At 41.2% G+C, this 72,089-nt stretch overlaps 2 protein-coding genes across 2 annotated transcripts; both read right to left on the reverse strand.

The window, feature by feature from the left end:
- Positions 1-26,698: 26,698 nt before the first annotated feature.
- ralba (v-ral simian leukemia viral oncogene homolog Ba (ras related)) lies at positions 26,699-46,121 on the reverse strand. Its single transcript, XM_071547256.1, has 5 exons — positions 46,007-46,121; positions 32,552-32,758; positions 29,832-30,040; positions 29,213-29,390; positions 26,699-28,622 (listed from the first exon to the last, which is right to left on the reverse strand). Exons 2-5 carry the CDS (start codon positions 32,663-32,665, stop codon positions 28,500-28,502), a joined length of 624 nt encoding a protein of 207 aa, XP_071403357.1. The 5' UTR covers positions 32,666-32,758; positions 46,007-46,121; the 3' UTR covers positions 26,699-28,499.
- Positions 46,122-53,280: 7,159 nt separating this feature from the next.
- On the reverse strand, positions 53,281-58,294 carry nepro (nucleolus and neural progenitor protein). Its single transcript, XM_071547259.1, has 9 exons — positions 58,195-58,294; positions 57,800-57,954; positions 57,502-57,590; positions 57,076-57,204; positions 56,818-56,895; positions 55,577-55,866; positions 54,628-54,686; positions 54,031-54,254; positions 53,281-53,910 (listed from the first exon to the last, which is right to left on the reverse strand). Exons 1-9 carry the CDS (start codon positions 58,277-58,279, stop codon positions 53,571-53,573), a joined length of 1,449 nt encoding a protein of 482 aa, XP_071403360.1. The 5' UTR covers positions 58,280-58,294; the 3' UTR covers positions 53,281-53,570.
- Positions 58,295-72,089: the final 13,795 nt, after the last annotated feature.

Below are 72,089 nucleotides of genomic sequence, written 5' to 3' on the forward strand. Positions count from 1 at the left end.
CAGAATTACGAGTTGAACGTACATGATGGATATAAAGGGAAAGTATGAAAGGGAAAGTCGGGATTTTCTGTGATCCCCAATTTGCCAAGATGTCAACAACAAAAGGTAAACATGATTTATTTTTTATTATTAAAATGTATCACCCCATATGTAAAATGCTAACTTCATTTTAAATATTCTAAAAAATAGGCTACACCTCCAATAATACTTTGTTCGCCATGTGTCCATATTGTGAGAAGCGGTGCAGAGGATGGACTATCTGTGGGTCAGTTATGGTGAGCCAGTCTAGGCCAAATTTCCAGGGCTGTTTTTGTTTTTATCCGAGGCTCTATATTCAATCGTTTCCTTGGTTTGTCATATCTCTCCCGGCGTTGATTTGGATGTCTGCATTTAAAGCGACATCAAAGTCCTTGCAAACACAAGGTGTGTTTTTCAACTTGCTGCTGCAATGGAAGGGAGACAGGTGTGCACTGTTTTGCCCCATCAGCCTGGCGATTATCCTTCTGTAGAGGGCCATCGGCAGCGGCGGCCCTGACAAGCGACGGGATTAGCGAGAGATGCAATTAAGGCCTCGACGGGGAATCTGCGTCTGACACACACAGATAGGATTGGGGCTGCATACACACATTATGCTCAAACTGTGAAGTGGAAAGCACACCTTGAGTCGCATCAGATGACTTCGCTGTTAATTTATTTGTCTGTGTCGTACAGTTGGTGGGGTTCCCGGATGCTTGGTCGCTGGCAATTACCTATTCACTGTTGCAAACCAATTACCAAATGCAAATTAATAACACTGGTACAAGGGTAAGATTATCTCTGGGATAGTAAAAATAAAAGATTAAGGGGTACAGAGGCTCAAAGCCTTCAATAAGCACAGGAAATGGTCTGTAGTTCAAAGCACGTCACATTAAGTATTCATTGGGAAACAACAATGGCAGACTAAACCAATAAAGCTTATTAAAGCCTGCGAATAAGGTTAGTAATGTCTCATCTCACATTCATCCTCACAATATCTGGTCTGTCACTGCAGCTCGGTATTAGATCAAAGTATGTTGCCCAAACTAGCAATCAATAATTCAAGCAGAGAAAGTAACACAAGGGTGGAATTCTGTTGCAAAACTGAATTGATACACCTGACCCATATTCTAGTAACCTCCACTCTTTTCAATGTTGCAGCATAGGAAAACACAAAAAAGTATTGAAGCCTGTGAAAGCAGTCAAGCAAACATACTGTTATGTGGTCATTATGGACAACAAATGCTACTTGATGGTCTTTGCGGGGAGCATCAGTTGTTCCAATGGTAGTAGTTTGAGCAGGCAGATGAGCGTTCACTGCTCTGCACAACAACCGGAGGGCTAGCTAATGGTCAGAAAAGATCCAATAGAACTGTATTGCTTTTTCAGAAACTCTATTTGATTGCTCCATCATCCAATGTTCTATTTTTTTTCCTGTGCCCAATGCTTTCCAATTGTTATCGCTGTCTCCCATTATAGTCCTGTGCTTCACTCGCTCTCTCTTGCTCTCTCCTCCTCTCTTGACTAGTACACCCACACGCGCACACACACGCGCGCACACACACACACACACACACACACACACACACACACACACACACACACACACATTTGCCCTTCTCTCTCCCCTTTCTTCTGCTCCTGTGTCAATGGATGCTCCATATTAGGAGAAGCTGTTCATCCTCATCGTAATGACCTCCTCAGGGACCTGGGGAAGCTGTTTGTAAATCCCTGGTTGTTTGGTGGAGGACTTTGCCATTTCAATAAAGACTTGTGACAGTGTAGTGTGCAGACCACCCCCTTGTTAAGAGTTCACATCACAGCAAAGATGCCAACATCCAGATGAGGGATCATTAGCACAAGCTACAAAGCACTCTGGCACACTGCGTCCAAGGGCCCTTTCATAGACCCTTTCTGGCTCTTACGTAACTGTTAATCTTATGATTAGTGACACGAAAGTTGACTTCAGGTGGCATGGAGTGAACATGCCAAGTTCGTGCCACAGCCCTCCTCTATTTTACTATAAAACAGTTTAATCCTACCACAGGAAAGACTGATAAATAATAGGCAAATTAAGACTTGAGCTACTTTAATGCTTTGTTTGTAATTGTCGCCGTTCCACTGGATTAATGACATCTGAAACACGGTTGGGAAGCAATCAATCAATGGAGAATGCAGAGTTTGCCCCCTTGATTCGACAAATTGTGTGAGAAGAAATCTCAAAACACTTTAAATTTAATCTCAAGCCAATCAAAGAGTCTCTGAGTAACTTGCAAGAAAATTCTGCGGCACGTATGACTAAAGTACAAGAGTTGGAGACCGCTGCTAATGCCATGGATATGACTACAAAGATCCTAGAACAGGAGAACAAGTGTTGAATGCAGAAATTGACAAATTAAGAGGAAAGACCTTGAAGGCCTTGAAAGCCATCATAGGAAGTTTAATCTTCGGATAATTGGACTGCCAAAGGGAACTGAGGATAAACTTAATAAGGGCAAACTTAATAAATTCCAAACCTTTTACGCGAAACACAGCTCTGCTAGCTCAATCTAGTTGTAACTAAACAATTCGCCAGCAAAAATATTTTTTGTTAGCATAAACTAGCCATTGCGGTTACAGACACACACTGTTACAAGCCTTAGTCAAACCAGGTTCACTCTGTACTAGAGAGAGACAAGCATCTCCAGCAAACTTGATAAATTCCAAACCTTTTATGCAAAACACAGCTTTGCAAGCTCAGTCTAGGTGTTATTGAAATAGTCGCTGGGAACATGGAATTTTAATACTTAAGTGCCACCAACACATAATTTGGTGCAAGTCGTTTTCATTTCATGTATTTGTTGATCAGATTGCAATGTTTCAATGTTTCTTTCTGCTAATGTATGTGTGCTGGTGTTGTCATGACTCGGAGTTGCCTGTGTGTGTGTGTGTGTGTATGCACGTGTGCGGGTGCGTGCATATGAGAGGATACATTAATGAAGGAGAGTAGGAGTTACAATAAGAAGGCTGATGAGACAACTATATCTGTGTCACAACTTTGCAAGGTGAGGCAGAGCAGGGGCAGAGTTGGCGTCTTAATGGATCTAATGGGAGGGCACTCAGTTTCCCACAGGGTGCACATATTGTAATTATGATAGGCCTAAATAATGTGATATATAGTATGGGGAGGCATAGCCAGACCGCTGTTCAGGTAATATAACAATACAGAATGAATAGGGCAGGAAACTAAAAAAAAAGGCTTACTGAATAAACAACACAGCAACATAGCCTATAGTTTGCCATACCACTGATAAAAAAATGTTGAACCTATATATATAATATTGAACCTCCTCAGGACAGTGTCTTTCCACTCATTAGTGCACTGTCAGGTGAGATCTCTCTCAACGGCCAGTGGAACTAACTTGGCCTCAGGCGTCCTGTTGGCTCGGTGGTCTAAGGCAGTGATTCTCAACCTTTTCCATATCAAGGACCCCTAATTTAGTCCACATTAGGGCCATGGACCCCCATTTGATAAGATTTTGTCTTTTGGACCTAAATCTGAGAATATGTTTTTTTGTTAGATATGATTTTGTCCAGAATTCCATGACTATCTGTATTGTAGGCAGAGAGATAACAGTGAAACTATGATCAAAACAGTCATTCTTCTACATTCTCTAATTGTGTTAACTTCTTGTAAATGAAATAATGGTGAAGTTTAACAATTCATCAATTTGCTGGGGACCCCCTGGAACCCCCTCAAGGACCCCTGGTGGTCCCCGGACCCCACGTTGAGAACCACTGGTCTAAGGTGCGTACCATGTAAACGTGACATCTTAGGTTCAGATCTGACGCATGTCATCCCTCTCTCCCAATCTTTCCTGTCTTGCTGTACTTTAAACTGTCAAATAAAGGTGAAAATGCCCCCCCAAAAAACAAAAACAACTAACTAGGCCTTGTGAACATGGAGCATGGTCCGCAAAAATGTTTCTCAGAGTAGAGAATGAATTTTCACACATCGCCGTGGATGTACCAAATGTCAAAGCATATTTGAATGCAATCAGTACGCTTGGCATGACCTGAAGAGTTTTGTGTTGTGTAGAGAGAATATGTTTAATAGTCCACTTTCCTTCCACTGTCTCTTTATCCATTTGTGTATGGATAAACTGCTTTGTAACTACATATTCTGCTTCAATAATAGGTGACTGTGACAGCTCCATGTTGTGCTTCATAGCCATAGTATCAAGGAATGTGTCACTCTCTGGGTCCAGCGTTCCGCACCTCATAGAACTTTTCCTCATATTGCAGTTTGCGAACACACTCTGTTGCACTTGCCACTAGGCCCAATCCAGTCAACAGGTCTGTGTCCTCTCGCTGTAGAAGCTTGTTCGGGGGATCCAGTAGGAGAAGCACTTTGCGCACCAAGTTTGCAATAAATAAGAAGCTGAGCTCGGTCACCCCTCGCAGCTGTCCGACAGCCTCCATCCTGAGCTCTGCTCCGTGGGCCCTCACAGTGTCTATGTCAGTCAGCAATGATGTGATGTCAAAAGATTTGAACATTATGGACAGTGGCGAGATGGCCTGTCCATCTCTGGTCAAGGAGCCACTTAAGTCGTTGGCTAACTCCATATATTAAAGAAATCCACTATGGCTGCTTCTGCTGACATGGCTTGGACAACCATGAAATGTAACTGGTGGTTTAAACAGTTAACTTAAGGTATTTCTCATTCTAGTTTCTCTTAGAGGAGCTTTTGGACACTACCATGCCTCCCGGACATCAAAGAGGCCCCGTCGTACACCTGGCTTAGAGTCTTTGCGGTGCTCAGCCAAGCTTTGGTTACTTCTGTTATTATGGTGTCTGTTAATGTCTTTGCATCTCCTGCATCAGCAGTAGCTATAGTGTTCTGTCACCTCATTTGATTCGGCTACAAAGCGAATGACAATGGATAAGTTTTCACATCCTGTGGGGTCACGGGTTCCATCGACTTTGATCGTATACCACGAGTTGCCAGCTTCGTCCACTATGGCTCCACTCATCACACTGCTTAGTGTACTAATCAGCTTGTACGTACATTGGCCAATTCTGGGTCTGTTTTCATTGTATAGTCTCGTAATGAAAGGAAAAGCCCACTACTTACTTAAGACATGCTATCAAAAGCATCTAATTTCCCCCTTAAAGGCAACTAGTTTTCAGCTAAAAATGCTAGAACATTAATAATGAAGGAAGCATAGTACCTATTCTTTCTAAGTAGGTTTTTGTGTTGAGGTTTCCTTGACTCTCTCACTCCTTCCACATGGCATAGCAAGTAAGATGGTCCTTAGAGGTTGTGTGTTTGTAAAACCCCCTATCTTTCTCAACTGCGTGCTTCCAGTTAAGGTAGCCAGTGACCGTGAACAATGAGGCTGTTGCCTGGGCACTGGTAACTGAATAGTCGGCAAGGAAAGCAGAAAGCTTCATCTGCCTTGACACTATATTCAAAGGATTAGGGTTATATTCAAAATTAGACAAATGGGAGACCATATGGCTTTTAGATACTCCAATTTTTAATATTTTTTTTGAATATAGGGGGAGAGCCTACACTTTCCACAGTGGCAAAACCTAGGGATTGACTCTTTATCAGACATTATGAATCACACAGGTTTGAAATCCTTACTAGATTTGAAACACACTTTCAATTTGCCTGGGTCATCTCTCTTTTTCTACTTGCAATTGCCTATTGCCATGCACACGTATGGGGTACCATGGAACCTCATGACATCCTCAAACCTTATTGTTGGCTTTGTACCGTATGTCTACAAAAGGATACAACAAAATGCTGTTGATTTTATGGGAATCCTCACTGTCTGGAACACTGAGATCAAAGACTATGTGGAAAAGAGTGTGGGACAATGTTTCATCTCATAATTATGATAATCAATTTTTGCATTACAAAGTTATCCACAGATACTACCTATCACCAAGAAAGTACTGCCAACTACAGATAATTGCTAGCCTTATCTGTTTATTATGCCCGCTGAAGGCTACTGGCACATACTGTATATTCATATGTTTTGGGAATGCCCTGGTGTACGTTTTTTCTGGACTCACTGTGCAAGTTATCTGATATAATCAGCACAGCGATACACAGCAAAACAACTCTTAGTAAAGAAATGGAAACCACCACACCAGTTAAATCTTAATCAGTGGTTGGCTTTGTTTCATACTTGTTGTAGAATCATTGGTAGCACAGGTAAATGCCATTAGAAGCACTCACAAATGCAGCTGAGTTAATGAAATCTCCCCTGTAAAACATCCAATAGATGAATGTATAAGCATGCAATTCTGAACTTGCTAATATGGCTAATAATAATACGTATGTTTATTTATATACAGTAAGTTGTACATATACTGTACATGCATGAATTTACAGTTGGTATGCATATGTATGAGTATATGAATGTTTAGGTGTGCTGGCATGCTCACCAATATGTGGGTGTTTGTGATGATATTGTGATGTTATTCTATTCATACCTATGACTTATTGCATATTATATAGTTGGTAATGGCCTTTTATTATATTGTATTGTATTATGTTTTAGGTCCTATCTTGTTCACGTTGTACATAAGCAGCTGGGCTGCTTACTTCAGAACAGCTCTATTCATTATTATGCTGATGACACTGTAATTTACTCATCAGCGCCCTCTATTGACAAAGCTTTTACTAATTTACAGTCAGATTTTTTGGCCATTCAAGATGCCCTGATTAAACTTAAGCTAGTGCTAAACCCAGATAAGACAAATACATGCTCTTTACCAGTTCACATACAAAAAATCCCATGAATTTTAACATTAGTACAATAAATGGGGTTCAAATTCACAAGGTCCAGTGTTACAAGTACCTAGGTATCTGGTTAGATGAAAAAATGTCTTTTAAAACCAATGTCAATGAACTGACTAAGAAACTAAAGTTTAAACTGGGTTTCTTTTTTTTTTAAAGCAATGCCTTACAATGAGTAGTAGGATGCAGATTGTACAAGTAACATTTTTATCAGTGCTTGATTATGCAGATGTGATTTATATGCACGCTGGGGCCCTAACACTCAAACCCCTTGATACTGTTTACCACAGTGCTCTTATATTTATAACCCGTGACATGCTTAGAACACATCATTGTATTCTCTATGAGAAAGTAGGATGGCCATCTCTTACCACTCAAAGAGAACAACACTGCCTTTTATTTATTTACAAAGCCTTACGTGGCAAGCTACCACTGTATTTGTCTTCGCTTTTAAGTTTCAGTGCTACAGGATATCAGAAACGTTCGCATGCATACATTAGATTGGACATTCCACGTATGAACACAGAGTCAGGAAAGACCGCTTTCACCTTTTACGCTCCTAATAAATTAGATGGAATAGGCTTCAGGACTCACTCAAATTGGACTGCTGCTGGATGATGCATTATATAGGGATTGCTCTTGTTTCTCTTAGTTTTCTTATTTTGTCTGCATGTGGATTGTCTGGAAATAACTGAATTTTGTTTGTTTTGTTTTCTTGTTGTTGTGTACACAGGTCTCTCTTGAAAACGAGATCTCGATCTCAATGGGACTTGTTTAAATAAAGGAATTGATGTATTGTGTCGATTTGTATGTACATGTTATATTACATAATATTCATATTATATTATTAGAATAAAGCTGGTATAAATAATGAGAAGAGCACTTTATATTTGCGGCAGGTAAAACATCAGTCAAGTCTGTTACATAAGAATGACTGATAAACTGATCCAAGGAGTACAGAGTTCCTACTAAGTGCTGTTTGCTTTTGAAAAGTTATGTGGGGTTGGGGTAGGGATGGGATAACAGCAGAGTGTATTTGTTTCTCTCTTCTTTTTTTCCCCTCTGTATGTTTGGCTTTTTGTATCTTCCTTTTCATATTTTGTTTTCCTTTTTCCATTTTTGTTGTCAATTTTATTGTGGATTTCTAATCCACAATGTGGGGAATTTTTTCTGCATTCACATCATATCTGATCTAACATACACAGGGAGAAACTGTTCATGTCAGGCTTCTACTGGTAATTGCAAGTAGGACATGAGGGATTTTTTGTAGGCTTCAATATTTCCCACTTTCTGTCACAAATCGTTAAAGTGTGTCAACACAGGTGGTAAACATGGCAGCGAATACACTAACGTCGGCAATCCAAAGAAATGAAAATCAAAATTATCGGTACAATCAGCTCTACCTATGGAAAGTGAGTAATGTCTGCTGCAATTTATTTATGGTTGATTTTAAAGCTGCACTAGTCAAGATTTTTATGTGAAAAGCCACCTGTCTTATCAAATCACAAAAAACAGATGAGGACTTACAGGATTTCTGGATATTGAAGTTCAATTCTTTTATACAGGTACCTCTCACTGCCATTTGGGGCTGGCAACATGTGAAATTGCTTAATGCAGCTTTAAAGTAATATAGGAGTGTGATAACAATTGACCTTACAATTGCTGTCTTGGATGTGGGCATTCCAACCAGTTAAACATGTCAGTGCTTCCAAGTTGTAGCAATGAGATGTCATCCTGAAAATTGAGTGTCATAATAAATGAATAAGAGAGGCGGGGTGGCTGTGGCTCAGGAGGTAGAGCAGGTAGAGCAGGTAGAGCAGGTCGTCCACTAATCAGAAGGTCGGTGGTTTGATCCCCGGCTCTTCCAGTCCGCATGTCGAAGTGACCTTGGGCAAGATATTGAATCCCAAATTGATCCGATGATTGCGATGGTAGCTTGCCGCCCTCGGTATATGAATGTGTGTGTGAATGTAGGCATTGTTGTAAAGCGCTTTGAGTGGTCGGTAGACTAGAAAAGCGCTATATAAATGCAGTCCATTTACCAAGAGTGTCCTTGTGTTTCAAAATTAAATCAGTTACTCCACAGCTCATTGTTTTCAATCTCCACTCACTTTCCGAATCTTCTGACAAAATACCGGTCTCAAATAATAAGGAACACACACTCAAGGTATAGCTTTTAAGCTCAATAATTGCCAATTGGCTTAAATGAAAAAGTTCTGTCTGCTGCTGAATGGATGTGAAAATTTCCTAAAGTGGGGAAAATCATCCTTCTAATGATGTGTTGTCAGTAATGAATGTCAGTGGCCAGACGCCTGCACACAGCCTAGAAATGAAATTGGCCCTTTTTCTAGCAGCATCCCTGCCAGTCCCGAGGACTCGCTGCCTGCTATTAAATCTGTCACACACAGCCATTATATGCAACAGTGATGATTATGAAAAAGGATCCGCATCCTTCCGAGGCACCCTGTGTACTCGGCTGTTGATTAAAAACAAATCCAACAAAGTCATTGGAACCCATTAGAATTATTTCTAGGCTGTCACCTGCCTGACATGTGGTAACCCCCATTGATTTCAACCCTAGAATCAATGGCTTCTCCGATGGTAATAGAATCATCTCTGGGAGGCGAGGATATTACTGGTAAAAAAAAAAAGACGAACAGGAGTCACTGTCGGTCCACCCTGGTATAAATTGCCCATAATTCGGTTAGGGTATTAGAGATGACAGCAGCTAAATGATATTGCATTTTTCCCCACCTAACCCTTACCTTTGACAAACGTGACTCGAGGCAATATCCCCTACAGAGCCATTGTATTGACTGATTTGTTATGAGCATTCTGTGATGAGGATGTTCTATGAAATGCTGTGTTATGTTTCAGCAAATTGAGTGATAAGGAATGTAAGTAATACAGAAGTCATGCTAGCCTAAAATAAGCAAATAACAATTACATTTTGAGAATGTAAATGCAATGCCACAGCAATACTAATTAGGATAGGGGAAATTGTTCATGAAACCATTCTAATTTAAAAGATTTACTGTCAAGGCTGGGCATTTTGAGTGACACAAAATATTGCTCGGCAGCCATTAACAGTGACCTCTCATTTGGTGGCTGGCTTTTATGGTTGCCATTATTGAGATGTTGTGATGATCAGTGCTTTTACGGCTAGATTCCGCTTCGGGTTATTTGAAGAGATGAATGTCATTTCGAAGACAAATCGTACACCATGCAGTTTCGCCTGCAAATTTTTATGTCTGCCCGTGTAAAACACGAGGCAGTAAATCCTCAGCGTAAGTAGCATTGTCGCGGAGAGCGTATAATTAAAGATTTTCTGACCTGTTGCGATTAACCCCCGCACTTCGGCTTACATCACACCTTTGAGCTTTTCTAGAAACGCTGAACCTCCCGAAGCTGTTCCTCTCTTTCCCCCAACGGAGGAATGTTCGCATCATGCATGTGCAGAAGGAAGAGGAGGAGAGGAGCCCCTCCAGGCCTCATAAAAGGCGGCATTAAGCTCCTCTAATTAAACTGAACTCTCTGGCTTTGGGGACGTGATGGAGCCTCTTCAGGTCCTCTTCCAGTCTCGCATTGGCCTCCTGCATCAGCCGCTCTGCTGCAACATTCCAGGTTGCCAGAATCAATAAAGAGCAACATCATAAATAGAGAATATCTTCTCCATATAAACACTTACTACTCACAGTTTTGAGCAGTCGGCCATAGTAGAATGACTTGATTTAAATGCATTAAATACTGAATAACACCGCAGCTTACAGCAGGGAAAGGTAATCCTTAATCCTCTGTAATGGCCCCAGGAGACCAACTGAGTCACATCGATTACCTGATAAATCAGACAAATACCCAGCGCATAAAATAATGGCCAGTATGCTGTACTGGAGAGAGAGGAGAGTGTGTGGTCGGAATGTGGCATTTTCATTAGTTTCATTAAATTCAAGACAAACACTTCAGCAACAAGTAAATAAAGACTATAGTAAATAGTGTCGACATTTCTAAGCTATTTGTTTTTGTCATTTTTAGACTAATGACATTTAGCTGCAGTAACCCATTTAGCCTGAGGGAGAAAAAACACCGGCAGAATTCCTACAGATTTCTGAAACTAATTTAGCACCAAGTTGCCTTCTCCGCCAACTTTTCAGGACCAGTATGGATGTCAGAGATGGATGTCAGAACGACTATGACATGGATTTGTCACCCGGATCTCCTAAATTCACAAGGGACTCACTGGGGTTATATATTGGAAATAAGTGGAGAAAATCAACTCCAAGAACCCAGGGGAACTCCTGTATCAACATTATTCTCAGTGACATCCTTGTCGTGTCACGATCTGAACAAGTTGGATGGATCGTACAGGCAGGGGGCTGGAATGTTTCTTAGCGTCTAATGTTAAAGATTGTGTGGTTGGGTGCTTTATGGATAGAAAAAAAAAGGGTCCTCTGGTAATTGTGGAAAAAAGAAAGATCCCCGGCACTTTTCTTTTCACAATAGTGGGGAGAAAGCTCGCTAATTAGAGCAGAGATCCAACAAAAACGTCTAGTGAAGAGGTAATATATCACCAAGTAATAATACTGCTTTGTCATTGGCTTTTTTAGCTTGAGAATGAGGCTTTTTGGGGAGTTTTTCTTCCAAAGCAGAGGACAGTGAGTTGTGAAAGCCAGAAATCTCCAGCACCTGGCCAGGTAATCTTTGACTCATTGGTACTGATCAATAACCCTGTCAAAGCCCCACAGATATATTGTGGTCATGTTGTGCTACAGGGCAGTAAAAGCCTTACTTATTGCACTTTTAAAAACTGCCCAACACATTTTAGCCCCACCGTTTTCATCAGGATATAGGAAATCTGATGTTTTATCACCCTTACCATATCCATTAGAGAACTGTTTGTCTTAAGCCTAAAGTTTAGACATACAGTCTAGTTTACACCTGAACTATATGTTACTCACAATCTAACAAAAGGTAATAGATCATTATGTGCACAGTTGAGATCAGGAACATTACCCCTTGCTATTGAAACTGGACGATACAATAACACTCCGACTGTGTTCACTCTGCGGCTTAAACGAGATTGAAAATGCAATTCACTTTATATTTTATTGCCCTTTATAAAATGATGTGAGAACTAAGTTGTGCAATAAGCTACTTCATTGTGATTTATTTCTGATGGAGGATGAATACCTGTTTAGAAACCATGACTTTGACACTGCCCAATATATATATTGGATACTATGATACTGAAATTGATTGTTTGTAATGTAATACCAAAACAAAACAGCATACTAGTATACTTAAAACTAACAACATAAATTATATGCTTCTCTAAAAAGGTAAGTCTTGCGAAGTGATTTAAAAGAATCAACAGTTTGTTTCACAGTGTCTTGTAAGCCCATGTGGACTGGGCACCAGTATGGTGTATTCCACTATAATAAAATTAAATCAATCAATCAGTGTTTTGCTGTTTGATCAATCTGTGCCTTTTATGATCTTAATAATACAGCGGGAGGAATAGGAATGTGTGTCGCTACTAAGGTGTCTAAGGTAATGTGGCGGGACATAGTGTGTCCCAGGTGGGAAAGTCTTTCCTATCTGGCTGCTTTCTCTCTCTCTCTCTCCACGCTCATGTCTCCATGATGTCTCCATCTCTACTGCTATCAGTTAATGAAGCCCAGTCTGCAGCGGCGAGCGCACTGAACCCATGTGGAGGACACACATGAGGAATGGAGGGGATTTGTGGTCAGAAACACACTCATCCAGCTAGCTAGGAGGCATCAAGCCTCCGTTTACCATCTGATAGTCTATCTGTGACTTTCTGCATGCCAAATTGGAAAAAACCTAAATATGGTAATAGAATATATGGCCTCAAGATTCACTGTATGTGTAGTAAGTGTGGGTGCGGAGAAAGTATGTTGCCAAAGTGTAAAAGTCATCTCTAATCGACTCGGCAGCGGGACCTCTAAACGAAACAAGTGAGAAAAAAGCGTTGAAGATGGGCGAGGGCATATATTCCCCTAAGGTGCCATCGCCCGCACCAATAAGGAAGAGGCCGAGCCCTGCGGGTTGAAGGTGCAGTCACGTTCATTGAATTTCACACCAGCAGCCTGTCGGTCGGAATATGACTTCTCCAGAGAGAGAGAGACTGGATCCCCCCGCGCTTGACTGTCGGCGGCGAGGCTGTTTTTCTCTCTGGGGGTAATTTGTGGCGCGGCATAGGGAGACATCAATTCTTACTGACGTGTCGAGAAAATGGGAACATTTAAAGGCCTTTGTTTGTCATCATTTTTCCTCTTGAGACATCCAAGCTGGCCTTGAGACATCTGAGTTGGAATTATTGTATATCTTTTTCATGCTGGGTGAAAAAGGAGGCTTGGCTATCTCTGGTAATGACTGGACTTCAGTAAATACACATGCATTTGTATGAACTGTGTCAAAAAGAGAAAGTAGCTGATGCATATTTACGAATGTCCCACCTATTAAACTTGTTGACAGCTATTTTGCACTTACTCCCAGATTCATTGTTATGCACATATGCTTATGACACAGATAATCGCAGCACTCGGCTTTCCTGATAATTATGTTAAAACACTTAGCACAGAACAAATCGGTATATTGTCCATAAAGATGGGAAGAACTTTTAATATGCTAAATGGGCGGGCCTGACAAATATCATTAAGTGCGAATATCGCTTAGTGCAAATTACTCAGTGATACCGCAAGAATATATTAAACACATGATATCTAATTTATTCATATCCTTGATTTAACAGCAATTCCAGTTTGCTACAGCATCTTAACAGTTGGCAGCGGAGTTGAGATTGAATACACGGTGCAATCAGCTTCCGTGTCAATTTGACTCGGTTTCTCAAACTTCCCGCTTGAGTAAATACTCCATCTGTCTGAACTGATCTCATCACCAAAATCGCATCTAATCCTCCTCCTTACACATCAAACTATTCTCCTCCTCCGAGTGGAATGACATTCTGGTTCTCAGCAGGGGAATCAAACCTCGCCGAGCCTTGAACAGCTTCCAAGTTGACATTTTCAGCTGAATCCTCACCTCGCACTGGATTTCCCCCCCCACCCCCCCACCCCATTCTGATTCCTGCATTGTTAACAGCAGCGGTGCACAAATCCAGCCTCATGAGATGTAATCTATTCCTGACGTGTGCACACATGTGCAAGCAGACACATAGACAAAGCTGTATGCGCACACACTATAAATATTACACATAGCACAGACTTAACACATGCATATGCAGGCAGAAATAAGGAAACGTACACAGACACACAGCTTAAGTAACACTCTGAGAGAAACACACACACACACAGACACTCTCCATACCCTCCGTAGAGAGCCAATAACTGTAAGGGGTGGAGGAGGCTCACAAGGGGAGTAATCTAGCACCAGGGAAAATGCCAAGTGTCTTATTAGTGGCTCAGTAGAGATGGCTGGGAATCGATGAGTGACCCCCCTGGTCACAACATAGCACTCCCAGAGACACACATCATGGCGCTCAGTCTGCACTATCCATCATAAAAAAAAACACAGTCCTCCTCAGCTAAAGTAAGATGCCTTCTCTTCCTCTTATCCCCCCTTCTGTTCTGTGCTTTGGGAGAGACGTGAGAGCGCTGCCAAGTGAAGGGACAGGCACATAAGGAAGTCCCTTATTCTCTGCTTTGGTCCTTGGAGATGGCGCTCCTCTACCCCGCCTCCATACTGCACACAAGTTTTCTCAACAGAAGTTTTTTTTTTTATATGTTGTTCTAGAAACACTTTTGATCAAGCAAAACTTTTTAATGCCTTTAGTAAAGGTTGATCAAGGAAACCGTGTCTGTGTTTTAACCCTGTCTATGTACTGATGCGTGTCCAGGTAGAAATGGGGTGCAGCTCACGAGCTAGTGATGCTAGCAGTACAAAGTCGGTTAGAATTACAAAGTTAGCAATTAATGTTAGTTTAAACAGTCTGTTTTACAGTCTGTATTTTACAGCAGCAACAAAAGAAACCTCAATCCATCGATCAGGGTGCGGCTTTGGCTGGATAGATAAAAGTAAAATATCTATCAGTCAATCAATCAATGTCTAATTTGGAACAACATACATATGTATGTACATATGTACATATGTACATATGTTACCTTCCAATACAACATGTTAATAGCAACACACATTGAGCAAACTTAGCATTAGTTAATAGAAACCCTAATAAAAAAGTCACGTGAAAACCCACATGTGAATTCAAAGCACATGTGTTTTTTGCTATACTATGTTCCTGCAATACATGGTGGCAAAACACTTTCCACCAGGGAGGGCGGCGCCCTAGCGCCCTCTATTGGCCTGCCGCCGCTGTTAAGTCGTCTATGATGTTTATCGACCTCTATCTGCGACCAGCAGGAAGTGTAACAAAATCAGTCTCCTCCTACACAAGTCCTTACTCCACCCCCACCCCTCCTGTCCCTTTTCACAACAGAGAGCAGTAAGCTAGCTAGGTAGAGCAGAGATCCAACAGAAACGTCGTAATACTGGAATAATAATACTGCTTTATCATTTGCTTTTTTGGCTTGGGAATGAGACTTTTAGCCTTTGACGCCGGTCACTCTCTCATAGCATCTTGAAACTGATTTTTTGACTTGTTCCAAAACAGCGTACAGGCCGGGAAATGAGTTTGGAAAGACGGAAATCTCAGCTGCTGCCCATGTAATCACTGAGTTATTGGTATTGATCAACAACCCTATAAACCCCCCTGCAGACACATTATGGTCATTTGGTGCTATGGGGCAGGATAAACCGTACTTACTGCCTCTTTAAGAGTGAGCAAATGTGAGTGGAATGGTCATGTAAACATCACCTAATCCTCAACCATGTCCAACTATCTCCCTGTTTTAATCATGACGAGAGAGAATGAGAAAGGTGGGATGAGCAAGGTTATTCCTCATGATAGGTGTGCAGAGTACATGGCTACAGTGTAACAGACAGGGAAACAGTTGGAGGCTAATGAGGTTTCCAGAGGAGAGGCTGCTGTGACGCTGACCATCACCCACACTGCACTCTGTTTTCCGCTAATGCTTTGACAAGGCTTGGCCTCATCATGACTTCCTGATTTACGTCTGTCCATACCTGCACTCAGCCAGAAAATGAGCTCTAAAATGCCAAGGTGGCTCTGGAGGCCCATTTTAAGAGTTGCCGGGTAAAGCACAGCCACTGAAATAGCTGCCTGTCAACAAACAGCAGGCGCTCCTCCGGCTGCTCTTAAGCCCTGTCCGCACGGGACTAATATTAAATGGGAACGCAAAGTCATTTGTAATAATTGCAGAGATTGTTGGTGATTTTAATCAGGTGTGAATCTGCCATGTCTGTAATTTGTAAAGTAAAAATTCCGGCGCAAATAACCTCCTGTATTTTGGCGAAGACAGAGATAACCTAATAATCCTGTGCGAATCGAACTCTCAAATCAAAATTGAATGTCATTGATTTCTTGCTTTAATTTGTTTTTAGCGAGCAATTTCTTTTTCTTCTTCTTCTGTCCTGTCATGCAAAAAATTGAGGCAGTTTATGAACGCATTTTTGGTGCGAACTTCAAGTTTTGCTTTGCTATGTGAGAAAATGACAAATTATAAAATCTTAAATTTATAACTGAATTTATCTAGGGCACCGGTGATTTCAGTGAACTTCATTATCCAGTGCAAATGCATTTCAGGAAACACAGAGGTTGGTGGGTAACTCATTAATTACAGAAGTTCCCCACATAACACTAGTCCTGTGCGAATAGGGCTTTAGAAACGCTGCATGGCAGCATTGCAGGGCTCTGCATCTCCTCCTCCTCCATCAATTAATGATCCTTGCTTAGGAACCACCTGAGGAAATGATTAACAAAGAACCATCAATTTCCTTCTCTGTGCCATGCATTCTGTTAGACTGTAAGCGATATGTCCCGTAATGAGAATATTGTGTCACTGCACTCGCCCTGCCAAGCTGACAATGTGCTATTCTTTATTCCTCACCCATTTCTTATCAGGAATCCATCTGTCACAGTTAATACTTCGACAGATAGGGAGTGCGCTGCGAGATCAACAGGAGAATACGAGCCTCTTGCTGAACAAAGAGGGTTTGTGTGTCAGCGCATTTGTGAGAGAATTAATTCGGTTTCTAGTATTTTCTTTCATTTCTGCGGCCAGTAACAGACGTAACCCACTGGTCACTTGTTGGTTTTCAATTGATCTCCTCCATCTCATGGATGTTTGTTTGCCAGCAACCAAAGCCACTTCCCAGGTCTTAAGGGACGGTGCGTGTGTCAGTACAAGGCATGGATGCAGAGCTAAATCCTGCCATAAATCCAACTTAATTCCACTGTTTAATCAATATACTGCAAAGGGCCTCTTTTTACACAAATTCACTCCTCTGTTCTGGTAATCTTTCAATGTGTCTTACAGCATCTCAAAAGGAAAGCCTGTGGTCCTGCCTATGTTGGATAAAGAGAAATATCACTGCATGTCTGAGGCTGTGCCACTAAAACTAGTTGACCTTGTGCTGGATAATGTTTGCTCCAACAAACAACTTCTCAGTTGTCAGTCGAGAATGGACTTGTATTAAAGGAATGTCATAGGAATTATATTACCAACAGCACAAAAAAGGGCATGCTAGGGGTTATGCTGCCCATGATTAGCTGTTTGTGTCAGAAAACATCTAGTGGTAGTGACCGTAGAAATCCCCCCGCAGACATCTAAATCAAATCAAAGCAACGTTTCAGTGCATTTTACACAGAAATGTCACAGTCCACTTTACACAGGCCTTGGGAGCAGTAATGAAAGAAAGCAAGGAGGTTAGAGTAAGAGGTTAAAACCATAATATTGCAACAAGAACTAATACAAGCACAACACAGAACAGAACCAAAAAACTGAATTTAACAGCAACCAGTGGCAACACCCAGATACATTTATCTTGCATCTATCTTTCGTTAATATTGGAGCTGCTATTGCGTTTTCTATTCTATATTGTATTACCAAACATCCTACATTATTCCATGTGTGTTATGATAGCATAGTATAGTAGTAGTGGACTGTTGCATGCACTGTATGCTTTAAAGTGGGACTTCTCATATATGAAGGCTGTATATATGATAAATATGTATGTTCAATTCTAAAATTCAATATCTACATTTTGCAAAAGGTGATGCACTCTTTCCAAATGATAGATAGCACAAAAGCTTTAATTAAAGCATAGAGAATAACTGAAGTCATTGGTTGACAAAAGGACACTTCACTGAATCATGAAGTCCATATAATGTTTTTCTTTCCAAAATGGATACATAACTTTTTGGAAATTAACTCAGATATTCTGCTATTCCTTCTCTGCAGTAAGCCCAGAGGCAGAAGGGAGAGCTTCACCCTCTCTCACAATATAGTCTAATCCATGAGGTCGAACCAAACAAAATCACCAGCAGCTTTTGCATTAGTGACTACCATTCAGTCACTCTAAGCTGGCAGTTTGATGGTTCACGTTTGCATGGATGAAACCAATTATAAATTCCTGTTCTTTTTCCATTGATTCATGGAGGTTTTCCTCAGTCAGACCAACAGCCGCCTGTTCAAGGAAGTTCAAGGATAATGAAAGTATTAAAATTGAGACTGAAAACAGAAGGCTTCTTCACATTGTTCATTGGTTGCTTTTACTGCATTCTGGCTACAAAATACTGTCAACCTGCGACGACATCTTCAGAAGCGTTTCTCAAGTCTTGCTTTGATGCTGAATGAGCGGTGAGTGGAAACGGGGCATCGGCCAAAAGCCACAGTTGTCTAATTGGTGTGCGCATTTATTTCAATTGGTGTGTGCTTTATTTTCCTCAGAGGTTGCTAAATTAACAGTATTTTCCAGGCGACCTTCACCTTCCTATCCAACAGTCTTTCCTATTTGTTGTTGCGTGAGTGAAATGCACTTCAAAAAATGACTGTTTTTCTAGATCAAATGAGGCATAAAGTGACTGTTATTGAAAACATGCCACGTGAAAAGCTATACCGAAGAACTAATGAGCGTGTGTGTTCACGGTTTGTTTGTGTGCGGCCGGCTACCTGTGTGTGTGTTTAAAGCCTCAAAAAAACAAACATGGTAAATCATATTCTCACTAAGAGCAGATACAGACGTGATGTATGCATAATTACCACGGAGCAGACTGGCAGGTTGGAGGCCCGACTTTGAGATGCAGTCTTGCCATGCCTTTCTTTTTTTTTTTCTCCTGAAGGACACCATTGCCCATGGCTGGGTTTGATTGGCAGTGACCAGGATGCCAGTGAGGCTGAGCATCAAGCCTCCCTCAGCAGTCTGCTATCGCGGCTGCATCTTCGAGTTCATCCGAATCCTTGAATCTTTCATACAATACGGCAGCACAATGCAGCCGATGCACTTTATGACAGAAAAGATAAATCACATTGGACATTACAATACAAACCGGAGCAGAAGGTTGCCCGTTCTTTGATCAAAGTCCTGTGAGACCTGGACGGATGGCGCTTTTGCCCGGGAAGGAGTTCATCCGATCTGAATAACTATTGGATATCTTAGTTATGCATGGTCCGTCGTTACATAATTGCCGCCTAATTTTCCGGTCTGAATGCACGCGGTATGGAAATGTCGCGCTTTCTTTCAGTCCACCTTTATACCTGAGGGAGATTGCTGCATAGGTGTGCAAAAGGCCACCCGGCAGCAAAGCAAATGGAAAAAAAAACGGGAAAGTCTGCTGATTAGCATGGAGATCGAAAGAGGCCAAAGCTCGGCTATTCCCGCGGGCCCCGCCGGCTCGGTCAGCACCTCCCAAACAAACACGGTGGAATCAGTCACGTGGGGTGGGGGGGTGGGGGGGTGGGGGGATCAGAACAACACCCATTTACACATTTCATAAATATAAGCGCATAAAATATGGATGATACACCTACTCTACATAACGTGTCTCTTCTCAAGGTCATTCATTGCTGTAAACTCCGGATGTAGCCCACAGTGTAACTTTCTATCTGCGAGAAATAACAACATCAGGTGAAGAGACACAATATCAGCTATTCGCAGGAAGCGTTTGACGAACAGGAGGTGGCAAAGTTCAGTGTCAAACCCTGAGAAGCACCAAACTTTCACAACATCACAAATTCATATTCAGCTTTGGGAACTGGAACTGAAATCAGACAGATATTTAGATCCCGATTCCATAAAACTATGCAGGCGGCAGCTATGGACTATCTCGACTTCCATTCCGCGGCTATCATCAACATCTATTCACATCAAACCGTTTGCCACGTCGCTCACGTCTCGTCACACCTGTCAGCCCGAACGCTCTGGCATCACGCCCCCCCCCGGCATGAGAAGGCCCCGCTGAGTCGGGGGGGGGGGTTTCCGGCGCCGCGGGCCCTGCGGCCGCGCTCGCTCTCTAACTCAATTCATTCCTTTTTACGCCGCGGGCCCGAGTTCCTGATGCAACCGTTGCATGTGCACCTCACGCAGATCGCTGTGGATGGTATTTCTGTACCCCGCTGCCAAATGTCTCCTGCATTCGACCAACAGTTATGAAGCTGCCCCGACACACACACACACACACACACACACACACACACACACACACACACACACACGCACTACCGTCATCACCACATGCTGTGTCCTGTCACTGATGTCTTATAAATAGCCCCTAATGAGTCGTAACTTCCGAGCCCACCCATCCACCTTTGACATGAGTTATGTGTTATGTTGGTTATGAGAGCGCGCTGCCAAGTATCATTAGAGGGGATAATTATTGCCTTCTCTCAGGGATCATCACTCGGTTCAATCTGGCCCGGGCACGGCCCCTAAACGCCGCGCTGAGAGTACGCAGAGGGTTTCTGAGAGCCGGACACGTCTTCTCCCTCCCTCTGCCTCTCTCTTCGTTGGCGTTTTGAACCGAGAGCCGTTGCTGCTGTGGTGGGGTCATCCGGTCCTCCACAGGTCTCCTTTTGGGCCTCCGAATGCTTGATAAGATACTCATTTTCACTACCTGCTTAAAGTGATGTTGAACTTTGGCAGTACCTTGGGTTGTGTAGCTTCCTGGTCATGATATAACCCCAAAACTCAGCGATTCTCTGTTATCTGTTGCTCCGGTAGAGGAGATTGGAGAATTGCTCTTTCTCTCTCTCCATTCACTGCCAATTGTATGGAGGAAGAGTCTGAAAATCACGCTTCTAGCACATAAACAAATGCGAACAAAGCAAATTCTGACAATATATATAAAAAAAACTACCCATGCTGTTGAATTGCAGTTAAGTGAATTGCTTTCTTTATGTTTGTTAAAGCTTCCAATTTGAGCAAGTGTAACTGTGTAAATACGGTCATCGGAAACTTATGCCGATTGAAAATAGTATGTTTATCAAAAATAGGTGAAAAAAAGTGACGCATGAATCATTGATTTTGGGATTATATCATGGCCAGGAAGCTACACAACCCAAGGTACTGCCAAAGTTCAACATCATTTTAATCCTTTTCAGAGTGGCAGGGGCTAGAGCGTATCCCAGCATGCATTGGGTGACGGGCAGAGAGACAGCCTGGACAAGTCGCCAGTCCAGCACAGGTGTTTGGTCTACACTGATGCTAAATAATTAGACTGATTTTGAGATTACTTGCAATACCTTGGATGAACTCCATGATGGCAGAAAAACCCACTGCAATGCGCATTTGTTACATTTATAAATATGGTCCAATTGCATTATTTGCCCTAATCTTCAGCAGCCATTTGTCCCTTTGTCCTCCATGTCCATGTCTTTGTGTCAGTTAATTCAGTATAAAATCCTACATAGAGCACACATCACCACCAGTAAGCTCCAGCATATGGGCTACACTGACAATAATACTGTTCATGCACACACTTGACTTTGTGCAGTACTTGTGATATAATGTTTTGCCTTGTTGAGTATTAGGTTATTGTGTGTTCACTATATATTCTCGCCTGTCCTTGTATTTTTCTTGTGATATCTTGTTGAAATAAATTAAAAAAGAAAACTCCTGATTTTGAAGGTTGTTGTGCACAAAACAAGGGACACAAAGACCATGGCATATGCATACGTTAACTCCTGTTTATAACTTAAAATCATGATGTCATATTCAATGACCTTTAGATTTTTACTCAACCCCCCTCCCCATGTGTGATGCACTGGTTGCGTCCACTGCTTGTTCAGTTGACAGTAATCGACGCCAATGTGCACTCAGCTGTTTGATGAAAACTGAATGGAAGGCCGATGATTGGTGTTGCTGCCTTTGTTTGGCGGCGTCTAATAGGTTACTGAACTGTCAACACGTCTGTGCCGCCCGAACCTATCGTTGTCAATATGTTCCGTCAAGCTTTAGCAGAATAAACCTCAAACAGGGAGGGACATGATTTCATTTTATTCTCTCGTCTGTCTTTTTATTGTTTATCGCTTTTGCTTGGTGTCATTTCATAATTTAACTTCTTGTTTAGAACTTGTATCGCTCTGCTGTTGCACTTGTCTGTCTGAACTGCTCTTACATGAGGTTGGAATGGGGAGAATCAATTGCTTTTTTTGTTTGTGCTGAATGGTTTTATTGCACAGCTCTCTTGATGTGGTGTTCCTGATGCGGTGTCCCATAGCTGTTCATTGAGTGGTTGTTGTAATCCGCTGACTGGCCTCTGAATTGCAGTGTGAAAGGCTAATTGTTTCAGCTGGCACATGATGCTTGTTCAGTGCTTGATTTATATAGATGGGTTTTGTTGTGTGTAATATAATGTAGTGCAAAAATTCTACAGTGTTGTCACCTAATGTATCGCAAAACTCTCTCTCTCTCTCTTTCTCTCTCTCTCTCTCTGTGTGTGTGTGTGTGTGAGAGAGGGAGAGGTCAGTGTTCGCTCTGTATGTTGACAACTTTAACTGACTAAAGGACAAACAAATCATCAGCCTTGACGCTGTATATGAAGCTATAAAAGGTAAAATGAAAGTTTTTGTTTTTTTCAAATTGCACTTTATGCAATTTGTGATTCTTTGTCATGTTAACTTCTATGATTGTAATAATGTAAAAGTAAAGGTGAATATAATCACATGACAAAAAAAAAATACTGTTCGGTGAAAAAAGGTGTTCATTCTGCAGCGGTGTGTAGCTGCAGATGGCTGGAGAATTGAAGCTGGAGATGAAACACAAAAGGTGTAAAATGATAATGTGCTAGTCATTTAAATCGGAGGGAAAACCACAGGGAATTGTCAGCGTTTATTGGTTTCAAGGATGGGTTGATTTTCTACAAGCTGGCCTAGAAATCTTTTTTAAAAACAACACAAGAGTAAAAAAGCATTTGGAGACTGCTGAGTTGGGCAGTATTCAAAATGGAAGACATTTGGGCAACGTGTTCAGTAATTAAGGCTTAATTATGTTGTGATGAAGCATTAACTAACTGTAAACATGTTAGGTATAAAGTATTATTCACTCATGGTTCAGATTATTCCATTAACTCTGCAGTCAACATTTGTCATTTTCTCCAAATTGAATGTGCGTCATAGCTCAATTTGTAGTCAGAATTTGAGTCAGAATTATTTTGTACATAACTGAAAACATGTAAACAAATTCATGAAAAGTGAATATGGGACCTGTTTTGTTTTTTTTCCCCAGAAGGCATTAACCCACTGTTACTCTGTTGTCTGTTGTCGGCTGAGTGTTGGCCTCAGTGTAAGTCTGATCAGGTCTGCTGCAGATGCTGTGGGCTTAATTCAACACAACACCTGTAGTGGGAGGTGTTCATGTAATAAATTAAATGACATACTTCAATTCACACCCTTTCCTTTAACATCCAAGCTGTGTTACTACATGGGTGCCTTCTTTCATTTTAAACCACAATGGATAGTTACATCAGATTTGATTTGTGCCGCCCTCTTTACTGTTAATGCTAATTTAAGGATGTATATGAATTATTCCTATGCTGATTGTCATCCTTTTTCACATCAAGGACCCCTAATTTAGATCATTTGATGAGATTTTGTCTCTCGGACCCAAATCTGAGAATATTTTTATTGTTAGATATGATTTTGTCCAGAATTCCATGACTATCTGTATTGTAGGTAGAGAGATAACAGTGAAGCTATGACCAAAATAGTCATTCTTCTACATTCTCTAATTGTGTTAACTTCTTGTAAATGAAATAATGGTGAAGTTTTACAATTCATCAATTTGCTGGGGACTCCCTGGAACGCCCTCAAAGACCCCCGGTGGTCCCCGGACCGCACGTTGAGAACCACTGCTCTAGCACCTTCCAATATTGGGCAACATCACAAGTCCAATAAATACCTGTAAACATGAAACCCAAATCCAGAAATGATAGTGCTCAGACTTAAACCTGTGATGTCATCATGGTTTAAAGCCTGAAGACTGGGAAAGATGGTAAAATAAGATGGAAATACGGATCTGTTTCTTGCTTCAAATTTGATATTAGGCTACTACATTGAGAACTGTGTAGTTGGTGAAAATACAATCTGTACCCCCATAAAAGTGCTTGTTTATGGAGCAGCTCCAGATTTGCCATCTTGATGACATCACTGGGTCACATCTCAGTTTTCTATTTCTAGCTTTGACACACCAACAAATATTGATTTAACTGTCACTCGACCAGGAGGAGCCACCTATATGAATCCTTATGTTAAGTGGTGTTTTCATTTTACTTCAATCCGCTGAAAGAAATAAACCTACAGGCTTTCAGCATATTGGTAACAATTTCACAGGTAAGCTATTCCAGCTCTCCCGTCTCATTCAATGGACTGAATCACTCAATAGTAGTGGAAAACATATACTCAGAGCACTGCTGAGCCTGAGAAGCTGCACATGGGGGAACGGGGGGGGGCCTGTACAGAATGGCGTGACTGCCATCCCATGGCCGAGGTGTGAACGTGTTTCCCCGCTCCGAGACACACGGCACGCAGACAGCAGGATGTGGCTCAGTCGCTAAAATAGGAGTTATTCTCTGTCCATTGCATTTATCTTATAGGTCGGGAGCAATTCCACCGAGTATGTTTCTCTTTCTGTATAATGAAGGACTGTGATGGTGCTTTATCACTTGAACATCCTCATCCCCAACATTAGCTCAGATATAATGAGGGTTACTCAGAGGACGGAGGCCCTCTCCGCAGAATGATAAAAGACCGGAGAGTGCGCTGGTGACACCGCATCGGTCATTAGCCTGGCTCACTTTGCCCTTTCATATATTTCTAAATAAGTGCCTTGCTGCGGGCCTAACGGACCACCTAATCTGCCTACTTAGAGAGTGCAGAGGAAGTGAGGAAATCCAGGAGTTGAGTGTCAGGCAGGTAGAAGTGTCTCTGCTAATCAGTGCTGCGACATCTCTGCTGGTAATGCTGCCACAGGCTATGATATTAGACCCAATAGTTTTCCCATAGTCACATAAAATGGAGGGGATTAAGCTGTTCGCAGGTTTAAATCCCACGTCTGCACTTTCAGATTGGCACGCTCTATCTGTCCTCTATCTCTTTAAAAGGTGAACACCGCTGAATTTAAGAATTCGCCCGCCGTAGGACGGTCTAATCAATATGTGTAAATGTACAATTCCCTCCAAAAGACAGAGAGGAACAAGGCTCTAATCTGTGATGTCATCAAGATGCTCAGCCCCGGAGCTGCTCCACTGAAAACAAAATGGGCAACTGATTTGTAGACACATAGGATATGTGGGTGTTTATAGCTAAAGGTGCTTAGTGCTAAAATAGTGTTATCTGTTCTGAACAAGATGCACCTTCCATTCCCTGAAGATCATCCTGCTCTATACAAATGTCACAGCAAATCTACAGTCCCTATAGGAGCATTATAGGAGATAAAAATACCATAAAGCAGAATAAGGTCACTATAAACTCACTACTGAGTATCACACACACTATACAGTATGTCCCCATAAGAATATTATAGTGATACCATAGAAGATAAAAAAAAAAAAAAAATACCATAAAGCAGAATAAGGTCATTATAAACTCTACTGAGTGCCACAAACACACTATAAGTCCCTATAGGAATATTGTAGTGACTTTTTTCTGGCCGACTGTCAGGCATCTTCTTTATCTTTTCCATTTGAATCTCAAAGGAGCAGTGCTTCAGCATATAAGAGATAGTGGCAGACAAACTCATTTTTGGGCTGTAGAGGAGGTCATTGGATGCGCTGCAATACAAACTGTGTTATCAAAGGGAACAAGCCCAGCACACCATCCCTAAAAGTTGGTGGTATTACATAACACCAAAGAGAAGTCATATGGGTGAACTACTCACCCCCTACCCCCCCCCCACCCCCCACCCCCACCCCATATCATATACTGTATATAGAAAAGGATGTAACCTTATTAAAAATATTAAAAATACTGGTGGTATGTCTGTCAAATTTCAGAAAAAGGCCCCTTGGCACTTATAGCTGGTGGGTTATTTCACTAAACTGGGCCACAAACTGTCCCAAAGGGTTCATATCAATACAATTAAGTAGTGGTAATACTTCATTACCACTATCAGCCAGCAGAGGGCAATGTACAGCATCTATGGTTGGGACCAATTCACTTCCAGTTTAATCTTTCAACCATTTATACAGACCTAATGTAAATCATCTGTTGCTATACAAAGGTTCTTATATCTAATCATATAATAAATGTTCCATCATTAGGGAGTGAGCTGCTATTTCAATTTGCATTTTGAATTGATTGAATTTTAAGGATCAAGTTAATTAACTCCAACTGGTTTCTCAGATATAAATCAAGCCCGAACCCAATCTAGAGATTCAAAATTTTTAAATTGCGGCTGCTCAATGAGAAAGTGTTTAATGCGGGTTGAGACTTCATCCATCTGCATCATCTGTTGTGCGAACAGGAACACGAGAGACAAATTATCCTCCATTCCTGACAAATGATTCCATCAAGTCCGGTATTTACAAAGAAAAAAACATTTATTTGGCAACATATTTTGAAGTCTTCTTTCAAATTGGATTTTTTTCCCCTCGCTGCAGAGAGAGCAAAAAAAAAAAAAAATCCTACTCACAGTCGACTAGAAGTAAAAAGAAAAAGGGAGGACACGTTAGAAAGAGGATGATTTGGGCAGTGGTAGAAACATCTCGTTCACTGTAGCACTTGATTAAACAACAGTTAAGAAGTTGGCGTCCTCGTCAAAGCTTCACTCATACAGACAGAAATAAAAAGAAGACATTTTCTGGTCAATGCACATACACTCAAGTTAATCAACATACACATATCCACACAGAGAAACTAGTTTGACATGTTATTTGTGATTTCGTTGGCACGTACTGCTTAAAAAATCTCCAGCATGACTCCTTTGACAAGTCCATCTTTAAGGTATTGGCAATGTAGTGCACGTTCTACAAAAGTTATAACAAAAGTGTAAAGATTCACAATAAGCCGTTAAGACGCACGCGTGTCCGATTATGGCGACATCATGGACCAGAAGCATGACGGCCTCCTGGATTGTCGTGACCCGTCTCGCGGTGCAGAGCCAGCAAACACAACATTTGTCATTCTGGAAGCAATCTGCACTGTGAGACGGGCTGGGAGGACCGAATGACATCGACACAGCAGCCCACCATCTAAATAAACCTATTCTGTGCCCTTAGTCACCTACATCAAATTACTAGTCCCCACTTCACCCCTAAAGCCTTTCTCACAGCCTCGCAATATCTAATAAATGCTGAGAATATCTGCAAAGGAGCTCATCTGCGGAAGAGATAATTGCCCTCTCCAGAATCATTGTCACCAAAAAGACTTCACTTTGCAGCAGTCCTTCTGAAAAAAATGGCAAGGCAACTCATGTTTGATTTGTGGTAAACAAATGCCAGGACTGATGAGAACTCAATACAAATGACCATGCTTAGCGCCCGCTCCTCTGATTGGGACTGTTTGATTGCTGCCTCTGCAATCAGAAAAATCACACATTCCTGGATGGAACGGCTGAATACATTTTCCTTCCTGTCAGCGCAGCGGCAGCAGAGGGCGCTGTCACAACTGAAAAACAAAAAGCTTCCCAATTCAAAATCCATTCCAATCATGTGTGCTTTGCAGTCACCAGGATGCGAGTTTTGACGAATGATGACTCACCTGGAGGAGAGAACATGGCCAACGTCTCTGATGAAGACATTAAGTGTCGTCACAAATGATCACGAATATTAGGGACAGCAGCATTAAGGTTCCCTGTAAATTGATGGGCCTCAACCTAGGCTCACTGGATCTACACTAAAATAAACTAAGAATTATGCTAAAAGCAGTTCAAGACAAATAAAACAAATCAAAAGGACTGTTTACTGGACTAAAACACACGCACACACTGAACTGTAGTCCAAGGCAGTATACTCTGTGTCTGGGTAAAACAGTGGAGAATGTCTAGAGCAAATCTAGAGTTAGTGTCAGTGGCAGTTTGGTCATCGGCTTATTATGAGCCATCAAGCACTGCAGTCCAAGTCACAGTCACAGAATAGTGGCAACATTACGTTAAAACATCAACTCAGATTTAAATCTTTAGTTTGACATGGAAAAAGTGGTTGAGATTGATCTAAACATTAAATCATGGACAGCTATTAAAAAAAGAAAAAACAAATCAGACAAATTTCATTTGACATGACGATAGGGAGGATTGCTCTGCTTTTGAACATGTTCCCCAATGTGGCAATTGTGTTGTGGGTTGTTAAGGTCCATAAAGAGTTCAAAGTAAACAGCATCTCTCTTTGAAGCTCTTCTTGTTCTTCTTGTTCTTGCCTTTTCCGTTTTTGTCTTTGTTTTCAGACATTTTCTTGCCTCGCACTTCGCGCATCAAGTCAAAGAATACCTTGAGAGAGAACAAGAGAAATTGTTTCAGCTCCAAATGAACCAATGAACTCACAGACTTCTGCAGATACCTTTGTGGCACTACAGTTTCAGAACTTTCATATTATGCAAATAACATTCATATAATCAGAAAAAAATGTTTGCAACTTTTTGAAAATACACCAATTTTAGGGGGGCCCTTATGGGAGTTATTGCATTTTCAAAGTTTCAGACTAACTCCAGGAAACACATCACAACTGGATTTGGTCCTGATTGGCCTCCCTCACTAAACAATGACTGAAATCCTTCCCATCAGGCCAGTCTGCATCATTTGAACTGGAAAGCCTCCAGTCAGCATGTTTGCCTCATGTGAATTAGAGGAGCTGGTGTTGTCAGCCAATCAGGATCCAGTATTGTGAGGACTTCAAATTCATTCAATAAATACCCTTTTAACTAAACTACATCTATCTGCAAAACAATATTCTTATCCTGAGCCGTAGTAGATTTGAAAACAAAATCATGAAAACTGAATAATATGGGACCTTTAAGATGGACAAAAATTCAGCACAGGTCAAACATCTGCTTGAGTATGATATGTGCGTGTAGGTGCACCTTGTCGACGTTGGCTCTGGTTTTGGCTGATGTCTCCACGTACTGGACGCCCCACTCCTCAGCTTTGCCCCGGGCCTCATCTACGGAGACCTGCCGGCGCTCCTCCAGGTCCGACTTGTTCCCTACCAGCAGGAGAGGGATCTTGTCCTCCTCCGCCTTCACCCGCAAGATCTGCTCCCTGCCGTGCACAGACAAACATACACATAGTATGACATTTATTTTTAATCTTTTTTTTTTTTTTTTTGAAGCTGCCGATATATCTTTATCTTTAGCACTTTTCGCCTATTTTCAATTCAAGTATTCTGTGTTTTAATGTGAATTTTATTCTTGGCAGGGTGGAAACATCATTTAGAGCTGGAAACACTAAAACTCTGCAATGAAATCCAGGAAAATATTTATGATAGTGTTGAACAATTATACAATAAATATGTAAACAAACTGCATCATATCAGAGGTGGAAGACTGGCTGATATCTGCTTTTTAAGAAAAGGTCAATATGGATAGCAGTCTAACCCCATGAATCTAGACAAGATTTTAAACAGTGGTAATGTCCCATAGGTGCCATATTAACACATGCACACCCATGCTTGCGCTGTCACACACAGGTGAGATCTTGTACCTGAACTCGGCAGTGGCGGTGAAGGACTCGTGCTCTGTGATGGAGAACACCAGCAGGAAGCCCTCTCCGCTGCGGAAGTAGTTGTCCCTGATGGCGGCGTAGTCCTCCTGGCCCGCCGTGTCCAGGATGTCGATCTGCACCTCCTCCCCGTCCAGCACCACCTTTTTCCTGTAGCTGTCCGCCTTGGTGGGCTCGTAGTCCTCCACAAACTAGGGATGAGAAGGCAGGTTTTTAAAGCTGCAGTGTGACACTTTTTTCACATTAAAATAACAAGAAATGATGATAGCTGCTAGCGGCAATACGGCGGCCAGGAACAGCTTAGCTGGTTAGTCATGAGGAAAAAAAAGGGATAAAAGGAGGAGAAAATGAATTCTGTTAGGCTTAAATGCATTTAAGCCTTTAGAGGGACTTCACCTAAACCAGCCAGCATAAATACAGTAGCTGTATTAGTGTCAACATTATGGTTGCACCATCCAGGACTCAATCTCACGACCTGTCGCCATAGGCAGGTCATGAATTTGTACAGCCAGCTAGGAAGTGCTTCCACATGTTAATGTTCCACATTAAATTTTGGACAGTTGCTATAGCGCCAACATCAGAAAGACTAGCCCCATATTATAGTATGCGTCGTTTTGGACCAGACTGCAGAGTTTTACGCATTTTCGTGCATGGGCAGTTTTTGGTCGGAAGGAAGGAAGGAAGGAAGGAAGGAAGGAAGGAAGAAAGAAAGAAAGAGAAAGAAAGAAAACAAAAACAATAGTTTGTTTTTTGTATGGATTTTGTACTATAGAATGCATAGCTTAGAAATGAGTGGAAGCCTGGTTTGTATGGTAACCACCAGTGTGTGTGTGTGTGTGTGTGTGGGGGGGGGTACTATAGTCACATACAGTACATTCACTTACTGTTACATATTCTTCATATTCACATATGCTAATATGTCATATGTTGTTATTTCATACTGCATATATTTAACATCTTTGGTATACTTTCATATTTTCTATATATTTATTTTGCACACCCCATGCAGTTCATTTCTTTCCTTACTTTCATGTCATACATTTGTATTGAACACATTCTGGTGTTGTAATTGTCTGTTTTCCATATTCTTCTTTATATTCTATTTTATGCTGTACCCCATTACCATTTGCTGCTGCAACATCCCAATTTCCCTACAGGGATCATTTAACTTTCATCCTATCAGATTTCATTATTCAGTCAAGAAATGTTGCTTCTCAGTCAAGTTATATCTTGCATCAGTCCCTCAGCAAACTGGCATCTAAATCTTGTCAGTGGGTGAACAGGACTATCTATGTCATCTCAAAGCAAGGGAACAGAAAAAGGCAACAACTTTTACTTTCAGCAACGTGGGGGGAAGCCAAAACTAGTTCTCTTCCTCTTTTTATTTCACCTTTTTTTTTCTTACTTCAGTTACTGTTATATTATAGCGCATGACTACAGCACACAACAGTACTTCCTCTTCTTATCGTCTCCGAGTGGGCAGCCTTTGGACAGACATTTATAGCCGACTCCTCTGTGTTATTTTAGGACGTAATTGCTGGCTGATTATCTTCTTCAGTCCTTGGTGATACACATGGGCTCAATAGCACAGCCTTATCATGATGGTTTTGTTATAAAGAGATAAGCCTAGCTACTGGGAGATGGAGGAAGTTTTATAACCATTGTATTAAAAGCACATGACCATATCCATGTCCATTTCTGAAAACTCAAAACATGCAAAGATGAAAACTTGGTGCGCTCATGAGCCCTGGGATATGCATACACAACCCTGTTATCTCGTCTTTTTATCTGATGAAGGTCCATTTGGACCGAAACTTCATGGTTTTAATCTAATGAGCTATTAAACTTGAGGATGTTGCACCTCGTCTTCCCTCCATGAAAATGTGCTGCATGTAATGTTTGAATGGTGTCTCAGCTACGTGTGGATATTTGTTATTATTATGATGCATGGTTTTCACAGGGAATAGAGATGCACGGATAACAGTATTGGATATAGGACAATATCTGGTTCAAATAGGACTTCAGCCAAGTTTCCCCTGAGTTTTTAAAGCACATTAAAAGCTCATATTCAAGCCACATCTAAGAGCCACATATGGCCCAACAACCCAATTGATATAATTTAGTCATGCCCCAATACACAGAAAAGTACAAAACAAAAAACTTTTCAAAAGGTAGACTACATTTAGAGAACACCAATTAACCATTTTTTGGAGTAGATTTAGGAAATGTGGTTGAGTCTAGAAAGAAGCCCCTGACGTTTACTATTGGATATTTTAGATTACTGAAAAAATGTCTGCTATCAAACTTCATTGTAGCTGTGCTGTAAATATCTTGACATGACGTCTACATTTGGCCAGTTAGCCACAGGAATAAGATAAAATTAAATTGGGTTTAGGATTTTTCCTTTAAGAAAGTGGGAGTGCAAGAATTACCCATTCTTTGCCCTGACTTTCCCAGCTGATCTGGGGAATCAAACAATGAGACCTTCTGGTAGGACTGGGTCACATTTGAAAATTTTCAGTACCGGTTCTGGTAACTTGATTTCGATACTGGTTCCAAATCAATAATTTTTTCAGTACTTTTCATGAGCCAATCAACTTTATTGTAGGGACTAGTTTGCAAGTAAGCGCAGCATACGGTAATAATCGATCAAGAGTTTTTTGGAAAATGAGCGTCCCTAGTTCAGCTGTGTGTGGACTTACCTCATCATACATGAACTGCAAGGTGAGGGCCGACTTGCCCACGCCTCCACTGCCCACCATGATCACCTTGTGCAGGGCCAGAGAGCTCTGGTTTTTACTCTTACTGGTAGCCATCACTGGATTCCTTTCTTGCTCTCACACACTCACACTCGCACACATGCACACACACACGCTACTTCCCTGCACCCAAAAACTCACTGGCACAACCTGTGAATGACAAAAGAGCAAACATATCAATGGTGGACCAAGGGATACACAGAACAAGAATGAAGTATAAAGCACACCTGACTGTGTTCAGTAAATAACCCTCATAAGTACAGACACATGGACACTGTGTGGATGTCGTAACAAGCTGGGACAGATGGTGATTGTTACTTTATTCGAGTTTCAAGATGGCAGTAACTGACTGTGCCAAGCCACTAGGCTTCCGTCCAACAAGTCCCAAATCCCAACCCCTACCCCTACCATTAAAGTGCCAAATTGCCTACTCATGAATCTTAGAACTTTATAAAGTTCGCCATCAAAAGGTCATTGCCGCTGAAGAGAAGTAATGAAGCTATCATACCCCGCTGCAAGACGGCATTTAGGAATGCATTAAGTCAGGGCACCAAGTGCTAACCTTGTTAAAATGGAGGGAGACATCATTGGCCATCTATCTGCACTCTATGGGCCTTATCCCTCAGAGGGTGAAAGCTCAGAGTCGATTGCTTTCAGCTGACTTCTACATGTTTTATCTCTGTCAGACCAACTTACAACAGAGTTCAAATTGGCTACGCTGTAAATGCCTGCTGGCTGACTCTTAACTTGCGTGGCCTTTGGACCAGCAAGGAACAAAAACAAGACTACAGCAGTGATTTCCCACCATGTGCCATTGAGAGACATGTATTATGCAGGATATCTTTCTAACCAAACACAACAGCAGCTAATTAGCACAACTTCAACCAGAGAGGAGGAACTGATCAGTGAAATCAACTGCTCAGTGTTTGGTTGGAATGATGCCCTGCATATGCATGGCTCTCCATGGCACATGCTTGAAGACCACTGGACTACAGAATCACTTTTAACACGATTCACACCTTCAGAGACTGGCTCTGACAGATAAGCCAAGCACTAAATATCCTGTGTTGTTAGAGCGCAGCAGGAAGAGGCCCAGCCCATTGCTTCCTGTGGACTGGAGTAGCCTACTGACACACTTTCCTGTCAGTCCTCCCTCCTGCCAGCCCATTTAACTTCCTTCTCTGAATCCTAACCCTGACACTCGGGTATTAGTAATCACCTTGGTTCCGGGCTCCTCCCTTGGCAATCCTGCTGGATAGGTAAACTGTAACTGAGCAACCGCCGTAAACAAACACCTCACTACAACCTGTTTGCAGACAGTTAAAAACTACAGTCGTACCTTCCCCAAATAAAACAAAACCATGCGTCTACACAAATGCAAACTAATGTCACCTTCAGCTGATGAGCTGAGAAGTGATAACATCAACAGAAAAGCTGCACAGAGTCTTGTCTTGGCAGACGGAAACACTGTCTGTCAGACGACGGTGGGCTCTTGTTGTCATATCATAGAGCCGAGACTCTCCTTGGCCCTTCCCTTCTCTTTCCCCCTCTCTTTATATCTCTAGAGGTCTCATCCATCCTCTGGGGATTTCAGACTAATGGAAACACTGAGCTGATTCACAGGCATTATTCATAAGCTGCTCCTCCCAAACAGTAAACATGTCACTTCAGCAAATACAGTGAGACATGACTGCACAGGGTGTACAGTAGACAAGGCTGAGGAAGGCAAATATACTGCTGCTGATGTGAACAATTTCACAAATCCAACTTTGACAATTTTCGTGTTTTTGCCTGAACTGAAGATTTTCATCCTTTTAAAAGGCAGAGCAATTGAAAATGCTTTACTCAAACATCAGCAACTTTTGAACTTTTTGTCCAGTTGTCATGGTGTAAACGAAATAAAATATTGTTATATTGCTATATTGTTATATTGCAGAGGTACGACAATAGGAGTCCAAAACAGGACCATCAAAATTGGGCAGGGTGTGGATGAACTCCCCAGATTGACTCCTATTGGAGTCCTGCATCTCTGTGAGATTGATTTTTCTGTGACTAATCACAACTGCTGATTTCCCCCAACTCATCTGGTTGGCCTCCCAGCCAATCAGAGAGGTTTCCGACAGTATATACTTTTAGAAGCACACTTGGCAAAGTCAGGATGTGTGTGCACTGTGCCAGGTCCCACTCTGCATCAGTGTGAAGCGATACTGTTACACTGAGTGGAAACTGAATGGATAAATGACTATAAAGACACCACAAGGGTATTAGGACGAATTATGGGCACAAATGCCCAGAGTGCCCAAAAAAAAGCTTTATATTGCACAGGGGAAATAGTTCAGTTTTCCCTAAAGCTGTGGAAAAATGTCCGCAAGCACTGGGTTGACTTGAAAAAAAGGAGATATGTTTGGAAAATTTAGACTAGTGTGTGTGTTTTGACTAAAAACAACAAAAACTAGCTGAGAGTTTACTAAAAAAATGTCATATCTACAATCAAAAATGGCTTCACTATGAGATAAAATGTAAAAGGTAGTGAAAAACAGACAGAAATACCCTACAATAAAAAAACTAAACATCCTTAACAAAATGACAAATTTGCCATTGTGCCCCAAACTTCTGGTGTGGAAATAAAGATGGAAAATTCCCAGTTTTCCTCTCAAACTACAACTAATGTACACAAAATGTGACATTTGCCAAAGGCAGAGGGCAACTTCTGGGTTGCATCAAGTTGAACTGCAGTACACTATGCCAGATGTTAGTGTGGTTGTTAGCTTCGCTGTGTCTGCATGCTGAGGAAATGGCATCATGATGACTCCACTTTCCCTGACCAGGAAGTCAAGTCTGACCGGTGCTCTTCCTGTCTTTGTTTTCAGTAACCATAGCAATGCAAGGTCTCATAGAAAGGATACACACACACCCCTTCTGCAGGAAGGTTAGCAAAGCTCAGCACTTTTGCACAGCGGTCACTATTTAAATTATTCACATGCCCCCACCTACACCTGCAAATCACTGAATTTGTTCGTCCAAAGCTATAAAAAAAAAAACTATCACTGTAAATAAAAGTGGAATCACTGAAGTGGAAATATAAGCCAATAATGCTAAGAACTGCAGAGTGAATACTGTAACCACTTCACAGGATGGAGGGTGGTGGTGTGTGAGGGAGAGCGAGAGAGAGAGGGGGCAAGGGGGGGTTCCCGGGATATTCCCCAGCTGCAGTTCACCCGAAGTTGCATGAAAGGTTAAAATAGAGGGCGAAAAGCAAAAGAGGAATTAATGCTTAGGCCTGACCTAGATTTGGGACTGGAGTGTGGTACTAGGCCTTGGTAGCGGGTGTGGGGGGCAGCCTACTAGGCCACTCTGGTAGCTAGGGGGCTCGGCTACTGAAATATACATGACACTAGTGCCACGCAGGCTGCAGGAATTCATTAAGATTCCCTTGACAACTGGGCCCCAGTGGTCCCTGCTCGTCCACCTGCCCTGGCAGTGACAGGACTCACTAGACAAAAGCTGTGCTTTTGTCTAGTGAGTCCTTTTTGGTGCTTTTTTTTCCACACCTAAATGGCAAGAGAAAGGATGAATTAGATTGTCCATGCTTTTATCGACTACTGTGGCTCTCTTTATTCCTTCATCGATTTTACTTTTCACTTTTAAAAAGCACTGTAAGGTCTGGCTCCAAGCTATATCGCAGATATTTTCACCTACTGTCAGCTGGTGCGCAGCCTCAAATCCTTGGCCAGGGCCCTTCTGGTCATCCCAAAGTCTAGCCATACAACTAAAGGTCTAGTTATTACATTTTCGTGCTGTGTTTTTGCATCCCTCAGGTTGTTGTATTTGCGTGGAATTCAATAAGAGAAATGCTTGAATCTGGTCAACCTCATGCCCTCTTCACAGTGGAGAGTGTAGATAACCAAGAGGGTAGGGCAGGACACACTTTCCGTGAGATATGAATGAAAGGGAGCCATTGCTGCTTCTGGAAAACTGACAGCTTCATTGCAATGAGACCAGTGTGTTAGCGTAGTAATGGTCAACTTCAACACCATCCTCACTAATGTGCTCAGAATGCAGTGATCTGGCTAGATTCCAGTTGTGTGTTGAGTGTGTGTGTGTGTGTATGTGCATTTTGAGACCAAGAGAAGGCCTCCAAGGGATCTGAGCCACAGTTACAGGGAACATGATGACTCTCCCCCCCTCTCTCCATCCCAGAGGTCACTGGTGGGGGATTTCCTCTCCTCTACCAGATGGGAAAAACAGGGGCTTTTCTGGCCCTCGGAGGTCCCCTTTCCCTTTCCCCATCCTCCTTCCTCTCTGTAGAGTTTAGCTCAGCTGGTCCCTCTTGCAGTCTGTAACTTCATTTTCTCGAAGCCTGAGTGGTCAGCTGACTCAATCCAAAACACTCAGCGGTGGCCTAGTGTGTGTTTGGTTTGACTGAAACACTGTGGTGGCATTGGGAAATTCCAGAGTGAGTTGGCACATGCTATGGTGGTTTCCACAAAAACCATGCCAGGGCGTGACGACATTTGAGGGGACAGAACTATGACATCATCCTCTTAAAAAAATATTGTGAAATTCATCCTGAAACAATTGTTTTTTGCAATGTTTTCCCCCCCCTAAAGTACCTACCGCACTATGATCTCCCTTCGTAAATTTAAAGAATAAGTTGGCACCAAATCACATGGCAGAGAACTGCTATTGCACTGCTCTCTATGGGTTGCAACCTTCAAGCATAAGTGATGTCAAAATCACAACTCACTGTGGCCTAAATGGTATGGCCTAAATGAGTCACCTCAGTCATGTGGCAGGTGCCTCTGAACCAAGAAGGGCTTCCTGTAATAAGCACAGCAGCTGAGATTCAAGGAGAAAACTCACAGGCTTGTTTATCATGGAAGAAGCAACACTGAATAATTTAACAGTGAAACACAGTGGATACATTGGAGAGATGTCTTTAGTCAAGATATATAGGCTATATACTATATGTGCAAGTTAAAATGTTCACTGTCGGTAGAGATCATAGAATGGTTCGGCTAAGGTATAGGGCAGCTTGGAAAAATGTCGAACAGACACCCCATGATGCATACTAACCACCCTTGGCCAGGGAGACGCACAGAGGAGCCTTTGACAAAACTGGGCAGTGGGGTGCTAATCTTCCCCGTGGTACAATCCTGCCTGCTTCAACAGCACCAAGTAGGCTGCTTTTTCAAACACATCCCGCTATTAAACTTTCCCCTTATTCATGTGGAGATAATCTCAGAGGAGCAAATGTAGCACAGTCTTCACTGATCTGGTTCGATGTCTGTGAGGAGGACGAAGGAGGGTGAAACAATACACTGCGTCTTGGAGTATGCTGAGCAAATACAGTCACCCAATGACATCAGGGTGCAAAAAGCCTTTCAGTTGGTCGATGGCCAGTAACAGAAAACACAACAGATATCCTCATTTCGAAAACAATCCATCTGGATACGATTGTGAAGTTGGAATAGGGGGGAACCTCCCTTCAGCTGACCCCAACAATCTTCTCCAAACACTCATCTCTCTCCTGTTACTTCAGCATTCCACAGTTGATTCAGGATACAAAGCAGCATGCGTTTAGCTCACAACATGCATTCATTGACAAATCTATCACCACCTACTGAAAAAATCTTTACTGCCCACTTCTTATCTCCATCTCGCTAAGACTTCTAATGGGAAACAATGCAGGCCCAGTCACATACCAACCCACCACCCTCTAGGGCCCCTCGGTGCTACAATGGATTACCACAGGATGGTAGTGCTAACCTCCATCAGTTAGCGAGCGGGGATGAGGGGTGGCTAGTGGGAAGTACTGAGGGGTCAAATCTCTGGAGAGGGGCTGCTGGATGCTTGTAACTGACAGATGTTTGGGAGTAACCAATTACACCTAACTGAAAAAAGTGCAGGCCCAAATGACATCAGACTCAGATCTACCATTTCAGAATTGTAAGTTTAGACTTTTCGATTTGAATTAGCTGAATGAGTGTGTATGGTTTTGACCATCTTACTGTACCAACTGAGCAGTTTCTAGATTGGCCTCTAACACCATGCAGCCCCTCTAAGCAGTGTGCAGACCCTACTTTTATCTCAATGCCGTTATCGCACGCATACAGTCCTGTTCAGCAGTTTGCTTACATTGTTCCATTACCATGATAGAGCGGTATCTCAAAACACCCAGAGGCGTGCCACACATCTGCTGGAATGTAGCATGGTCAATCCAAAGAGGCCTCCATTCCTTCAGAATAGGGATATTATCCCGACTGACATACTGGAACCAGAGAGCATAGAGTATAGCCAGGGCTTAGACGCAGAGGTAGGTTTGAAAAGACAGCAGCACAAGGTTGTATGATTAGAAATCCTCCCTGGATGTAAAGAAGAACCCTATGAAATAGGAAAGCAACTTTTAGAGTAGACTTTTACCTTAGCTCGGAGAAAACAGGATACAAGGCAGCTGAGTGGTTGTAAGATCTACCTAAGTCTACGACTCAATTTGTTCTTTTGTTTCACTGTTGCTGTTAAAACCATGTCATCACATCACAAAAATGTCAAGCATAGAGAGAATGTCTGCATCAGAGCATGTGAACGGAGCGGCCATGTATTAACCTGAGTGTCGGGCACATATGCAAAACAATAAAACATCGCTGCTCCTACTCGCTCCATTAAGCTCCAGTGTTGGTCACAAAACAAAACCGTTCAGCTACAAAACACTTGGTTTATACTGCACAAGCTGTGCAGTAAACCATACACATACAATAGTGTCCCCACAGTGAGAAGATTGTTTAATTATGGGGTAAGATAATTCCTCTCATTGGTGTGGGTGATGCCAAACTTCAAAATGATGGGCTTCTTTTGGAAGAGGGCGGAGCAAACTTGGAGCGCAGGTGTTTGTCAATCGGCCAGCTGAGCGAGAATGGAGCGAAGGGGAGGAGATGGCAAGGAGCGGCTGAGCGGAGTGGGGGCACAACGGTGTGAGCGATGAGCAGAATTTTAAGTCGCTCAACTCGGCTCACATCAGAATGTATGGCATGTATGATGCAAAGACTCCTGTGCTTCTTTGGACCTTGTTCCTGTAGTGGCAAAGCTATGGCCGAGTTTCCTGTTATTTTGCTGGTTCAGGAGGGATCGTTTTCACCACAGTGGGCATGCTGGGACATGTGGTGAAAATAACTAGCATTGCACACACACAGCATGAGACAAAGAGAGACAGCAAAAAAAAAGAGAGCAGTTGGACAGCAAGAAATGGGGAGAACAATTATAGAAAATGACCGACAAGCTCACCAAACTAACAGACAAATGAAGTAAAACAGGTAAACACACACAACACTTGGGTGTGAAGCTAAGCAGGGCTGGAGATCTGGGTGCCAGAAGTGAGATAAGGGGAATTCATGCTTCAAAAAGACATTTTTCATTTGGAGGGGATAGAGTGTCTACTGCTTCAGATCAATATGTTGTTTTCTTGGTGTGCTGCATACAAACATTTCTGTATCTTGTTCCACTTGCTCGTGGGAAACAACGGCCATTGATTTTGGTTATTGGCCCATCACACAAAGCATTCACATCTAGCCTACTGTATGCCAGCATGTCAAACCAACTGCCTTGGAAAAAAGAATGATGAGGTATGCTCATTCCCCATTAATTGAACAAAAGTGTAATTTCCCAATTCACACATCTTGGAGAGTAGCGGTGAATTCACCACACAAAAAAATGAATTTGCAGTTGAACAGTGCAGGCGCCGTGTTTTTCCTTTGGCGGATGGGAACTACACTGTTATGGGCATAGCCTGGCCTTCTATGCTGGATGAATAGAAGCAGAGAGGGGGAAACGGTTGTGTCTCCGTCAGTGGACATGATGTTTTCACAGGACAGGCCCTGGTCGATGGCGGTGCCCTGCCCACTCTCCAATGGCCACGTGGGCAAAAAGTATCCCACTGCTCTCGCATGGGTCCTGGATAGGAGCCAACTGTCCCGCAAAATATATAGGCCTCCTTTCCCTCCCTACTGACAGAAAGCAGACGATTGATGGGGGGCTTGGTATGCACTTCTCTACATCCCTATCTCCTGCCCCCAATCACTCTTGGAGAGAAACTCTTTCCAAGTCCTGTAAAAAAATCCTTATGTTGGTCTTGCTACCTCGACCCTCAACTTCCACTGCCAACATCATTAGCAGATGGTTTTCTGACTCCAGTACCATTACATGCTGATCTTCCAAATGAAATGGCCAGAGAGAAGAATCCAGGTCACTGGGGAACCTCATTATAAAATCAAACAAACTGACAAGGAAAGTGCATGAAGTTCTTTGATATGAACCAGCGAGGGATAAGTCCAAAACGAGTGAAGTGAAGCGTCTCGGAAAATACTTGTCATATTCTGACAAGTTGTGGTAACAGGAAGGAACCGGAGGGCTTAGTGTAAAGAGAAACATTCGAGTAGGGGCTTGGATGTGGTCGGAGCCACTGGGATAAACATCCAGACAGTCTTGGAAGGAGGGGAACAGGAATGCAGGGCCAGTTCAGCCTCATTCACAGGACCTTTCTCCACCTTTGTTGACGTTTGCCTGGGATGACTAGTGAGCTGTAGGTCTACAACTAAGCAGAAAACTGTGTTTTCCCAACAGCAAGGCTCAATCCAGCCGTGTTGTTGATGGTACCAAGTGGCTACAATGTTGCAAACACCAACAGTGTTATCTCGCATATGAAAGAGCATGAATACAAACTCAGTGTGTATTGGACTGTTTGTCCACACACAAAAAACCCTACCTCAAAACACTGAGCGAGAAAGAAAGTCTTAAAACAGCATGTAGTGTCATAACATGAGCCCAACGACCAAAAACATGACCTTGGGATTACAAACTTCAATCTCAAATTCTGGTAAAAAAAAAAAAACTAAAAAAAACGTTATTCCTATAATGCAGCTCTATGAGGCTGAAAGCTTTGATTTTTTAAAAGTGGGTAAAATGCAAATTAAAAAACATTTGTTTTTCCCTATGGGATATGAACATTTTTAATGCTCAATATCTCAAAACTACTCTAAACACTGATAGAGATTTATATTTCCAAGACCATGAAATTAGTATGCAAACATAAATTCTTAATGAGTAGAATTTGCATATCAATACCAACTTCCTAATTTTCTTGTGCCACCACTACTCAACAAATTTATGCTTACTAAATAGTACATGAAGATACCCTTAACAGCTTCACAATACATTTAAATGTTGCATTGCATCAGTTCTTGAGAGTTCTATTGATCAATGAGAATAAAAAAGGCTACATAATATGTAGTGTTTCACTACAGTTTAGGCCTTATAATTGAATTATAAGCAGATATGGCTCTTGCTGAAGTGAGTGTTACCAGTGATGAGGATCAATGAGGACGTGAAATGAGGATCTGATACAGCCGTCTTCCAGAATGGGAATCTCACATCCACAACGCAAACTCTGAAACTCTTCTTAGTGCGTTAGCTACATGTTTGCCCATATATTGAGCCAATATGTGGCTTTTATTGGCCAGTCATGACGATATGATAGATGTTCCTCCCTGTTCACAGCTACAGTCTGTAAAACCTGCAATGAAATTTGACTTTCTTTCCACATTTTATTTACTCATTTAATTGTTCAATAACATTTTATGTAAGTTAATATTTAATTTAAAAGGCAGTGAGTTTCCCCTACCATTCAATGGGAGTGTTGGATCACCCTGTCTTAAAGAGCTGTTAATCCTAAAAGAATTTCATTAGTCTGGGTTTCAGTGGAGTGTTAGTGTCCTACAATGGTCAAAATGCTGTTTCAGAGGCTTTTCTACCCTGAATAGATTAAAATTCTGGGAGAAACACTGGATACTTGGAATCTTTTGGCATAAAAATGGTCAAACTTAAAGATATTAGTGCAAAACATCGGCTACTTCTTTGTACAAGAGCGCCAAATAATCCCTGAACTGGCCCCACTAAACAAGTTCCTATTCTGTTGGAGTCAGCAGTGTGCTCATGAGTCGTCTAAGAGGGGGATGACTAGGTCATTCAAGAGGTGTAATTGTCAGCCATAATCAGTGACAATACACTGGTTGACTTCAATTTAAATCACAGGTTTAACTGTTTGACAAACTTAGATAGTTGGGATGTGTATGCTGACATCTGATTTAAAGATTGTGTGTCTTTTTCTGACTTTCTTTTCAACCTTTTACTAGAAATACTGAAAATATGTTTTGCTGTGAAGAAAAAAAAAAAGTCAGCTCCTTATGCCATAATTACAAAAGCAAAAGTCTCAGCATACAATGAAGAAATGACTGTAGTGACGCCTAGGCTGTAACACATGGCAATCAGATAAAAGTCAACAAATACTGAATAATAAATTATTCTTTCGCTGTAATAATTGAATAACTGACTAGAATAATCTGGAGTGGTGCACATCTCTTATTACATCGCTGAACCACAACGTCCAATACTCATTCAGGACACAAGACTATGGCGGAAAGATGAAAAATGGCAAGGCATCGTTCATGTATTTTTTTTCAGGTTGTTTGAAACTAGGCCTTGTTCACCCCTGAGGCACATTAAGCTGGATGATGAATTATATTTCTCACTTTCCCCTGATAGCAAAGAAGAGTCACTACTATGGAGATGAGATGGAACAAGTGTGTGTGTGTGTGTGTGTGTGTGTGTGTGCGTTGCTTACCCCATTCTATCCTCCACCCCTCCATCTGTCCGCCCACACAAAATACGGGCCCCGATAACAGCGTAAAAGTTACACTTTTACACCAAAAACACACAATCAGTCACTTCAAGATAGTCATCTAGGGCCAGACCGATTAATTGGTATGCCGAAATTATAAGCCAATACTGCCTTTTCAAAGATATATTGGATCGTTACGCCGATAGTTGCGCCGATGAGGCACTGATAAAAGTCTTCAAAACAATAGTGGAATGAAGCGATAAACACCTGTGCCATTTTCAGACAGCTTGGCAATACACACAATTTGTACAGCAGATGGCACAATCGACACACCTCGGATCAAGTAAATAACCTTGACAACACCACGAGTCGTAGAGCCAGACCCATTCAGTGCTAAATGTATAGATTTGATGGTGAGTAGGCCTACTAGCTTGCAAGTTTGTACAATAAAAGGCTGGAAAGTAAAAAAATTGACTGACCTTCTCATTCAATTTTCCCTGTCAATAAACAAATGCCCCGGCCCTAAATGTCCCTCTTCCGATTAAACATGGTTTAAATCACCGGTCTCATGCCATAGCCACTTGTAACTAGCTAACCACACTGGCTAGCAAGCGAACGCTTAGTTGTTGCTCAGTAGCAACAACATCAGTCACCAATGGCAAAGATATATATTGAGCTTGAGCACTGAGCATGAGACTCACGCAATGAGACTCTAAACATACGCCAGCCACACCACCTTCTCACACTTTGAAAAGTTGATGACAAAAAAGGCTAATTTCTCTCACTGAATGGGAGAAGTAAAGGGAGGAAGAGGGAAAGATGAGAGGGACTTAGCCTATATTGTGTGTGTGTGTGTGTGTGTGTGTGTGGGGGGGGGGGGGGGGGGGGGGGGCAATATGCATTTTTATGACCCTGTAAAATTGGGGCATTTTCTCATTTGCTGAATCTGATTAATGCAGTGTTTTTTCTGTATTCATTTAGCAGTGGTAGGAAATAACCACAACTGCTAGAGGAAACGTGAAATTAAAATTAGCATAGCAATTAAAATAAGTGTAGTCCAAATGTTTTAGAAGTAATGATTTTATTATGATTAAAAACCATTTTTAGCACTACAATCTCAACTTCAAACATAACTTGGACCCAAACAGCAACAGATATGGGACAAAAGTAGAAAAAAAAAAAAAAACAAGCACCACAGCTGCATAAAATTACAGAGAAACACTGATAGGTTTTCATCATTATTGGATCTCAGTTCTCCAGAAAATATGCACTTTAGTTATCATTTTAGTCATACTTTACTCTGGAGAACCAGTCTTGATCAAAAAAATGTTTTAAATTGGTTATCGGAAATGTAATTATCTGCATCGGACCCACAAATCTCATATCGGTCGGGCCCTAGTCAGACAACACTAGCTACACACATATTGTTCAGCACCAGCTTTAGGATGGGCTAGGCCAATATATCACAAGAACAAAACACACACTGCACTTGTATTAGACTCAACTGCCTCGAATTACAGCAACAGTACCAATTTGAGCTTTTTCTTTGGCACAGTGACCCATTTTCTCAGTGGCACTGTCGAAGTCCCCTGAGAACCAGCCAATGGTTCCCAATGATGGGTCCGGGGACCACTGAGGGCCTTGAGGGCGGTTCAGCAGGCCCCCAGAAAAAAATGGATAGTTTAACACTTCTATTATTTCATTATGTAGATAAGAAAGTGAGAAAATGACATAGGAATGTCTATTCTGAGGCTTACTCCCCCCACATATAGACTATAGTATAGACAGTTGTCCAGTTCTGTATCAAGTCATGTCCAACAACAATGTTCTCAGACAAGGAGTCCTTCAGATAAAATCTCTGGAGGCGTTTGACATGAAAACGCCTGGGAACTCCTGCCTGAGACCAAATATTAGTAACGCATGCTAAAATGGTGGGGAGGAAAACAAGACAATGTTATGGAAACAGGCCGTTTTGCTGACAGGTAGGATTGCACTGAAAGGCACCACGAGCCAGCTTGGGTGTGTCATCTCCTCAGGGGGAAAACTTATCCGCACAAACGAATCGTTGTTATTGTCGACGGGGAATTAGCGAAGTAGGCTATAACCGTCAAATTTAACTCGAACTTGAACCTGCACTATGAAAACACATACTGCGGGTAGGCTAAATTTGTAAAACACATAGCATTACCCAAACCTGAGCGGTGTAGCAACACTTGTTTCTGTCTAACGGCAGTTGACCATCAACAGAAAAGCTCACAAAGACGCACTAAGGACTTTAATGACTACTGCTAAACAGCGTATTACAACACCACAGTTAAACTTATACAAACGTATATCATCCGAGACATCACAAACTGTACGAAAACCGATGTAAAGCCGTGTTGAAAGTAGGCTGACCCACAATACAAATGTCCACAGTGACTGAAAGGCTACAACGATAATCAACAGGACGTCTACCTGGCTCTCAGCCGTATGTCCGTTTAGCATTTCAACGGGACAGCCGACAAGTAAATAACGATATTCCCGCGAACAGAAATAAACCCAAATTGGCTGAAATAAACTAGTTATGTGTGTGGTATTGATTTGCACTAATCTAGGCGGTCACCCTAGTGGGTATTTTGGTCGTTCGCCCTTCCTTAAATAAGGAGCCGGTGTGGTAGCCTATTTCTACCACAGTGTTTAGAAACACCCAGCTATTCCATGCCATTGAGGTATATCTGAAGCCTTACCTAAGCAGGATTTGTATTTCTCCCCTCGCTTGATGCTATCTTGATGACTGCATTAACGGAGCATACAGAGGCATAGGGTCTAATAGTACAAACCGCTGCTGCAACAAAAACCCCACCTTCCGGATGTACAAACTACAGAAGAGGAAGAACGACAGGATGTGATGTCAAAAGGGCTCTCGTCCAATAGAAACGCAGCGGAGTCCCAGCGCAGAGGCAAGGGGACAGAGAGGAGTTGTCATCATTAAGAGTAACGTTACGAATCCCACTTTTCATCGCCTCCAACTCAGTCTGTCATCACTTATTTTGAATTTCAATTAAACTGGTATCATAATACAATTGTTGTCATTGACATATCTTCCTGTTTCTGTTGTCAGACACCTGCAAGACCATAAAAAGTGACTTGATACAGGGTCACAAAATACTAACAGGTCAGACATTCTGTCACTATTTGTGACACCTAAAACATAAAACAATAGCTAACAAGTTAATGTTAGCAACTGGTAACATTCTGTGAATCTAATTTTACAAATTCCAAATACTTTATTAATAATAATAATAATAATAATGATAATAATAATAACTTTATTTGTATAGCACTTTTCTAAAAACAATGTTTACAAAGTGCTTTATATACAATAAAATCCAAAAGCAGCAATAAAAGAAAATAGGCATAGGTAATATATGAGGTAGACAGGTACAACTAAAAACACACAAACAAACAGAGATACAATTAAAAACAGATTGAACTTTACATAAAAGTGTGTGCCGAAAATAAATTATAAAAAATAGGAATAAAAGGTAATACAAGAGATAAACAGGTGCAACTAAAAATAAAAAAACAAACAAACAGAGATACAATTAAAAACAGATGGAACTTTAAATAAAAGTATGTGTTAAAACACAAGAAGGCAATAAAATGGACATACAGGTACAAGTAGGCTACACTACCGTTCAGGAGTCCGGAGCCACCGAGAACCCTCCATGCCCCCGAAAGAGACCGACACCCCAATCCCCAACCCACCTGACCGTCTTGCAGTTTAACATAGGCTTTACAAGATAATTCTGGTTATTTTCTACCTGTGCCTTATTTTCTTAGTTTTTGACACCATTATGTTCCTCTTCAAAATTATTAAAATTATTAAATTACATCACTTACTTCACTGTAGAGCGTTCATACCTCCAAGTCACCAGGAACACGGCTTTCCAATACACACACACACACAGGGCCTAAGCGGCAATTTCCAGCAATTGAATCCAGAAAGCGAGTAAAACACTTAGGGGGGAATTGCAAAGACTGCACTAGGAACAATGTCAAGCCATCTATATACAATTGTATACTATTTACACACCCCTTGGGGCATCGGCAAACACTATACTGTACGTCTGCTGTAAGCTGAGGCACCAGACACTGCCTAAGGCTTTGCTGCCCCAGCCTGATAATGATGTCAGTTCTAAAGGATTGGGGTTGCTAGTCTGATTGAAAAAGACATCACCCCTGGACTGGAGCTACTGGAGGAATTGGCCCAAGGGTGGAAGTAACAAATTACACTCTTACACGCTTTTTGTGCACTTATACTTTTAATTCAGTAATTTTACTTAAGTATGTTTAAGTATTATATTTAACAGCTACATTTTAAATGGTATCTGTTACATAGAACACATTTTGTATGGCTCTCCATATCATGCCAATGTATGAGTGATGAGTGAGGTACGGTAAAGGCAAGTCACTGAATCACAAATCTTTGTTTAGCTATGCACTTTATTTTATATTTTAACTCTAATTATAACTCTTTCCTCTCATCATTTTTGTGTTGCATGGCAAAGATCAATTGTAATGACACTGTTTTTTAAGTAACTCATTAACTTTGAGTACACTTTAAATGAGCTACTCCACATTTTGCCGGTAGATTTTTACACCAGTAATTTCACTTCCACCCGATTAAAATTTCAGCAGTGACGGCACTTCTACTTGAGACCTGAGAGACAAACGTCCTGTTGGAGATTCCGGCAACATTCTGATGGTACAAGATAGCAAACGCTGAATGAGCTGCCTATGTTGAGGGAAGGGAAGCACCTTGACAGACTGCCTAAAAAGTTGCTACCTGGCTGGTGCTGGAACGTCCATTCTTGTATGCCTATATAATTGTATCTGCCATCCAGCGTAAAAATCTGGATACTGACAGTGGTCAGGCTGGGCACTCTGACTTGGTGTAGAGCCTCCATTCTTCAGGGATCAGGGTCTCTATGGACCGTTTATCCTATACTGGCACTTGTGCCTCCCTCGGTGACTGCAGCTACTGATGCACCCATACCTATAACTCTTGTACCACCTGCACAGGCCCAGGGAGCCAAAGCTTTCCTGCCTATTGATATACATCGCTGCCACCATGCTGTCTGTTCACACCACTGCTTATGGTCGCTGTAGGCATGGAATGCAGTTCCAAAGGAGAAGAGTAACAGCCTTTAGTTACTACACATTAACCTTTGGGACCTTTCCATCAGCAGCTGACAACAAGCAGCCACTGCCACCTACAATATTCTCTGTCTGCTTCCAGATTTAGGCTGACCATGAGGGACTCCAGCCTGTGCTAGCTGAAGGCCGGGAGCAGTTCTGGGGCCCAATGTCATGACAAGAAATTGTGTCTAGTTCAAGTTCAAGTTCGTTTATTTCTATAGCCCTTTATCACAAGCACGTCTCAAAGGACTTTAAAGAGAATGAGCCTAACTTGATCTAACTGATCAACAGTCAACCATAGAACAGAATGATATAGGACAAATATCAGGCAGCAGAACAAATCACAAGACACACAATAGCAGATTTTAGAAAGACACAGCAGGCTACCTATTCAACACAGCCCAACCTACCCGGCACAACCAGCCTTAGACCCTTCCAAGAAAACCTTAAAAAAAATGGAAGAAACCTTGGGTGGGCCAAGTCAATGAGGGACCCCCCACCAGGACTACTGAGCGTACAATAGGTGCCGGGAAAAACAGTAGAATGAACAGTAATATGGACAATGACAATAGCATAAGAAAACAAATGAGGCAGAGAGAGGCAAAAGTGGCAGAGAGCTGGGCCACAGTCAGCTAATATCAGACAACAATAAGGGCAGTGCTCGCAATTCACAGCCAGGTAGAAGCAGCAGCAGAGATGAGACTTCATTGTGTCACATAAATGCATAAAGGGGTGCCAATGGCGACAGAGAAGGGTATAGACGATAAGTTATGGGATGTCGTTGCCAGGAAAGGATTGGTCTCTAGTATATATAAACTTGTGAGCCTCTCTACAGCTTAGAGTAACTCACCAGCACAACTTTGCTGGGAGAAGGACATCAGGGGTCCCCTTTCTGCAGCCAATTGGCAAAGAATATGGAATATGGAATCATTCAAATGAAAATTTTGCATAGGGCGTATATTACCCCAGTAAAATGTAATAAAATGAATGCTACAGTCTCAGACAAATGCTGGCGTGGCTGCGGTAAAAGAGGCACCCTGATGGGAATGCCCTGCGGTGAACTCCCTCTGGTCAGTGGTAACAAATGCCCTCACAGAGATCCTCCTATACTGTGTATACTACGAGACAAAATAGATGGGTTATCTGTAAGGAAAATGAGATTTGTAACATTGGGTTGTCTTGCTGCTAAACGGAAAATTGTTATGAATTGGAAGATAAGAACTCCAACCTGTTTTAGCTTGAGCAGTTGGTTGGAAGAGTTTATAGACTTAATAGGGATGAAAAGAGCTGCCACCATACTAAGGCACCTTGATCTGGGCCTAGAGGGATTGTGGGATACAATAAGGTCATATTTGAACTCCTTGGTGTATAATATGATGAGCTACAACAAGAAGATTTTCAATGGATCTAACATTGCGAGAGTTACTGAATATAAATATCTTGGCATCTGGCTTGATGAGAAATTTTACTTTTAAATACCATATAGACAATCTTGTCAGCAAACTGCGTCAAAAAATTGGCTTCTTTTACAGAAACAGAACCAGCTTCCCTATGAATAGCAGAAAGAGGATTGTTGAGGCAGTCTTCCTATCAGTGTTGGATTATGGGGATGTAATTTACAGAAATGCTGCTCTTTCCACCCTTAAACCCCTAGACACGGTTTATCATTCTGCCCTCAGATTTATTACTGGTGATAGCTATGGTACTCACCATTGTATTCTCTACAATAAGGTGGGTTGGTCTTCTCTAGCAGAGAGGCGTAATAAACATTGGTATTTGTTTATATATAAAGCCCTTGTTGGAAAGCTACCACCCTACATTTCAATGTTGTTGGACTGGAACCTTGGACCCTATCAAACTCGCTCAAATGACTTGCTTATGCTTAAGGTCCCCCAAGCACGGTCTAAATTTGGACAATCAGCCTTTTATTTTAGTGCTCCAAATTCCTGGAATGATCTACAACACACACTAAAAACCAATACTCTACTAACCTATGGACAATTTAAAACCATGATCACAAACCTCCCTGCCTCAATGTGTAACTGTTTTAATTGATTTTCTTTATTGTCATCTATGTCTTGCCCTATTTATTTAATACTTTGAACTTGTTTGTAACTCGACATCATTGTAAATGAGGGCAACCTCAATGGTTATTCGAGTTTAAATAAAGGTTTGAAATGAAATGAAATGAAGGATCTTTTGTTAAACCCCCCCCCCAAAAAACAGCTACATTAAGTATTTATTGATGCCCCCCCCCCCCCCCCCTTTCCTCATATTCCTTTGTTTGCTTTTGTGTACATATGTTGTTCTGCAATTTTTTTGTATGTGTGTATGCATTGTGTATGTATGTAAGGTATGTGTTTAATGTCCAGTCTGTAAAATAAAAGGAAAAATTATAAAATAAAAAAATGACTGACCATTGATCATACATGGTCAACAGGAAAGCAAAAGATGGAAATGATATTAATATAGCAAAACTTGAATACCTTAAAAAGCAACTAAGTTCAATAAACAATCAAAATCCATTCATTGTGTGAATTCATTCATCACCTCCACCAGGTGGAGCCACATCCCAGTTTTGCAAGCTGCTCAATTCCCTCATTTAGTGCCAAGGCCTCTCAAAGCCTCATTGGCAACTTTTAGTACTATGGGAAAAGGGCTCCAATCTCCAGAACACTGCAGCTCATCAGGTTTACCATCAATCTGTTCCTCAGCTCAAACATCCAGAACTGTTTTAAGCAACTATCTGGGCTGGAGTCTCAAAGTTATCTGTCCATTTAAATGCACAATAACTAGTATCTATATGATATATCTTCCCAATAACTCAGAGCAGGGTTAGTAGATATCTTATTTCTGATTTGTTCTAAAGTTATAATCTGTGCCTTTTTTATGTAGCTTGTTTTCAGCAAATGTAGATCCAAATAAACAAATATCTTTTCTCAGGTTGATTATTGTAACATCGGCAAATGTTTTTTTTTTTTACCATTCCATTTCCAAAAATGTTTCTTTGGATTCTTCCCATTTATTCATGGATGCACCCCACATGTAGACTGTATTATGGTGAAACTGGGTTTGACACTGTCTGTGGAGATATGTAAGGTTACTGGCTGAGTGAGAAAATGCTACAACTGAAGAGGATTGATCTCATCTCTCCTCTGCACTTGACAGCCTCTGTATTGTCAAGCAACCTGGCAAATCTGGTTCCTTGTATAGGGGACACGGACTTAGAAACTTGCAATACTTTAAATCAAATAGGAGAGTATGAAGACATTCAGCGATCTGACATGCAACAATACGTATCATACGGGTACCATGGTAGGAGCTTCAGTCATGAAATATTAAGTGGATTCCTGATTCAGGTGTCAAGAAAATCCAATATTTTTACAATACCACCCCAGTGTTGCTGAGAGGGCTGGTTCTGCAAGTCTGCCATGCTGTGAGGAGTCTGTGGTTGAGGTATGATCATATCAGCAGTTTCTTAGAAGGCACTGTTGAACCTTGCCATGCATTAATTTACGAGATGAACATTTTTATTCAGTTTCTCCTGATTTTGATTTGAATTCATGTTCAGTCTCACAAATCCTGTTCTGAATCCTTATCACAGGACAGTTCAATTGCCTTAGTAATGTACAATATCTGAGCTTTTGGGTGACCGGGCCTTTTCTGTTGGAGAAAGTGTGCTTTCTCAGGGCTTGTGGTCTGATTTCACTTTCACCTTTTAAGTCACTTCTTAAAAGCTATTATTATACATAGTCATTCTATTGTTCCTTATTTTATTGATTATTTTGTTTTATTTTACTTATGTACCTCTTTTGCTCCTATATTTCCTTCCCAATGTTGTATAACCTTTAAACTGTTTTAAAATTGTTTTTACTATTGTTGTCTACCATTTTTATTTTGTCTTGTGAAACACTTTGTAACTTTGTTTTGAAAGGAGCTATATAAATAAAGTTTATTATTATTAGTATTATTATTATCATAACCTCAAATCTAATTTCAAATACTATTTTCCATTAATTGTTTAAACTGGTCTCTTTAAACCTTGGATGCAAGACTGAAGTAATATGCTACTAAATCCAGTGGCATCAAGATCATCCTGATTTTCAGCATCAAAATCCTAATCCCTGCCTTGAGTTTTGAAAAACGCTAGCCTGGTATCCAGCCCCTATGAATCGCAGTTTTCAGCACTCTTCGAATTTGCATGGCGATTCATAAGGTCAGCACCATGCAAAGTGCTGAGTGCTGAAAACTGTGATTCATAGGGGCTGGATACCAGGCTAGAAAAACGCAGGAACACAATTTAAACTGAATTAAACGTAGGATTGGATTACTCAATCCAAATCCCAATCTGAATGATCAGAATGCCATTTATCCATTTTGAACATCCGAATTTTCAGAGTTAATCCAGTTTGATTACTGAAATCCTATCAGAAAAGTGTTGAAGGCGATGCCGCTTTTAGCCACTATGGTCTGAGCCAGTGGAACAGCCTCCCAGAGGATCTGAGGACCACAGAGAATGTGGACACTTTTAAACAAAAACTTAAAACATACCTGTTTAGCCTAGCTTTCCTGTAATTTTTAATGTCTTTATTTTAATCTTCAAATATTGTTTATTTGTATTTAAAATTTTAATGTTCCCATTTTATTCTACTCTTATACACATTGTCTATTTTTATGTTATTTTTATGACCTCTCCTTTTTTGGTTCTTTTATTCTACTGCATTTTTATCTGTTGTGAAGCACTTTGAGCTGCATTTGCTTGCATGAAATGTGCTATACAAATAAAGTTTGATTGATTGAAAAAGTGGACTCTGTGGGTTCTGCAATGTGCTAAGGGCAAATCTGACAAACACTGACATGACCAACAGTGTTTGTATTTCCTCCTGCTTAAATACAGTGTAATCAGCTGCTGTTGTTTTCCACTTGTGCTGCTTTCACTAATACGATGTTCATTCGGTTCTCATAATTCCCAACCATGTTTCCTTTTTAAAACAGAGGAATTTGTCATGAACTGAGCTCAGTTCACTGCGTCTGAAGTTTCAGGTGCAGAACTAAGAGACCTTCAAGTGACAGTCATTTATTTTCTTGGACTCGTCTAATTCAAAATTGTTACAAGCCTACAGAGGCAAAAATATCATCTATGTCGTCTTGGTTCTCACAGGCAGAGGTCTGAGGTGTCGTCTCATGTAAAGTCCTGTTTGCTTTGCTCTCCTCTGACAGTCCAGACACTGATAACTCAGTCCGCTTCCTTCGTCTCTCCAACCGTTTCTTTTTGGCACAGATTCTTACGGTTGAAGGCCTAAATCGAGTCCTGAGCGGCTGGAAATGAGTTCTCGGGTGAGCGTTTCTCCACAGTGCAGCAACAGACAGGCAGGTCCTGGGGACTGACCCTCGGGGAGAGGAAGCCCAACAAGCGTCCCGTTTGAAGCACCGCAACTTCCTCTGGACACTGAGGGTAAAGGAATATTACACACAAACATACACAATTAGTGTAGAAACTAACTAAATACATATCCACAGAACATTAAACTAGTTTTACCTCAACAATTCCAAATAGTTTCGCTCTTACTTGTAACCTGCCGACTCTAGGCATTTCATCTTCTGGCACTTCAAGTACAGGAATGATAAGAGGCATTTTTCCTTTTCCAAGCTCTGGGATTTGCACCATGGGATCATTTCTTCCAGGTGGGTTGCCATGTCTGAGAAAGTAGTAGCTGCTTTCACTTGTTTCTTGAATATTTGCTTCTTTTCAACTTTACGTGCTTCCAGTAGGGAGGTCTTGTCCTTGGGTACCTACATGAAGATAGATCATAACAATTAGATGGGAAGATAACTAGATGGAGCCACTTTGCTAAATAATATTCATAAACAACAATTCATGTTAGTTCAGTTAATAATAATAATAATAATAATAATGAATTTTGTTTATATAGCACACTTTAAAATACAACGAAATCTCAAGGTGCTTCACAGAAAGAGTAAAACAATCATAGTACAATGTTAAAACTGGACAATTTACACAGAAAAAACATGTGCATAACCAAAATAAGGTATAAAATGAGATGATTAAAATTAGCGACAAATAGGGACCCAAGTTTAAAAGGAAGGCACAGATGAGCCGGGATGAGCCGGGACCCTAGGCAGTTCATCAGTTAAGTTCACATACCTCTGTAAAATCCCTGAAAACCTTGAGAAAAGGCTTCATATCAATGTCAAAATGTTGACCTGAAGAGAAACACATAGTTATTTCAGTATGGTTCATGCACAGCTGTAACATGGTTCATTCTACACAGTACACAACATTTTAAGAAAATTCACTTCTAAGTTGAAACGCCTTTGCTTTTCCACTAGAATCAGATTAGAAGGCATTATCTTATAAACTATCCATACTAGGTAAGCGTGCCGATATGTTTGGAAATGTTTTAGCTTTGGAAACTTTGACAGGAGGGAACAACAATGTTTCTGGGAGGTTGCTCTTCAGCTTAAGGCCGTGTTTACACTACTCCACTGTTTTCACAGAAAAAGTGCTACCTCTATCACATTTCTACTGCACTTTGCTTCCATATCAGAGTCTGGCGATGGTGTGCGGCATTTTGTTCCATTCTATTTAACCGCGTTTTTGTGTATTTTATTTGACCATAGTACTGCCAACACTGAACAATGGAAGCAGAGGTCCCAATCAGCTGCCCACTCACAAAAAAAACCAAACTAAAACAAAACAATTTAGTCCATGTCATGCGGTCTCCTATAAAAAACTACAGAAAGCACTAAAAAGAGGCACACCACATTTTCCAAACCAGCCATTTTCCATTTGCCCTGAGGCTGCTCCCCATTGTCATTAATGTAAATAAGAAGTGGTGTCAGTTTATAAATAACAGTGAACACGCCCTAATGCATGTGGAGCTCTTAGCCACTAGTTGATGCCCCCAGAAAACAATTCCATGAGGTAACACTGTATTACACTGTAAAATTACATTCAGTCAACAAAAATGGTGAAACACAAAATATTTGTGACCTGATATGGCGCAAACTAAGGTAGTGACAGAGGTTAAATCACATGTTACTACTACTACTACTACTACTACAGAATACACAACAATGAAAAAGCTCATCACCTCTTTGGATAGCAACCCCCAGGTCTTCTTTCTTCTTCCTTTTTGCCTGGTTCTGGAATTGAACAGGAGCTTTCTTCTGCTGCTGCTGAGGGTTTTTGCCGCAAAGGCCCCGTGGCGTTGGTTTAGTCAGTAAAAAGGCATCAGGGGGACCCAGGAACTGAACCATGTCTGCTGGCAGGGAGAAGCCTGTGAGGAAGGGCATGGGCTGGGCATGGGCTACTTCTCTGAGGAGCTCCAGAAGCTGCTGGTACAGAGAGGCCAGGCTGGCCAGGACACCCCGGAAAACCACCCTGATGGGGCACAAAGTCAGGTGCATTTAGACTGTGAAAGCTTTGCAGTACATGGCTTGAGACAAATTAAGAGATTAGTTAGACCAACATGCAAAACAAGTATCTACCAACCAAGCTGAAACTGCAGCAAATAAACTTTTTCAGTGATGCACTCCTTCCTCAAAGAGCGGGTTAGAAACTGAGATGTCTTTGTTTGTGAAAGTATAAGGCTGATTGATTTGGCCTACACAGAATTAAGCTTGCAAAGCTTACATTGAAATCACTGACAGTGGTTCTGTGGCTCTCTGCAGCCTGTACTTTTATCATTTACAGAAGACATCTGTCTCAGTGCAGAGGCTTTAGAGAGCTTAGCTTGCTCAATGCCTGCTTATGAGTGAGCGGGCAGAGGGAGAGGTGACTAGCCGGACATTAGAAGAGCTGCTGACAGACTTGTTCAATGAGCTTTGATGGGAAACTTAGATTTACTTGTACCAGTATGTACTATTGCAGATTTGGTATTAGGGCTGGGCGATAATTCAATATTATCGTTTATCGTCTTTCAGTGAAATCATATGGTGATGATATGAAGATATTTTAAGATCGTGACACACATTTCTGCTGTCTAAATTGATGATGACAAGCAAATTTTATTTAAAAACTCTCATAAAATGAGGTATGGTAGGAATATTATTTGAATATTTCTGTTTTGTCTGACATCACACCTAACATTACCATTCGGTTCAATGAGATGAACATTAATTTGATTATTTAACATGATTTTGCATACATGAACCATATCGTGATATATATTGATATCGAGAAAAATCCTTATGATTATCATGATATTGATTTCAACCTTATCGCCCAGCACTATTTGGTATGTTTCGAGGTCAACAATGATTTGTTTGTTCTTTTTCACCCGGCACTAGTTTGTCTGCCTTCTTGGATTTGACAATGAGCAAAAGCACTCACCACAGACGACTGAGCATGTTGGTTATCACCACATTCAAGACAATGAACTCCTCCAGTTTCAGCTGCTGCTTTGAAAATCTACAAGAAACAGTAGTTAAGGGCAAACTCATAAAGTAACAAGAAGTAAGCCAAGACTTTTTAGCCTAACTCTGACAAAAAGGCCCACATCCCCAATGATTGATTTCTTATTCCTGTCTTTGCAGGGTCAAGGATCATCATCCAGATGTTTCTTAACTGCACCACCTCTGGAAAGGATACATGAAGGCTCTGCTGCAGTGATTCAGCGTACAGCTCATCAGCTGGGCCGCTCCCAGCACTTTGAGACAGAGCCACTCCAGCATGGGCTGACTGGGAACGTCACACTCACCAGACTGAATGCTCCATGTTCTAAAAACACACACACACATCATGTGCAGTGATAGATACAAATGATACATACAAATCCCATTACAGGTTAGCGACGATAATTACAGCCGCTCAAATTCAACAATATGGATTAATGTTGGAATTTGTAGACACGGTAGATTTGGATTTTTGTACTTGGCATAACCCTCTGTTTCATACAGACAGACAAAGACATAGACAAGAGGGTTTAGTTGGTCTGCTGTTGACATTTTCAAATCATTCCCATACAACAATCATGGGACATCATAGGCTACATAACAAAAAAACAAACAAACATACCTTTGTATCTTTGTTGGACACAGATCTGTCAGGTCCTGAAGGGCAACATCCAGCTTCATTTCCTTCACCCTGTTTATGCATTGTTCAACCTGTGAGAGACAATGATGAAATGTGCATGCCATACAAGTGAATGGCAGGCAATCAGTTTTTCTGTTTTTGTGCACAAAAGTTATTTCTGTCCCCTTTGATTCCTGTTGCATGCCTGTTACAAAGAGAATCCAAAATAACTTCATCAAGACACCATTAAGGCTAACCTGAAGTGGTCAGACGCAGAAGCAATTTTGCCCATAATCCTCACCTGCTTTAAAACCCTGAACGTCTTGTTTCCTCTACAGCTGTTGTTTAGAACATACAACAGCTCGTAGAGAACACGTATCTCCGTTTGAAGAATCTCACTCCCAAGCAGCTTAAGGACGTTCTGATTTCCCCCCAGAAGCCTTTTAACATTTACATCTGCAAAACAACAACGCGACACAAACATCATCATACAAAGTGGATCCATGCAGTGTCACTTTAAAATAACTTTGTTTACATGCACGTGCAAGATGTTAAAACATTTTGGATGTGAATTATTCCCATGTGGGTTGCAAGAAGCATAGAGAGGATTTTTTTTTTAGCGCTCGGTTTTGGGACAGACGTCACATAGCATGGCAGAGGTATTTTGTCGATATTAGACCAATTCATCTACCTTACCTGTTGTTCGATTGAAATGTATACGGACGGAAGAAACAGCACTTGGAAATGGGATGTTTACTCTGTTCCACGGTTCTTCGGCCATGCTTCCTCGCAGAAAATATGCGGAAGTCGGCCGGCCGTTCTTCTTCTTCTTCTTTTGGGAGTTTCGGCGGTTTCGATGCTTCAAGGCATATTACCGCCCTCCACCGGTCAGAGTCACAAAGTCCTCTGAAATCATATAAACCAGTCGCATGCAAGAAATTTATATATTTCTCTTTCAATTAATTGATGGTTCTTGTCTCGGCCAAACAAAGATTTAAAAGAAAAAGAAGCAACCCCCAGGTCTGACAATTCTTTGAAAAGATTCTCTCTCTCTCTTATAATAGCCTACCTTTTACAATGAAGCATGACATGTACCACTGTTTCAGAATTTCCACACGTTCACACAGCCCATCTGGATGTCTATGACCTGCAAACAGCTATTCAACCCACAATGCCCTAACCTTGACCATGTCAGTATGACAGTGTCTTTCCTATCCTTCCCCATGTAAATATTTGTATTTTTAACAGACTTTGGTATTGAAAAATATAGTCTTCCCCATTTTTCCTTATTCCAGTTTTCATGCAACTCCTCTTCAAGTCCCTGTTTGATGATACTGCGGCACTCTGCTCTGCCTAGTGGCACCTTAAATTCCTCAATCTCTTTCTCTAGCATAGATTTAGCTATTCTATCAGCTTTTTCATTTCCCTCTACCCCTATATGTCCTGGAACCCAGAGAAACCCTACCTCACAACCCAATTTCTCAATTCTGACAAGACATGTTATAATTTCATAAATAAGATCAAGTCGAGCTTCTGATGTACTACTCTTTAAAGCCATCAAGGCCCATAATGCCCAAATTATTGCTAACAATTCTGAAGCAAAAACAGATGCATGATTTGTGATTTGCAAGCCTTGATGGATTTCAAGAAAATCTACGCAAACACCTAATCCTGTTCTTCCACTTTCTGGGTCCCTAGAACCATCAGTGAAAATCTTTAAATAGGCTATGCCTGCTTTAAGTGACTCTCAACTTCTAGGTCTCAGACACTGACATCTTTCTCTTGTAGTTTTTGTAATAAAGACAGATCTACCGTGTGTTTGGTTCTGGAAGAAACCAAAAAGGAAAAACTGGCCAACATACAGATTTAATCACACTATTTTTTTCTAGCTTGCTGGCCCACTCTTTAATACTACAGAGAAAATTACCTCTCTTACTCTTGTTCTTGACAGTGAACTCCCAAGTGTCATCAAGGGGACATTTAGCAGAGAAACTGTGGTTATACCCTCTCAGTTTAACTCAGTAATTGAATTGTGCATTCCATTGGAAGTCGGAGGTTGGTAGTTCCGAGTTGGAACTACCAAACTACCGACCGAACTACCTACCGAACTACCGACCAATTGTCCGACTTTCCGTCTGGGAACTCCGACCATTCCTTTGCACTTTTCCATGTTGGAAGTTGTTTTTCTCAGAGTTCCGAGTACAATGGAATGCAGCTTAAGCCAGCCAGCCATTCTTCTTCTTCTTGTCTTTTAATGGCGGTTAGCAACCTATGTCATAGGTGCATTACTTCGGAGTGTGGACCAGAGACTAAATGCAACCTTTTAATCCTGTTTGAGTAATAACATCAAAGAAAATTCTGCAACATGCCCCACTTGATAAATCCATTATTGTCTTCACTGTAAACTCCTGAATTTCCACCTCTCTGGATCCTTCTTTCATTTGTTGCCTTTCCTGTTCATATGTCCCACACTGCATAATCACATGTTTTACGCTCTCTTCAGCTTGACAGTGATCACACAGAACATTTGGATGCTTACCTATGATCTTGAGTGTCTTATGTAGGTTGGAATGACCCAGCCTTATTCGGTTGATTATGATTTCCTCTTTCCTGCACCGGCCTACATTTCTAAATGATTCATTAACCTTGTTTTGAAAATTATACAACAATCTTCCTCTTAATTCACTGTCCCACTGCTCTTGCCATTTATCCACTGCTTTCCGCCAAATCATTGCTTTAACTTCTGATTTACTTCATGTTATATCTAACTCAATTGATGATCAAATGATTCTGGAATGGATCTGTATCACCTTGAATATAATATTTTGATGGCTAGACTTGAAGGATCTCAGGCTCCTGAGAACTGAAACAGAATCAGTATTAAGACATTCCCTGGTTTAACCTCTTCAATCCACTGCAGTGCCAAAAGCACTTCTTGCATCTCCAGAAAATCTGTTGTTCTGTTTCACTAATTCAGTCTTCCTGTCAGGAGCCACAAACGCAGCCCCTGTCTCCTGATGTTCTGCACTGTTAGAAGAAAGTGTTTTGAAACCCAAAAAGTGGTGGCAATTCTGTTTCCACCATTATAGTGGAGTTAAAACCCCGCTTACACCTGTGTTTCAAGACAACATTGAGTGTCACAAAACACCATCTTGTGACTATTTTGAGATCCGAAAATGGTGTTTTGAGGCACTCAGGTCAGAGTTTTCAAACCTGATATGGAGCATGGATACACCAGTGCGATAAATGGTTTGAAACACATTTCAGAGATTCAAACTCTTTTTCAAGGATTGGAGATACCCCTGATTATTGAGATTCGAAAGACTGCACAGTGTTTCGAGGTCTGTAAAACCTGGAACTCTAAAACCTAGTAAGGTGTTTCGAGATCTTATTTTCCTGAACTCCAAACACCACTTCGGTGTTCTGATACCTTACTTTCATAGACTGAAAACACCACTATGGTGTTTCAATAGCTGACTGTCAGGGAATCCAAACATCACTTAATTTATGGCACTCCAGACACACTATGGTATATTTAATCCCTTTTACTCCAGTAACTCTGTTTTACATTGTTTTATGGTTTCATATCGATATACCCTCATATGGTGTATCGACCAACTAGTTTACCTATTTGTCAAATATTGTTCAATGAGTTAAAATATCTTCACTACAAATGAGAGCAGAAAAAGATAACTTTTTCAGGCATTTTTATTTATGTTTCATTTATGATTCATGCTGTCACAAACAAATCTTAGTTTTATCAATAAACAATCAGAAGCATACAAGATATCATATTGTAAGGCCATCCATGCCCACATGAAGCAATGAGATACATCATATGTCCCTAAGTTATGGAACAATTAATAAGTAAAGTCGAAGATATTGTGTGACAATTATATTGTATACTGTATAGACAATTACACAATAATAAATAAACACTGGTTCAGTGGCATCCAAAATGTTGTGTGTGATGGACAGACGGATGAATGGACAGGGACTGATCCATAGTATCCACATATTATCTGTTAGATACAGATTACATTTACACATTACACATTACATTTTGGGATACTGCTACCACAAAATGAAGTATGAGAAAGCAAAGGCAGTGAGGGCTGCTCTCAGAGAAGTTGTGCACTGCCGATACAGTTTTATTTGTGGCTATATGTAAAATCTTTGCGCTGTAAGAATGGGCCAGTGGTTGAAATAGAGGGAGTTAAAAGACCGACTGAAGCATCTTCTGGGGTTGATGTTTCCTCCTGGTGGAGCATCGTGCAGCTCCACCAGGAGCTTTTTACGAAATGAATGAATGAATGAATGAATAAATAAATAAATAAATAAATAAATAAATAAATAAATAAATAAATAAATAAATAAATAAATACATGCAATAACAAATAAAGGAATAAATAAATGCAATAACAAATAAAGGAATAAATAAATCAATAAATTAATGAATTAATAAGTGGTTAAATAAATGTGGGGATATTTATAGAAATGTGTAAATTAATGCATATTTTCAAAAATAAATCAATCAATGAATAAATACCATATTCTTTATTTATTTATTTATTTATTTATTTATTTATTTATTTATTTATTTATTTATTTATTTATTTATTTATTTATTTATTTATTTATTCATTCATTCATTCATTCATTCATTCATTCATTCATTCATTCATTTCTTGGGACATTCAATTTCCTTTTCCATTTCCTCAGGCATATGCTAATGAGGAAGAGAGCATGTGACAGCAAGGCAAGTGCAATTGATCACTGCACCCTGACATGGATCATCCAATAGTGGTCACTCTCCCGCCAAGACTATGGTGGTTGACCTATCTATAGTTAAAGGCAGAATCCTCAATACAAACCTAAATCCTAAGTGCGTGTTTTTAAATTGCATTTGCTGTATGTCTATAACAGTTTTGTTGACATTAGTAATATTTCAGAACAATACAGTAAAACAGGCCCATGTGATATACAATGAGTTAGAAGAATCTACAAATCAAAGTCTTCAAGAATGTAAGCGGAAATTTCATAAATTCTCCAAAAAATCCAGATTGGGCATTTCATTGGTAATTGAAACTGAAATATTTGGTTCAGTGGTCAAACCTATCTTATGTTAAATAAAAGGGTGCTATTTAAAGAAGCTCTCTTATAAACTGACTTTCAAAGTTTCAAAACACTCTTTGTGTGTCTGCAGACTCATACATGTGTATTGAAACACTTACGAATATGAATACCTTTATTGTCATTGTACATGTACAACGAGATTCAGTGTGCTGTACCAAGCTACATAGGAGGAATAAAATATAGATATAAAAATATCAAAATATCAAATGTAGAAAGGCATGGAAGGGAAGTAAGGCATTATGCTTATCATGTGTGTGCATGGGTCACAGTCTTAGGTGTGTCTGGATGAGAGACTGAGCATAGATCCTTGTATGTGTGTAGAGTGTGACTTTAAAGTGACAGTGCAGTCAGTAAACAGTTTGTGTAAGACATGAGCAGCAATGAATGCAGTATATGATGTGCAAACATGTCAGTGCAGTGCAGGTAAACCTTATAGTCCTAAGTCTGTGGTCTTTTGGCAGATTGGTTCAGGAGATTTATTGCTCTGGGGTAGAAACTGTTCCTTAATCTGGTAGTGCGAGTACTGATGCACCTATAGCGCCGTCCGGAGGGCAGGAGAGTGAAGAGGTGGTGGCAGGGGTGTCGGGTCATTGCAGATGGTGGTGGCTCTACGGAGACAGCGGGAGCTGTAGATATCCTCGAGAGGTGGCAGCCGGGCTCCGATGACTCTCTGGGCGCAGTTGATGACCCGCTGCAGAGCTTGTCTCTCTGCGGCGGTGCAGCTGGTGTACCATGTCGAGATGCCATATGTGAGGATGCTTTCAATGCTGCAGCGGTAGAAGGTGACAAGCAGGTCTTTGTTCAGGTTTACTTTCTTTAGTGATCTCAGAAAATATAGCCGCTGTTGTGCCTTCTTTACCAGTGCTGTGGTGTTGGCAGTCCATGAGACATCCTCTGACATGTGAACGCCCAGGAACTTAAAGCTTGACACTCTCTCCACCATGTCTCCATTGATGAGGAGTGGAGCGTGTCCACCTCCACATTTCCTGAAGTCGATGATAAGTTCTTTGGTCTTACTGGTGTTAAGAGATAAGATATTAAGTGAGCATCACCTCGCCAGACGCTGGACCTCCTCTCTGTAGGCAGACTCATTGTTGTCTAAGACCAGCCCTATCACTGTGGTATCATCCGTGTACTTAACAATGGTGTTTGAATTGTGGGCTGGGACACAATTGTAGGTGTAGAGAGAGTATAGGAGGGGGCTTAGGACGCAGCCCTGAGGAGCACCGATGCTCAATGTTAGAGTGGAGGAGTGATGTGTTCCCATTCTGACTGACTGAGGACGGTCGGTCAGAAAGTCCATGATCCAGGTGCAGAGGTGTTGGTTGAGGCCCAGGTCCTGGAGCTTGGAAACTAGTTTGATGGGGATTATTGTGTTGAATGCTGCACTGTAGTCAATGAACAGCATCCAGACATATGTATTTGGATGCTCGAGGTGGGTTAGAATGGTGTGAAGGGCAGTTGATATTGCATCCTCTGTGGATCTGTTGGCACGGTACGCGTACTTGTGGGGGTCAAGGGTGGCTGGAATGATGTTTTTATGTGTGTCTGTACCAGTCTCTCAAAGCACTTCATTGCTATCGGGGTCAGTGCGACCGGACGGAAGTCATTGAGGCTTTTAGTGGCTGAACTTTTTGGAACTGGAACAATGGTGGCAGTCTTGAGACATTTGGGGACAGCAGCCTGTGACAGAAACTTGTTGAAAATGCAGGTGAATACCTCTGCTAGTTGGGCAGCGCAGCCTTTCAGCACTCATCCAGGAATTCCATCAGGGCGTACTGCTTTCCTGGAGTTCACACTGCAGAACACCGTATGTGACGTCATGTGTCTGTAGTGTGAAAGGTGGGTCAGATGCTGCGTGGTGTGCTCTGGTTGTTGTTCCCTTATTATTCTTGTCAAAACAGGCAAAGAATCTGTTGAGCTCCTCCACTAGTGAAGCATCACCGGATTGGGGGGTTGTACTTTTGCTGTTGCGAAAGTTGATGAGGGACTGGATGTCTTGCCATCCCTGCCGTGGGTTGTTACTTGTGAAGTGGTCTTCGATCTTCTGCTTGTGAGCCATTTTAGCGTGCCTTATGCCCTTTTTCAAATTGGTCCTGGCGACACTGTATGTTGAAGCGTCTCCGGACCTATAGGCTGCGTCTCGTGCTCTCAGTAGATTCCAGACCTCATTGTCCATCCAGGCCTTCTGGTTGGGGAAGATCCGAATGCGTTTTAAAACTGGGTATAGCTCCGAAACCCTCACTTTAGTATTGATTTACCATTTTATGTGTTTCAAAACCAAAATATTGTGTTTAAAGTACTCCCAAACACTGATATTCAAGTTATCAGAACCTGATAACTGCTGTCTCCGTACTCCCTCTTCTAACAATGTACTGTTGGGCTTAACCTCACATTGAGAACACCCATCTCCTCAGCATAGCAGTTTCCAACCCACCCAAAACCAGATTTTTGCCCTCTTGTCTGTTCCCAGCATAGCAGTTTCCAACCCACCCAAAACCTGATTTTTGCCCTCTTGTCTGTTCCCAACATACCTGCAAAACCGCTTTTGTAGGATGATGTTCCCCATGCCCCTGAATATTGGCCCAGTAGTTTGTTATTAGCTATTTTCTTCTAATCTTCAGAGGCATCTTTCCTGCTATGACTTGCAGGGCTGGAATAGGTGTTGTTTTCACTGCTCCACAGCACAGTCTATGAGCTTGAGCCTGTATCTTATTGAGTTTATCAAGCAGTGTTTTTGAAGCTGACCCATAAGCCACACTACCATAGTCAAATACAGACCGGATTAATGCTAGGCTATATATATGTTGTTTGCACCCCACTTTGCGCCCCACTACACCCCACTTAGACATCTCATTATATTTATTATTTTCTGACATTTGTCTACTACCTTGTTGATATGACCTCCCTGTGTCAGCTTTGAATCAAAGAAAACACCCAAGAATCTAAACACCTTCACCCTCTCCAATTCTCTTCCATACATTGTTAGACTCATGGTGAGGAGTGTTTTTTTTGTTCTCGTACAGATCAGTGTATGGGTTCTCTCAACTGAAAATTTGAACCCCCAATCATAAGCCCATTGCTCAAGCATATTAATTGCTTCCTGGATCCTCCAGAATATTCCTACCCCTTTTTCACAATGCTGACTAATCACACTCCCTTGTGGAGTCCCATTTTCTACTACGAATTGACTTGATAGTTCATTACCAATTCTCAATTGTTTTGTCCTACCAAACATGAAATCCTTGATCCAATTAAATGTCCTTCCTCCCACACCCAGCAAATTTAGCTTTATTAAAACCCTAACCCTAACCCTTCAACATCATGTCATAAGCCTTCTCAACATCAAAAAATACTGTTATCACTGATTCTTTGTTTATCTGTGCTTTCCTTATCTCATATAGCACTAGATCCATTGTTCCTTTTCCTTTCCTAAACCCACTTTGGTATTTTGCAACCAATCCTCTCTTCTCTAGAAAATATGTTAGTTGTTCTGTAACCATTCTCTCCATGATTTTACCTACATGCGAAGTAAGGGCTATTGGCCTATAATTGGTGGGTTTAGTTGGGTCCTTCCCTGGCTTTTGTATAGGAATTACTATTACCTCCTTCCATGACACTGGAAGCTTTCCTTCTTCCCATACCTTGTTGTAAAGTGCCAATAATTTCATTAATGCCCCATTTTTCAGGTGTCTCAGCATGATGTAACTGACTTGGTCTTTTCCTGGAGATGTATTTCCAGATTTATGAATCGCTCTTTTCATCGCTTCCAAGGTAAATGGGGAATTGATTGACTGATCCTCCATATCACTCCTTCTTTCCATTGCTCCAGGATGTTGCCCTTCAGTTCTTTCTCTTCTCCTTCTTCCTTCCTTCCTCAGTCAAGTTTCCTGAGCTATGAATCTCTCTGCTTTATCTTTATCTGTAATAGCAGTTTAATCCCACTCACGTCTATTACTGCCCATCCTCTTGATCATACCCCATACTTCCCCTACAGGAGTAGTTCTCCCAATATCACTACAAAATCTTTGCCAGCTTGCCCTCTTTGCTTGTCTAACTGTACGCCTCACTACTGCCTGAGCTTTCTTATACTCAATTAAGTGTTCATAGTTATGAGTTTTCTTTAAGAGTCTAAAAGCCTTATTCCTATTACTCACTGCCTCACTGCATGCATCTGTAAACCACGGAACTACTTTCTTTTTCATCCTCCCTCCATTCTTTGGAATTGATTCTGATGCTGCACAGAATCCTTGCACATAGCCTTGCGTTCAGATTGTCTATATCCTGATTTTCCTCAGTTTCGGTTCCTCTTTCTTCACTAATTTCCTCAAATTTGTCCCAATCAGCTTTTGCAAAGACCCATTTCCCCTCTCTTCTCACTGAGACCTCTCCTACTTCGATACCCACTGTTGTTACAATTGGGTAATGATCACTCCCAATAGTCGATTCTTCCCAAACGTCCCAGTGACACACTCTTGCTAATGTATTGGAAATCAATGTCAAGACAGACTCCTTTCCTGCACGTACATCTATGCTGGTCCCTCTCCCATCATTCAAACACACCAACTCTTTTTCGTCCAACAAAGCCTGCACTACTTGACCATTAACATCTGTCTGTTCCCCTCCCCAAAGAGAATTATGGGCATTAAAGTCTCCACACCATACTACTCTGTGCCTATCTTGACCATATATTCCCAATAACTTGTCCAACTCTAACCTTCTACATGGATTGTAGTAGTTAATGACAACCATCTCTCTTTCCCTTAACCACACCTGCACCACCACATATTCCTGATCTCCTCCTTTTTCCAGTACCCTATAAGATATACCTTGTTTGATAAAGGTAGCACATCCGGTGAATTTTGATGTTTCGACATGAAAAAAGACACTGTTGTAACTCGACTCCACATGGTCAGATCTTTTCCAAATTTCACACGTTTGATAAGAGTCCCGGCCTGAAGACATCTACATGCCAATATTCAGTTATAGTCATAGCACCACCTACTGGCGACAGGAAATGACATGTTTTATACTTTGAAGTACTCCTCCTAGCAGGTTAACCAAATCCACCTCAAATTTGGTCAGAAAAGTCTTAAGACCTTGATGATGCTAAATAGTGAAGCTTTTGAGTTTTCATCAAACGTTGTTGCCATGGTAACACATTATTCGCCATGAAACAGGAAGCTGTTTTTGAGGGGTTAGGGATGCTTGAAAACTCACAAAACTTGGCACATGCATTAGAAGGGGTGAGGATTTTTATCTGGTGTGGGTCTTGGGCTTGGGTGTGGCAAGATGGCTCGATAGCGCCCCCTAAAAAATTTAAACGAAGTTGCCCTCGCGGTATGTTTCACCTAGATGTACAAAATTTGGTAGGCACATGTAACATCTCAAGACATAAAAAAAAGTCTCTTGGTGCCATGACCTAAACCCAACAGGAAGTCAGCCATTTTGAATTTAGTGTGAAATTTTAGACTCCAAACAGGGTCCATACTTTTATGAACTCCTCCTAGCAGATTAACCTCAATTTTGGTCAGCCTAATCTTAAAACCTTTGCAATGCTAAATTGTGAAGCTTTTGAGTTTTCGCTGAACAGCGTTAATGTGGCAAGGCAAACAATCTTTTTCACCATGAAACAGTAATAATATCCTGCACATAGTTTTTATCGTCCAGTGCTGCCTTGCTAATGGATGTAAACCTCTGTTTTGCCACTTTTTTGCTGTTGGCCAATTTGCACTACACTGCACAGTGTAATCTGCATATTTGTTATTTAAGTAGCTTGCATTTTGATATGAGCACTGTATACATTTCACAAAGCAATATCAAAACAACATGCCTGTTATTTCCAGCTTGTTGTAGGCATTATTGTGCACTTGACACTGAAACAGGAACCTGTTCCTATTTAAATCTGCACAGATTTTGATGCTAAGCTTTCAGTTTCTTTTACCAATGACTGGTGAATTCTGATATCCTTATTTAACTGTTGCTCAGAGATATCTTTGCCTGTTTCTGCTTTTTCATTATTTTTTAATCTCAGCAGAGATAAAGATTCAGTAAAGTCTCTCAGTGCCTTTGTTGTCACATACAGCTGAATAATAAGTTAAATTCACATTTAGCTCAAAGTTAACATGATAGATCAGATAGCCATTTTTAGACATACATGAAATTATATGGAGTAGGAATAGTTTATCTCCATCATCATGGCAAGCCAATTAGTATATGCTGTTGCGGGAAGCAAAAAAACAGTGTTATGGATGTTAGTGACAGTTGTTCGAGACAATTGAGTGAAAATAATCTGGGCTTTCATGTAAATGCCAAAACAGTCAGCAGGACACTGCAGGGAATCGAACCCCATCCCAGCAAACCAGGAGTACCATTACCAGTGTCTTTTGCTTTTTGATGCTACATGGAAGGTAAAGCAAAACCTGCATTACAACAGCATATGAGTGGCAGCATTTCATATTATGGCATAACTGTCCTTCATTTGGTTCACCAAATGTGGATAATTATGTAATTAGTGCAATTTTGAATAAGGGCTACAGCTAAATGTTTGTCAATACATGTTTGAGTTATAAATGCTGTTGTAATACAGGAAAAGAAACCAGTGTTATGAAAGTTAGTCACAGGTGATAGTTCTAATGTATTGAGTTGCAACAAGTTGTTTTAGTGTTATAGAAGTTAGTGACAGTTGTTAGAGACAATTAATTGAGTGAAAATAATCTGGGCTTTCATGTAAATGCCAAAACAATCAGCAGGACACTGCAGGGAATCGAGCCCCATCCCAGCAAACCAGGAGTACCATTACCAGTGCCTTTTGCTTTTTGACGCTACATGGAAGGTAAAGCAAAACCTGCATTAGCAACAGCATATGAGTGGCAGCATTTCATATTATGGCCTAATTGTACTTCATTTGGTTCACCAAATGTGTGTAATTATGTAATTAGTGCAGTTTTAAATAAATGCTATATGAGCTAAATGTTTGTCAATACATGTTTTAGTTATAAATGCTGTTGTAATGCAGGAAAAGAAACCAGTGTTCTCCCTGTCTCCTTTGTCAATACTGTCATGAACTGAATGTAACATGAACATAACATGTAACAGCTGAACATTAGGGTATGCTATTATAAGATTATTATTATTATTTTTTATTTTTTTTATTTTTATTTAACACAAGGAAAATACACAAAACAAGACAGGGAATAAATATACAAAAATGAAGGGTAGAATTCAGTCAACAATGGTGGAAATGATTATGCTATTATAAGTTGCTGATTAGAAAACCAGACAACAGTTATGTATCAACGCAACAAGTATGAAGGCAACATGTAGCATGAAGCCCCCCCCCCCCCCCCCCGTCTCCTTTGTCAATACATAACATGTAACTAGTGAAGCCCAGTGGTCCTCCGAGTGGTGGGATGGAAGAAGGACCAACCAGGACAGATCTCACTGTAACGAACGGAACGGCAATGGCAAATGAGAAGATTCTCAGGTCTTGCATTTGTGGTTGAAAGAAGATAACTCTCAGAGGCTTGCGAATACAACAAGGGAAGAAGTGTCCCCGGGATGACCAAAGGCAACCTTGCACTGCCCAGGCAGATGAGACAAGAAGGGCACAAAGCCAGGTTGAGCACCACAGCGCTATCAAGCCCACTGTTGCGGATGGTCACACTCCATCAGAACCCCCCGACACCAACTCCCTGGTGAACTTCCAAGCAGCAGAAAGGACCCCAGCAACCGAGGATGGACGGAAGGAGAAAGATCCTGGCAGGAAAAAGAAGAACCCTGCTACAAAACAACTACATCGACACAAGCTGCCAGAAAGTTGGAGTCCCTGGTTTCTCAGGTTCTTCTTCTTCTTTCCCAGGGTCCTTCCCTGGCTTTTGTATAGGAATTACTATTACCTCCTTCCATGACACTGGAAGCTTTCCTTCTTCCCATACCTTGTTGTAAAGTGCCAATAATTTCATTAATGCCCCATTTTTCAGGTGTCTCAGCATGATGTAACTGACTTGGTCTTTTCCTGGAGATGTATTTCCAGATTTATGAATCGCTCTTTTCATCGCTTCCAAGGTAAATGGGGAATTGATTGACTGATCCTCCATATCACTCCTTCTTTCCATTGCTCCAGGATGTTGCCCTTCAGTTCTTTCTCTTCTCCTTCTTCCTTCCTTCCTCAGTCAAGTTTCCTGAGCTATGAATCTCTCTGCTTTATCTTTATCTGTAATAGCAGTTTAATCCCACTCACGTCTATTACTGCCCATCCTCTTGATCATACCCCATACTTCCCCTACAGGAGTAGTTCTCCCAATATCACTACAAAATCTTTGCCAGCTTGCCCTCTTTGCTTGTCTAACTGTACGCCTCACTACTGCCTGAGCTTTCTTATACTCAATTAAGTGTTCATAGTTATGAGTTTTCTTTAAGAGTCTAAAAGCCTTATTCCTATTACTCACTGCCTCACTGCATGCATCTGTAAACCACGGAACTACTTTCTTTTTCATCCTCCCTCCATTCTTTGGAATTGATTCTGATGCTGCACAGAATCCTTGCACATAGCCTTGCGTTCAGATTGTCTATATCCTGATTTTCCTCAGTTTCGGTTCCTCTTTCTTCACTAATTTCCTCAAATTTGTCCCAATCAGCTTTTGCAAAGACCCATTTCCCCTCTCTTCTCACTGAGACCTCTCCTACTTCGATACCCACTGTTGTTACAATTGGGTAATGATCACTCCCAATAGTCGATTCTTCCCAAACGTCCCAGTGACACACTCTTGCTAATGTATTGGAAATCAATGTCAAGACAGACTCCTTTCCTGCACGTACATCTATGCTGGTCCCTCTCCCATCATTCAAACACACCAACTCTTTTTCGTCCAACAAAGCCTGCACTACTTGACCATTAACATCTGTCTGTTCCCCTCCCCAAAGAGAATTATGGGCATTAAAGTCTCCACACCATACTACTCTGTGCCTATCTTGACCATATATTCCCAATAACTTGTCCAACTCTAACCTTCTACATGGATTGTAGTAGTTAATGACAACCATCTCTCTTTCCCTTAACCACACCTGCACCACCACATATTCCTGATCTCCTCCTTTTTCCAGTACCCTATAAGATATACCTTGTTTGATAAAGGTAGCACATCCGGTGAATTTTGATGTTTCGACATGAAAAAAGACACTGTTGTAACTCGACTCCACATGGTCAGATCTTTTCCAAATTTCACACGTTTGATAAGAGTCCCGGCCTGAAGACATCTACATGCCAATATTCAGTTATAGTCATAGCACCACCTACTGGCGACAGGAAATGACATGTTTTATACTTTGAAGTACTCCTCCTAGCAGGTTAACCAAATCCACCTCAAATTTGGTCAGAAAAGTCTTAAGACCTTGATGATGCTAAATAGTGAAGCTTTTGAGTTTTCATCAAACGTTGTTGCCATGGTAACACA

Source organism: Centroberyx affinis, unplaced genomic scaffold (genome assembly GCF_046629955.1).
Source record: "Centroberyx affinis isolate AG114_WGS23_722 - 3 ecotype Tasmania unplaced genomic scaffold, CSIRO-AGI_Caff_v1 ptg005751l_1, whole genome shotgun sequence".
Lineage (NCBI taxonomy): Eukaryota > Metazoa > Chordata > Actinopteri > Beryciformes > Berycidae > Centroberyx > Centroberyx affinis.

Coding starts and splice junctions, on each gene's coding strand:
- ralba (XM_071547256.1), bottom strand. CDS start 32,665: ATGGCTACCAGTAAGAGTAAAAACCAGAGCTCTCTGGCCCTGCACAAG. Junction 30,041..32,551: donor TGCAGTTCATGTATGATGAG/GTAAGTCCACAC, acceptor TCTCATCCCTAG/TTTGTGGAGGACTACGAGCC. Junction 28,623..29,212: donor CCAGAGCCAACGTCGACAAG/GTGCACCTACAC, acceptor TTCTCTCTCAAG/GTATTCTTTGACTTGATGCG.
- nepro (XM_071547259.1), bottom strand. CDS start 58,279: ATGGCCGAAGAACCGTGGAACAGAGTAAACATCCCATTTCCAAGTGCT. Junction 55,867..56,817: donor AACATGCTCAGTCGTCTGTG/GTGAGTGCTTTT, acceptor GTGCCCCATCAG/GGTGGTTTTCCGGGGTGTCC. Junction 54,255..54,627: donor TTTTCAGGGATTTTACAGAG/GTATGTGAACTT, acceptor ATCTTCATGTAG/GTACCCAAGGACAAGACCTC.